The 70,409-nt window shown below is 46.4% G+C and overlaps 2 protein-coding genes across 5 annotated transcripts; one reads left to right on the top strand and one right to left on the bottom strand.

Annotated features, from left to right (window-relative positions):
• The first annotated feature begins 27,371 nt into the window (after nt 1–27,371).
• On the top strand, nt 27,372–44,113 carry LOC106562406 (proline-serine-threonine phosphatase-interacting protein 1). 4 transcript variants are annotated; one of them, XM_045689331.2, is made up of 15 exons: nt 27,386–27,791; nt 28,746–28,846; nt 29,005–29,079; nt 30,688–30,774; nt 33,197–33,231; nt 33,310–33,416; nt 33,524–33,586; nt 35,655–35,753; nt 38,063–38,108; nt 38,327–38,406; nt 40,061–40,159; nt 40,387–40,483; nt 40,714–40,810; nt 41,060–41,285; nt 42,342–44,113. In XM_045689331.2, the coding sequence occupies exons 1-15, from the start codon at nt 27,759–27,761 to the stop codon at nt 42,471–42,473; spliced, it is 1,377 nt and encodes a 458-aa protein (XP_045545287.2). In that variant the 5' UTR covers nt 27,386–27,758; the 3' UTR covers nt 42,474–44,113. The 4 variants fall into 4 exon arrangements, with proteins under 4 accessions (XP_045545288.1, XP_045545287.2, XP_045545289.1 ...); XM_045689332.2 differs by lacking the exon at nt 35,655–35,753 and having other exon boundaries at nt 27,372–27,791; XM_014127273.3 differs by lacking the exon at nt 30,688–30,774 and having other exon boundaries at nt 27,400–27,791.
• Nucleotides 44,114–44,183: 70 nt separating this feature from the next.
• On the bottom strand, nt 44,184–49,700 carry LOC106562466 (tetraspanin-3). Its single transcript, XM_014127363.3, has 7 exons — nt 49,460–49,700; nt 47,924–48,115; nt 47,737–47,811; nt 47,497–47,598; nt 47,213–47,365; nt 46,324–46,407; nt 44,184–45,319 (listed from the first exon to the last, which is right to left on the bottom strand). The coding sequence occupies exons 1-7, from the start codon at nt 49,520–49,522 to the stop codon at nt 45,227–45,229; spliced, it is 762 nt and encodes a 253-aa protein (XP_013982838.1). The 5' UTR covers nt 49,523–49,700; the 3' UTR covers nt 44,184–45,226.
• Nucleotides 49,701–70,409: the final 20,709 nt, after the last annotated feature.

The raw sequence follows: 70,409 nt of genomic DNA on the forward strand, positions 1-70,409 counted from the left end.
GGTCAGCTCTCTGTGTGGGCTGTGAGGTGTGCGACATGTTAGTGTTTCTGGTCAGCTCTCTGTGTGGGCTGTGAGGTGTGCAACATGTTAGTGTGTCTGGTCAGCTATCTGTGTGGGCTGGGAGGTGTGTGAGTTGTTAGTGTGTCTGGTCAGCTCTCTGTGTGGGCTGTGAGGTGTGTAACATGTTAGTGTGTCTGGTCAGCTCACTGTGTGGGCTGTGAGGTGTGTAACATGTTAGTGTGTCTGGTCAGCTCTCTGTGTGGGCTGTGAGGTGTGTAACATGTTAGTGTGTCTGGTCAGCTCTCTGTGTGGGCTGTGAGGTGTGTGACATGTTAGTGTGTCTGGTCAGCTCTCTGTGTGGGCTGTGAGGTGTGTAACATGTTAGTGTGTCTGGTCAGCTCTCTGTGTGGGCTGTGAGGTGTGCGACATGTTAGTGTTTCTGGTCAGCTCTCTGTGTGGGCTGTGAGGTGTGCAACATGTTAGTGTGTCTGGTCAGCTATCTGTGTGGGCTGTGAGGTGTGTGAGTTGTTAGTGTGTCTGGTCAGCTCTCTGTGTGGGCTGTGAGGTGTGTAACATGTTAGTGTGTCTGGTCAGCTCACTGTGTGGGCTGTGAGGTCTGTGACATGTTAGTGTGTCTGGTCAGCTCTCTGTGTGGGCTGTGAGGTGTGTAACATGTTAGTGTGTCTGGTCAGCTATCTGTGTGGGCTGTGAGGTGTGTAACATGTTAGTGTGTCTGGTCAGCTCACTGTGTGGGCTGTGAGGTCTGTGACATGTTAGTGTGTCTGGTCAGCTCTCTGTGTGGGCTGTGAGGTGTGTAACATGTTAGTGTGTCTGGTCAGCTCTCTGTGTGGGCTGTGAGGTGTGTAACATGTTAGTGTGTCTGGTCAGCTCACTGTGTGGGCTGTGAGGTGTGTAACATGTTAGTGTGTCTGGTCAGCTCTCTGTGTGGGCTGTGAGGTGTGTAACATGTTAGTGTGTCTGGTCAGCTCTCTGTGTGGGCTGTGAGGTGTGTGACATGTTAGTGTGTCTGGTCAGCTCTCTGTGTGGGCTGTGAGGTGTGTAACATGTTAGTGTGTCTGGTCAGCTCTCTGTGTGGGCTGTGAGGTGTGCGACATGTTAGTGTTTCTGGTCAGCTCTCTGTGTGGGCTGTGAGGTGTGCAACATGTTAGTGTGTCTGGTCAGCTATCTGTGTGGGCTGTGAGGTGTGTGAGTTGTTAGTGTGTCTGGTCAGCTCTCTGTGTGGGCTGTGAGGTGTGTAACATGTTAGTGTGTCTGGTCAGCTCACTGTGTGGGCTGTGAGGTCTGTGACATGTTAGTGTGTCTGGTCAGCTCTCTGTGTGGGCTGTGAGGTGTGTAACATGTTAGTGTGTCTGGTCAGCTATCTGTGTGGGCTGTGAAGTGTGCAACATGTTAGTGTGTCTGGTCAGCTCTCTGTGTGGGATGTGAGGTGTGTGACATGTTAGTGTGTCTGGTCAGCTCTCTGTGTGGGCTGTGAGGTGTGTAACATGTTAGTGTGTCTGGTCAGCTCTCTGTGTGGGCTGTGAGGTGTGTGACATGTTAGTGTGTCTGGTCAGCTCTCTGTGTGGGCTGTGAGGTGTGTAACATGTTAGTGTGTCTGGTCAGCTCTCTGTGTGGGCTGTGAGGTGTGTAACATGTTAGTGTGTCTGGTCAGCTCTCTGTATGGGCTGTGAGGTGTGTAACATCTTAGTGTGTCTGGTCAGCTCTCTGTGTGGGCTGTGAGCTGTGTGACATGTTAATGTGTCTGGTCAGCTCTCTGTGTGGGCTGTGAGGTGTGTAACATGTTAGTGTGTCTGGTCAGCTCTCTGTGTGGGCTGTGAGGTGTGTGACATGTTAGTGTTTCTGGTCAGCTCTCTGTGTGGGCTGTGAGGTGTGCAACATGTTAGTGTGTCTGGTCAGCTATCTGTGTGGGCTGTGAGGTGTGTGAGTTGTTAGTGTGTCTGGTCATCTCTCTGTGTGGGCTGTGAGGTGTGTAACATGTTAGTGTGTCTGGTCAGCTCACTGTGTGTGCTGTGAGGTGTGTGACATGTTAGTGTGTCTGGTCAGCTCTCTGTGTGGGCTGTGAGGTGTGTAACATGTTAGTGTGTCTGGTCAGCTCTCTGTGTGGGCTGTGAGGTGTGCGACATGTTAGTGTTTCTGGTCAGCTCTCTGTGTGGGCTGTGAGGTGTGCAACATGTTAGTGTGTCTGGTCAGCTATCTGTGTGGGCTGTGAGGTGTGTGAGTTGTTAGTGTGTCTGGTCAGCTCTCTGTGTGGGCTGTGAGGTGTGTAACATGTTAGTGTGTCTGGTCAGCTCACTGTGTGGGCTGTGAGGTCTGTGACATGTTAGTGTGTCTGGTCAGCTCTCTGTGTGGGCTGTGAGGTGTGTAACATGTTAGTGTGTCTGGTCAGCTATCTGTGTGGGCTGTGAAGTGTGCAACATGTTAGTGTGTCTGGTCAGCTCTCTGTGTGGGATGTGAGGTGTGTGACATGTTAGTGTGTCTGGTCAGCTCTCTGTGTGGGCTGTGAGGTGTGTAACATGTTAGTGTGTCTGGTCAGCTCTCTGTGTGGGCTGTGAGGTGTGTGAAATGTAATTGTGTCTGGTCAGCTCTCTGTGTGGGCTGTGAGGTGTGTAACATGTTAGTGTGTCTGGTCAGCTCTCTGTGTGGGCTGTGAGGTGTGTAACATGTTAGTGTGTCTGGTCAGCTCTCTGTATGGGCTGTGAGGTGTGTAACATCTTAGTGTGTCTGGTCAGCTCTCTGTGTGGGCTGTGAGCTGTGTGACATGTTAATGTGTCTGGTCAGCTCTCTGTGTGGGCTGTGAGGTGTGTAACATGTTAGTGTGTCTGGTCAGCTCTCTGTGTGGGCTGTGAGGTGTGTGACATGTTAGTGTTTCTGGTCAGCTCTCTGTGTGGGCTGTGAGGTGTGCAACATGTTAGTGTGTCTGGTCAGCTATCTGTGTGGGCTGTGAGGTGTGTGAGTTGTTAGTGTGTCTGGTCATCTCTCTGTGTGGGCTGTGAGGTGTGTAACATGTTAGTGTGTCTGGTCAGCTCACTGTGTGTGCTGTGAGGTGTGTGACATGTTAGTGTGTCTGGTCAGCTCTCTGTGTGGGCTGTGAGGTGTGTAACATGTTAGTGTGTCTGGTCAGCTCTCTGCGTGGGCTGTGAGGTGTGTGACATGTTAGTGTGTCTGGTCAGCTCTCTGTGTGGGCTGTGAGGTGTGTAACATGTTAGTGTGTCTGGTCAGCTCTCTGTGTGGGCTGTGGGGTGTGTGACATGTTAGTGTGTCTGGTCAGCTCTCTGTGTGGGCTGTGAGGTGTGTAACATGTTAGTGTGTCTGGTCAGCTCTCTGTGTGGGCTGTGAGGTGTGTAACATGTTAGTGTGTCTGGTTAGCTCTCTGTGTGGGCTGTGGGGTGTTTGACATGTTAGTGTGTCTGGTCAGCTCTCTGTGTGGGCTGTGAGGTGTGCGACATGTTAGTGTGTCTGGTCAGCTCTCTGTGTGGGCTGTGAGGTGTGCGACATGTCAGTGTGTCTGGTCAGCTCTCTGTGTGGGCTGTGAGGTGTGCGACATGTTAGTGTGTCTGGTCAGCTCTCTGTGTGGGCTGTGAGGTGTGTGACATGTTAGTGTGTCTGGTCAGCTCTCTGTGTGGGCTGTGAGGTGTGTAACATGTTAGTGTGTCTGGTCAGCTCTCTGTGTGGGCTGTGAGGTGTGCGACATGTTAGTGTTTCTGGTCAGCTCTCTGTGTGGGCTGTGAGGTGTGCAACATGTTAGTGTGTCTGGTCAGCTATCTGTGTGGGCTGGGAGGTGTGTGAGTTGTTAGTGTGTCTGGTCAGCTCTCTGTGTGGGCTGTGAGGTGTGTAACATGTTAGTGTGTCTGGTCAGCTCACTGTGTGGGCTGTGAGGTGTGTGACATGTTAGTGTGTCTGGTCAGCTCTCTGTGTGGGCTGTGAGGTGTGTAACATGTTAGTGTGTCTGGTCAGCTATCTGTGTGGGCTGTGAAGTGTGCAACATGTTAGTGTGTCTGGTCAGCTCTCTGTGTGGGCTGTGAGGTGTGTGACATGTTAGTGTGTCTGGTCAGCTCTCTGTGTGGGCTATGAGGTGTGTAACATGTTAGTGTGTCTGGTCAGCTCTCTGTGTGGGCTGTGAGGTGTGTAACATGTTAGTGTGTCTGGTCAGCTCTCTGTGTGGGCTGTGAGGTGTGTGACTTGTTAGTGTGTCTGGTCAGCTCTCTGTGTGGGCTGTGAGGTGTGTGACATGTTAGTGTGTCTGGTCAGCTCTCTGTGTGGGCTGTGAGGTGTGTGACATGTTAGTGTGTCTGGTCAGCTCTCTGTGTGGGCTGTGAGGTGTGTGACATGTTAGTGTGTCTGGTCAGCTCTCTGTGTGGGCTGTGAGGTGTGTAACATGTTAGTGTGTCTGGTCAGCTCTCTGTGTGGGCTGTGGGGTGTGTGACAAGTTAGTGTGTCTGGTCAGCTCTCTGTGTGGGCTGTGAGGTGTGTGACATGTTAGTGTGTCTGGTCAGCTCTCTGTATGGGCTGTGAGGTGTGTAACATCTTAGTGTGTCTGGTCAGCTCTCTGTGTGGGCTGTGAGCTGTGTGACATGTTAGTGTGTCTGGTCAGATCTCTGTGTGGGCTGTGGGGTGTGTGACATGTTAGTGTGTCTGGTCAGCTCTCTGTGTGGGCTGTGAGGTGTGTAACATGTTAGTGTGTCTGGTCAGCTCTCTGTGTGGGCTGTGGGGTGTGTGACATGTTAGTGTGTCTGGTCAGCTCTCTGTGTGAGGCTGTGAGGTGTGTAACATGTTAGTGTGTCTGGTCAGCTCTCTGTGTGGGCTGTGGGGTGTGTGACATGTTAGTGTGTCTGGTCAGCTCTCTGTGTGGGCTGTGAGGTGTGTAACATGTTAGTGTGTCTGGTCAGCTCTCTGTGTGGGCTGTGAGGTGTGTAACATGTTAGTGTGTCTGGTCAGCTCTCTGTGTGGGCTGTGAGGTGTGTAACATGTTAGTGTGTCTGGTCAGCTCTATGTGTGGGCTGTGAGGTGTGTAACATGTTATTGTGTCTGGTCTGCACTGTGTGTGGGCTGTGAGGTGTGTGACATGTTAGTGTGTCTGGTCAGCTCTCTGTGTGGGCTGTGAGGTGTGTGACATGTTAGTGTGTCTGGTCAGCTCTCTGTGTGGGCTGTGAGGTGTGTGACATGTTAGTGTGTCTGGTCAGCTCTCTGTGTGGGCTGTGAGGTGTGTGACATGTTAGTGTGTCTGGTCAGCTCTCTGTGTGGGCTGTGAGGTGTGTGACATGTTAGTGTGTCTGGTCAGCTCTCTGTGTGGGCTGTGAGGTGTGTAACATGTTAGTGTGTCTGGTCAGTCTCTGTGTGGGCTGTGAGGTGTGTGACATGTTAGTGTGTCTGGTCAGCTCTCTGTTATGGCTATGAGGTGTGTAACATGTTAGTGTGTCTGGTCAGCTCTCTGTGTGGGCTGTGAGGTGTGTAACATGTTAGTGTGTCTGGTCAGCTCTCTGTGTGGGCTGTGAGGTGTGTGACTTGTTAGTGTGTCTGGTCAGCTCTCTGTGTGGGCTGTGAGGTGTGTGACATGTTAGTGTGTCTGGTCAGCTCTCTGTGTGGGCTGTGAGGTGTGTGACATGTTAGTGTGTCTGGTCAGCTCTCTGTGTGGGCTGTGAGGTGTGTGACATGTTAGTGTGTCTGGTCAGCTCTCTGTGTGGGCTGTGAGCTGTGTGACATGTTAGTGTGTCTGGTCAGATCTCTGTGTGGGCTGTGGGGTGTGTGACATGTTAGTGTGTCTGGTCAGCTCTCTGTGTGGGCTGTGAGGTGTGTAACATGTTAGTGTGTCTGGTCAGCTCTCTGTGTGGGCTGTGGGGTGTGTGACATGTTAGTGTGTCTGGTCAGCTCTCTGTGTGAGGCTGTGAGGTGTGTAACATGTTAGTGTGTCTGGTCAGCTCTCTGTGTGGGCTGTGGGGTGTGTGACATGTTAGTGTGTCTGGTCAGCTCTCTGTGTGGGCTGTGAGGTGTGTAACATGTTAGTGTGTCTGGTCAGCTCTCTGTGTGGGCTGTGAGGTGTGTAACATGTTAGTGTGTCTGGTCAGCTCTCTGTGTGGGCTGTGAGGTGTGTAACATGTTAGTGTGTCTGGTCAGCTCTATGTGTGGGCTGTGAGGTGTGTAACATGTTATTGTGTCTGGTCTGCACTGTGTGTGGGCTGTGAGGTGTGTGACATGTTAGTGTGTCTGGTCAGCTCTCTGTGTGGGCTGTGAGGTGTGTGACATGTTAGTGTGTCTGGTCAGCTCTCTGTGTGGGCTGTGAGGTGTGTGACATGTTAGTGTGTCTGGTCAGCTCTCTGTGTGGGCTGTGAGGTGTGTGACATGTTAGTGTGTCTGGTCAGCTCTCTGTGTGGGCTGTGAGGTGTGTGACATGTTAGTGTGTCTGGTCAGCTCTCTGTGTGGGCTGTGAGGTGTGTAACATGTTAGTGTGTCTGGTCAGTCTCTGTGTGGGCTGTGAGGTGTGTGACATGTTAGTGTGTCTGGTCAGCTCTCTGTTATGGCTATGAGGTGTGTAACATGTTAGTGTGTCTGGTCAGCTCTCTGTGTGGGCTGTGAGGTGTGTAACATGTTAGTGTGTCTGGTCAGCTCTCTGTGTGGGCTGTGAGGTGTGTGACTTGTTAGTGTGTCTGGTCAGCTCTCTGTGTGGGCTGTGAGGTGTGTGACATGTTAGTGTGTCTGGTCAGCTCTCTGTGTGGGCTGTGAGGTGTGTGACATGTTAGTGTGTCTGGTCAGCTCTCTGTGTGGGCTGTGAGGTGTGTGACATGTTAGTGTGTCTGGTCAGCTCTCTGTGTGGGCTGTGAGCTGTGTGACATGTTAGTGTGTCTGGTCAGATCTCTGTGTGGGCTGTGGGGTGTGTGACATGTTAGTGTGTCTGGTCAGCTCTCTGTGTGGGCTGTGAGGTGTGTAACATGTTAGTGTGTCTGGTCAGCTCTCTGTGTGGGCTGTGGGGTGTTTGACATGTTAGTGTGTCTGGTCAGCTCTCTGTGTGGGCTGTGAGGTGTGCGACATGTTAGTGTGTCTGGTCAGCTCTCTGTGTGGGCTGTGAGGTGTGCGACATGTCAGTGTGTCTGGTCAGCTCTCTGTGTGGGCTGTGAGGTGTGCGACATGTTAGTGTGTCTGGTCAGCTCTCTGTGTGGGCTGTGAGGTGTGTAACATGTTAGTGTGTCTGGTCAGCTCTCTGTGTGGGCTGTGAGGTGTGTAACATGTTAGTGTGTCTGGTTAGCTCTCTGTGTGGGCTGTGGGGTGTTTGACATGTTAGTGTGTCTGGTCAGCTCTCTGTGTGGGCTGTGAGGTGTGCGACATGTTAGTGTGTCTGGTCAGCTCTCTGTGTGGGCTGTGAGGTGTGCGACATGTCAGTGTGTCTGGTCAGCTCTCTGTGTGGGCTGTGAGGTGTGCGACATGTTAGTGTGTCTGGTCAGCTCTCTGTGTGGGCTGTGAGGTGTGTGACATGTTAGTGTGTCTGGTCAGCTCTCTGTGTGGGCTGTGAGGTGTGTAACATGTTAGTGTGTCTGGTCAGCTCTCTGTGTGGGCTGTGAGGTGTGCGACATGTTAGTGTTTCTGGTCAGCTCTCTGTGTGGGCTGTGAGGTGTGCAACATGTTAGTGTGTCTGGTCAGCTATCTGTGTGGGCTGGGAGGTGTGTGAGTTGTTAGTGTGTCTGGTCAGCTCTCTGTGTGGGCTGTGAGGTGTGTAACATGTTAGTGTGTCTGGTCAGCTCACTGTGTGGGCTGTGAGGTGTGTGACATGTTAGTGTGTCTGGTCAGCTCTCTGTGTGGGCTGTGAGGTGTGTAACATGTTAGTGTGTCTGGTCAGCTATCTGTGTGGGCTGTGAAGTGTGCAACATGTTAGTGTGTCTGGTCAGCTCTCTGTGTGGGCTGTGAGGTGTGTGACATGTTAGTGTGTCTGGTCAGCTCTCTGTGTGGGCTATGAGGTGTGTAACATGTTAGTGTGTCTGGTCAGCTCTCTGTGTGGGCTGTGAGGTGTGTAACATGTTAGTGTGTCTGGTCAGCTCTCTGTGTGGGCTGTGAGGTGTGTGACTTGTTAGTGTGTCTGGTCAGCTCTCTGTGTGGGCTGTGAGGTGTGTGACATGTTAGTGTGTCTGGTCAGCTCTCTGTGTGGGCTGTGAGGTGTGTGACATGTTAGTGTGTCTGGTCAGCTCTCTGTGTGGGCTGTGAGGTGTGTGACATGTTAGTGTGTCTGGTCAGCTCTCTGTGTGGGCTGTGAGGTGTGTAACATGTTAGTGTGTCTGGTCAGCTCTCTGTGTGGGCTGTGGGGTGTGTGACAAGTTAGTGTGTCTGGTCAGCTCTCTGTGTGGGCTGTGAGGTGTGTGACATGTTAGTGTGTCTGGTCAGCTCTCTGTATGGGCTGTGAGGTGTGTAACATCTTAGTGTGTCTGGTCAGCTCTCTGTGTGGGCTGTGAGCTGTGTGACATGTTAGTGTGTCTGGTCAGATCTCTGTGTGGGCTGTGGGGTGTGTGACATGTTAGTGTGTCTGGTCAGCTCTCTGTGTGGGCTGTGAGGTGTGTAACATGTTAGTGTGTCTGGTCAGCTCTCTGTGTGGGCTGTGGGGTGTGTGACATGTTAGTGTGTCTGGTCAGCTCTCTGTGTGAGGCTGTGAGGTGTGTAACATGTTAGTGTGTCTGGTCAGCTCTCTGTGTGGGCTGTGGGGTGTGTGACATGTTAGTGTGTCTGGTCAGCTCTCTGTGTGGGCTGTGAGGTGTGTAACATGTTAGTGTGTCTGGTCAGCTCTCTGTGTGGGCTGTGAGGTGTGTAACATGTTAGTGTGTCTGGTCAGCTCTCTGTGTGGGCTGTGAGGTGTGTAACATGTTAGTGTGTCTGGTCAGCTCTATGTGTGGGCTGTGAGGTGTGTAACATGTTATTGTGTCTGGTCTGCACTGTGTGTGGGCTGTGAGGTGTGTGACATGTTAGTGTGTCTGGTCAGCTCTCTGTGTGGGCTGTGAGGTGTGTGACATGTTAGTGTGTCTGGTCAGCTCTCTGTGTGGGCTGTGAGGTGTGTGACATGTTAGTGTGTCTGGTCAGCTCTCTGTGTGGGCTGTGAGGTGTGTGACATGTTAGTGTGTCTGGTCAGCTCTCTGTGTGGGCTGTGAGGTGTGTGACATGTTAGTGTGTCTGGTCAGCTCTCTGTGTGGGCTGTGAGGTGTGTAACATGTTAGTGTGTCTGGTCAGTCTCTGTGTGGGCTGTGAGGTGTGTGACATGTTAGTGTGTCTGGTCAGCTCTCTGTTATGGGCTATGAGGTGTGTAACATGTTAGTGTGTCTGGTCAGCTCTCTGTGTGGGCTGTGAGGTGTGTAACATGTTAGTGTGTCTGGTCAGCTCTCTGTGTGGGCTGTGAGGTGTGTGACTTGTTAGTGTGTCTGGTCAGCTCTCTGTGTGGGCTGTGAGGTGTGTGACATGTTAGTGTGTCTGGTCAGCTCTCTGTGTGGGCTGTGAGGTGTGTGACATGTTAGTGTGTCTGGTCAGCTCTCTGTGTGGGCTGTGAGGTGTGTGACATGTTAGTGTGTCTGGTCAGCTCTCTGTGTGGGCTGTGAGCTGTGTGACATGTTAGTGTGTCTGGTCAGATCTCTGTGTGGGCTGTGGGGTGTGTGACATGTTAGTGTGTCTGGTCAGCTCTCTGTGTGGGCTGTGAGGTGTGTAACATGTTAGTGTGTCTGGTCAGCTCTCTGTGTGGGCTGTGGGGTGTGTGACATGTTAGTGTGTCTGGTCAGCTCTCTGTGTGAGGCTGTGAGGTGTGTAACATGTTAGTGTGTCTGGTCAGCTCTCTGTGTGGGCTGTGGGGTGTGTGACATGTTAGTGTGTCTGGTCAGCTCTCTGTGTGGGCTGTGAGGTGTGTAACATGTTAGTGTGTCTGGTCAGCTCTCTGTGTGGGCTGTGAGGTGTGTAACATGTTAGTGTGTCTGGTCAGCTCTCTGTGTGGGCTGTGAGGTGTGTAACATGTTAGTGTGTCTGGTCAGCTCTATGTGTGGGCTGTGAGGTGTGTAACATGTTATTGTGTCTGGTCTGCACTGTGTGTGGGCTGTGAGGTGTGTGACATGTTAGTGTGTCTGGTCAGCTCTCTGTGTGGGCTGTGAGGTGTGTGACATGTTAGTGTGTCTGGTCAGCTCTCTGTGTGGGCTGTGAGGTGTGTGACATGTTAGTGTGTCTGGTCAGCTCTCTGTGTGGGCTGTGAGGTGTGTGACATGTTAGTGTGTCTGGTCAGCTCTCTGTGTGGGCTGTGAGGTGTGTGACATGTTAGTGTGTCTGGTCAGCTCTCTGTGTGGGCTGTGAGGTGTGTAACATGTTAGTGTGTCTGGTCAGTCTCTGTGTGGGCTGTGAGGTGTGTGACATGTTAGTGTGTCTGGTCAGCTCTCTGTTATGGCTATGAGGTGTGTAACATGTTAGTGTGTCTGGTCAGCTCTCTGTGTGGGCTGTGAGGTGTGTAACATGTTAGTGTGTCTGGTCAGCTCTCTGTGTGGGCTGTGAGGTGTGTGACTTGTTAGTGTGTCTGGTCAGCTCTCTGTGTGGGCTGTGAGGTGTGTGACATGTTAGTGTGTCTGGTCAGCTCTCTGTGTGGGCTGTGAGGTGTGTGACATGTTAGTGTGTCTGGTCAGCTCTCTGTGTGGGCTGTGAGGTGTGTGACATGTTAGTGTGTCTGGTCAGCTCTCTGTGTGGGCTGTGAGCTGTGTGACATGTTAGTGTGTCTGGTCAGATCTCTGTGTGGGCTGTGGGGTGTGTGACATGTTAGTGTGTCTGGTCAGCTCTCTGTGTGGGCTGTGAGGTGTGTAACATGTTAGTGTGTCTGGTCAGCTCTCTGTGTGGGCTGTGGGGTGTTTGACATGTTAGTGTGTCTGGTCAGCTCTCTGTGTGGGCTGTGAGGTGTGCGACATGTTAGTGTGTCTGGTCAGCTCTCTGTGTGGGCTGTGAGGTGTGCGACATGTCAGTGTGTCTGGTCAGCTCTCTGTGTGGGCTGTGAGGTGTGCGACATGTTAGTGTGTCTGGTCAGCTCTCTGTGTGGGCTGTGAGGTGTGTGACATGTTAGTGTGTCTGGTCAGCTCTCTGTGTGGGCTGTGAGGTGTGTAACATGTTAGTGTGTCTGGTCAGCTCTCTGTGTGGGCTGTGAGGTGTGCGACATGTTAGTGTGTCTGGTCAGCTCTCTGTGTGGGCTGTGAGCTGTGTGACATGTTAGTGTGTCTGGTCAGATCTCTGTGTGGGCTGTGGGGTGTGTGACATGTTAGTGTGTCTGGTCAGCTCTCTGTGTGGGCTGTGAGGTGTGTAACATGTTAGTGTGTCTGGTCAGCTCTCTGTGTGGGCTGTGGGGTGTGTGACATGTTAGTGTGTCTGGTCAGCTCTCTGTGTGAGGCTGTGAGGTGTGTAACATGTTAGTGTGTCTGGTCAGCTCTCTGTGTGGGCTGTGGGGTGTGTGACATGTTACTGTGTCTGGTCAGCTCTCTGTGTGGGCTGTGAGGTGTGTAACATGTTAGTGTGTCTGGTCAGCTCTCTGTGTGGGCTGTGAGGTGTGTAACATGTTAGTGTGTCTGGTCAGCTCTCTGTGTGGGCTGTGAGGTGTGTAACATGTTAGTGTGTCTGGTCAGCTCTATGTGTGGGCTGTGAGGTGTGTAACATGTTATTGTGTCTGGTCTGCACTGTGTGTGGGCTGTGAGGTGTGTGACATGTTAGTGTGTCTGGTCAGCTCTCTGTGTGGGCTGTGAGGTGTGTGACATGTTAGTGTGTCTGGTCAGCTCTCTGTGTGGGCTGTGAGGTGTGTGACATGTTAGTGTGTCTGGTCAGCTCTCTGTGTGGGCTGTGAGGTGTGTGACATGTTAGTGTGTCTGGTCAGCTCTCTGTGTGGGCTGTGAGGTGTGTGACATGTTAGTGTGTCTGGTCAGCTCTCTGTGTGGGCTGTGAGGTGTGTAACATGTTAGTGTGTCTGGTCAGTCTCTGTGTGGGCTGTGAGGTGTGTGACATGTTAGTGTGTCTGGTCAGCTCTCTGTTATGGCTATGAGGTGTGTAACATGTTAGTGTGTCTGGTCAGCTCTCTGTGTGGGCTGTGAGGTGTGTAACATGTTAGTGTGTCTGGTCAGCTCTCTGTGTGGGCTGTGAGGTGTGTGACTTGTTAGTGTGTCTGGTCAGCTCTCTGTGTGGGCTGTGAGGTGTGTGACATGTTAGTGTGTCTGGTCAGCTCTCTGTGTGGGCTGTGAGGTGTGTGACATGTTAGTGTGTCTGGTCAGCTCTCTGTGTGGGCTGTGAGGTGTGTGACATGTTAGTGTGTCTGGTCAGCTCTCTGTGTGGGCTGTGAGCTGTGTGACATGTTAGTGTGTCTGGTCAGATCTCTGTGTGGGCTGTGGGGTGTGTGACATGTTAGTGTGTCTGGTCAGCTCTCTGTGTGGGCTGTGAGGTGTGTAACATGTTAGTGTGTCTGGTCAGCTCTCTGTGTGGGCTGTGAGGTGTGTAACATGTTAGTGTGTCTGGTCAGCTCTATGTGTGGGCTGTGAGGTGTGTAACATGTTATTGTGTCTGGTCAGCTCTGTGTGTGGGCTGTGAGGGGTGTGACATGTTAGTGTGTCTGGTCAGCTCTCTGTGTGGGCTGTGAGGTGTGTGACATGTTAGTGTGTCTGGTCAGCTCTCTGTGTGGGCTGTGAGGTGTGTGACATGTTAGTGTGTCTGGTCAGCTCTCTGTGTGGGCTGTGAGGTGTGTAACATGTTAGTTTGTCTGGTCAGCTCTCTGTGTGGGCTGTGAGGTGTGTAACATGTTAGTGTGTCTGGTCAGCTCTCTGTATGGGCTGTGAGGTGTGTAACATGTTAGTGTGTCTGGTCAGCTCTCGGTGTGGGCTGTGAGGTGTGTAACATGTTAGTGTGTCTGGTCAGCTCACTGTGTGGGCTGTGAGGTGTGTAACATGTTAGTGTGTCTGGTCAGCTCTCTGTGTGGGCTGTGAGGTGTGTAACATGTTAGTGAGTCTGGTGGTCAGCTCTCTGTGTGGGCTGTGAGGTGTGTGACATGTTAGTGTGTCTGGTCAGCTCTCTGTGTGGGCTGTGAGGTGTGTAACATGTTAGTGTGTTTGGTCAGCTCTCTGTGTGGGCTGTGAGGTGTGTGACATGTTAGTGTGTCTGGTCAGCTCTCTGTGAGGGCTGTGAGGTGTGTAACATGTTAGTGTGTCTGGTCAGCTCTCTGTGTGGGCTGTGAGGTGTGTAACATGTTAGTGTGTCTGGTCAGCTCTCTGTGTGGGCTGTGAGGTGTGTAACATGTTAGTGTGTCTGGTCAGCTCTCTGTGTGGGCTGTGAGGTGTGTAACATGTTAGTGTGTCTGGTCAGCTCTCTGTGTGGGCTGTGAGGTGTGTAACATGTTAGTGTGTCTGGTCAGCTCTGTGTGGGCTGTGATGTGTGTAACATGTTATTGTGTCTGGTCAGCTCTCTGTGTGGGCTGTGAGGTGTGTAACATGTTAGTGTGTCTGGTCAGCTCTCTGTGTGGGCTGTGAGGTGTGTCACATGGTAGTGTGTCTGGTCAGCTCTCTGTGTGGGCTGTGAGGTGTGTAACATGTTAGTGTGTCTGGTCAGCTCTATGTGTGGGCTGTGAGGTGTGTAACATGTTAGTGTGTCTGGTCAGCTCTGTGTGTGGGCTGTGAGGTGTGTGACATGTTAGTGTGTCTGGTCAGCTCTCTGTGTGGGCTGTGAGGTGTGTGATATGTTAGTGTGTCTGGTCAGCTCTCTGTGTGGGCTGTGAGGTGTGTAACATGTTAGTGTGTCTGGTCAGCTCTCTGTGTGGGCTGTGAGGTGTGTGACATGTTAGTGTGTCTGGTCAGCTCTCTGTGTGGGCTGTGAAGTGTGTGACATGTTAGTGTGTCTGGTCAGATCTCGGTGTGGGCTGTGAGGTGTGTGACATGTTAGTGTGTCTGGTCAGCTCTGTGTGTGGGCTGTGAGGTGTGTAACATGTTATTTTGTCTGGTCAGCTCTCTGTGTGGGCTGTGAGGTGTGTAACATGTTAGTGTGTCTGGTCAGCTCTCTGTATGGGCTGTGAGGTGTGTAACATGTTAGTGTGTCTGGTCAGCTCTCGGTGTGGGCTGTGAGGTATGTAACATGTTAGTGTGTCTGGTCAGCTCACTGTGTGGGCTGTGAGGTGTGTAACATGTTAGTGTGTCTGGTCAGCTCTCTGTGTGGGCTGTGAGGTGTGTAACATGTTAGTGTGTCTGGTGGTCAGCTCTCTGTGTGGGCTGTGAGGTGTGTGACATGTTAGTGTGTCTGGTCAGCTCTCTGTATGGGCTGTGAGGTGTGTAACATGTTAGTGTGTCTGGTCAGCTCTCTGTGTGGGCTGTGAGGTGTGTAACATGTTAGTGTGTTTGGTCAGCTCTCTGTGTGGGCTGTGAGGTGTGTGACATGTTAGTGTGTCTGGTCAGCTCTCTGTGAGGGCTGTGAGGTGTGTAACATGTTAGTGTGTCTGGTCAGCTCTCTGTGTGGGCTGTGAGGTGTGTAACATGTTAGTGTGTCTGGTCAGCTCTCTGTGTGGGCTGTGAGGTGTGTAACATGTTAGTGTGTCTGGTCAGCTAAGTGTGGGCTGTGAGGTGTGTAACATGTTAGTGTGTCTGGTCAGCTCTCTGTGTGGGCTGTGAGGTGTGTAACATGTTAGTGTGTCTGGTCAGCTCTGTGTGGGCTGTGAGGTGTGTAACATGTTAGTGTGTCTGGTCAGCTCTGTGTGTGGGCTGTGAGGTGTGTAACATGTTATTGTGTCTGGTCAGCTCTGTGTGTGGGCTGTGAGGTGTGTGACATGTTAGTGTGTCTGGTCAGCTCTCTGTGTGGGCTGTGAGGTGTGTGACATGTTAGTGTGTCTGGTCAGCTCTCTGTGTGGGCTGTGAGGTGTGTGACATGTTAGTGTGTCTGGTCAGCTCTCTGTGTGGGCTGTGAGGTGTGTGACATGTTAGTGTGTCTGGTCAGCTCTCTGTGTGGGCTGTGAAGTGTGTGACATGTTAGTGTGTCTGGTCAGCTCTCTGTGTGGGCTGTGAGGTGTGTCACATGGTAGTGTGTCTGGTCAGCTCTCTGTGTGGGCTGTGAGGTGTGTAACATGTTAGTGTGTCTGGTCAGCTCTATGTGTGGGCTGTGAGGTGTGTAACATGTTATTGTGTCTGGTCAGCTCTGTGTGTGGGCTGTGAGGTGTGTGACATGTTAGTGTGTCTGGTCAGCTCTCTGTGTGGGCTGTGAGGTGTGTGACATGTTAGTGTGTCCGGTCAGCTCTCTGTGTGGGCTGTGAGGTGTGTGACATGTTAGTGTGTCTGGTCAGCTCTCTGTGTGGGCTGTGTTGTGTGACATGTTAGTGTGTCTGGTCAGCTCTCTGTGTGGGCTGTGAAGTGTGTGACATGTTAGGGTGTCTGGTCAGATCTCGGTGTGGGCTGTGAGGTGTGTGACATGTTAGTGTGTCTGGTCAGCTCTGTGTGTGGGCTGTGAGGTGTGTAACATGTTATTATGTCTGGTCAGCTCTCTGTGTGGGCTGTGAGGTGTGTAACATGTTAGTGTGTCTGGTCAGCTCTCTGTATGGGCTGTGAGGTGTGTAACATGTTAGTGTGTCTGGTCAGCTCACTGTGTGGGCTGTGAGGTGTGTAACATGTTAGTGTGTCTGGTCAGCTCTCTGTGTGGGCTGTGAGGTGTGTAACATGTTAGTGTGTCTGGTGGTCAGCTCTCTGTGTGGGCTGTGAGGTGTGTGACATGTTAGTGTGTCTGGTGGTCAGCTCTCTGTGTGGGCTGTGAGGTGTGTGACATGTTAGTGTGTCTGGTCAGCTCTCTGTATGGGCTGTGAGGTGTGTAACATGTTAGTGTGTCTGGTCAGCTCTCTGTGTGGGCTGTGAGGTGTGTAACATGTTAGTGTGTCTGGTCAGCTCTCTGTGTGGGCTGTGAGGTGTGTAACATGTTAGTGTGTCTGGTCAGCTCTCGGTGTGGGCTGTGAGGTGTGTAACATGTTAGTGTGTCTGGTCAGCTCTCGGTGTGGGCTGTGAGGTGTGTAACATGTTAGTGTGTCTGGTCAGCTCACTGTGTGGGCTGTGAGGTGTGTAACATGTTAGTGTGTCTGGTCAGCTCTCTGTGTGGGCTGTGAGGTGTGTAACATGTTAGTGTGTCTGGTGGTCAGCTCTCTGTGTGGGCTGTGAGGTGTGTGACATGTTAGTGTGTCTGGTCAGCTCTCTGTATGGGCTGTGAGGTGTGTAACATGTTAGTGTGTCTGGTCAGCTCTCTGTGTGGGCTGTGAGGTGTGTAACATGTTAGTGTGTTTGGTCAGCTCTCTGTGTGGGCTGTGAGGTGTGTGACATGTTAGTGTGTCTGGTCAGCTCTCTGTGAGGGCTGTGAGGTGTGTAACATGTTAGTGTGTCTGGTCAGCTCTCTGTGTGGGCTGTGAGGTGTGTAACATGTTAGTGTGTCTGGTCAGCTCTCTGTGTGGGCTGTGAGGTGTGTAACATGTTAGTGTGTCTGGTCAGCTCTGTGTGGGCTGTGAGGTGTGTAACATGTTAGTGTGTCTGGTCAGCTCTCTGTGTGGGCTGTGAGGTGTGTAACATGTTAGTGTGTCTGGTCAGCTCTGTGTGGGCTGTGAGGTGTGTAACATGTTAGTGTGTCTGGTCAGCTCTCTGTGTGGGCTGTGAGGTGTGTAACATGTTAGTGTGTCTGGTCAGCTCTCTGTGTGGGCTGTGAGGTGTGTCACATGGTAGTGTGTCTGGTCAGCTCTCTGTGTGGGCTGTGAGGTGTGTAACATGTTAGTGTGTCTGGTCAGCTCTGTGTGTGGGCTGTGAGGTGTGTAACATGTTATTGTGTCTGGTCAGCTCTGTGTGTGGGCTGTGAGGTGTGTGACATGTTAGTGTGTCTGGACAGCTCTCTGTGTGGGCTGTGAGGTGTGTGACATGTTAGTGTGTCTGGTCAGCTCTCTGTGTGGGCTGTGAGGTGTGTGACATGTTAGTGTGTCTGGTCAGCTCTCTGTGTGGGCTGTGAGGTCTGTGACATGTTAGTGTGTCTGGTCAGCTCTCTGTGTGGGCTGTGAAGTGTGTGACATGTTAGTGTGTCTGGTCAGCTCTCTGTGTGGGCTGTGAGGTGTGTCACATGGTAGTGTGTCTGGTCAGCTCTCTGTGTGGGCTGTGAGGTGTGTAACATGTTAGTGTGTCTGGTCAGCTCTATGTGTGGGCTGTGAGGTGTGTAATATGTTATTGTGTCTGGTCAGCTCTGTGTGTGGGCTGTGAGGTGTGTGACATGTTAGTGTGTCTGGTCAGCTCTCTGTGTGGGCTGTGAGGTGTGTGACATGTTAGTGTGTCCGGTCAGCTCTCTGTGTGGGCTGTGAGGTGTGTGACATGTTAGTGTGTCTGGTCAGCTCTCTGTGTGGGCTGTGTTGTGTGTGACATGTTAGTGTGTCTGGTCAGCTCTCTGTGTGGGCTGTGAAGTGTGTGACATGTTAGGGTGTCTGGTCAGATCTCGGTGTGGGCTGTGAGGTGTGTGACATGTTAGTGTGTCTGGTCAGCTCTGTGTGTGGGCTGTGAGGTGTGTAACATGTTATTTTGTCTGGTCAGCTCTCTGTGTGGGCTGTGAGGTGTGTAACATGTTAGTGTGTCTGGTCAGCTCTCTGTATGGGCTGTGAGGTGTGTAACATGTTAGTGTGTCTGGTCAGCTCACTGTGTGGGCTGTGAGGTGTGTAACATGTTAGTGTGTCTGGTCAGCTCTCTGTGTGGGCTGTGAGGTGTGTAACATGTTAGTGTGTCTGGTCAGCTCTCTGTGTGGGCTGTGAGGTGTGTGACATGTTAGTGTGTCTGGTGGTCAGCTCTCTGTGTGGGCTGTGAGGTGTGTGACATGTTAGTGTGTCTGGTCAGCTCTCTGTATGGGCTGTGAGGTGTGTAACATGTTAGTGTGTCTGGTCAGCTCTCTGTGTGGGCTGTGAGGTGTGTAACATGTTAGTGTGTCTGGTCAGCTCTCTGTGTGGGCTGTGAGGTGTGTAACATGTTAGTGTGTCTGGTCAGCTCTCTGTATGGGCTGTGAGGTGTGTAACATGTTAGTGTGTCTGGTCAGCTCTCTGTGTGGGCTGTGAGGTGTGTAACATGTTAGTGTGTCTGGTCAGCTCTCTGTGTGGGCTGTGAGGTGTGTAACATGTTAGTGTGTCTGGTCAGCTCTGTGTGGGCTGTGAGGTGTGTAACATGTTAGTGTGTCTGGTCAGCTCTCTGTGTGGGCTGTGAGGTGTGTAACATGTTAGTGTGTCTGGTCAGCTCTCTGTGTGGGCTGTGAGGTGTGTAACATGTTAGTGTGTCTGGTCATCTCTCTGTGTGGGCTGTGAGGTGTGTAACATGTTAGTGTGTCTGGTCAGCTCTCTGTGTGGGCTGTGAGGTGTGTAACATGTTAGTGTGTCTGGTCAGCTCTATTTGTGGGCTGTGAGGTGTGTAACATGTTAATGTGTCTGGTCAGCTCTGTGTGGGCTGTGAGGTGTGTGACATTTTAGTGTGTCTGGTCAGCTCTCTGTGTGGGCTGTGAAGTGTGTGACATGTTAGTGTGTCAGGTCAGCTCTCTGTGTGGGCTGTGAGGTGTGTGACATGTTAGTGTGTCTGGTCAGCTCTCTGTGTGGGCTGTGAGGTGTGTGACATGGGAGTGTGTCTGGTCAGCTCTCTGTGTGGGCTGTGAGGTGTGTAACATGTTAGTGTGTCTGGTCAGCTCTCTGTGTGGGCTGTGAGGTGTGTGACATGTTAGTGTGTCTGGTCAGCTCTCTGTGTGGGCTGTGAGGTGTGTGACATGTTAGTGTGTCTGGTCAGCTCTCTGTGTGGGCTGTGTTGTGTGTGACATGTTAGTGTGTCTGGTCAGCTCTCTGTGTGGGCTGTGAAGTGTGTGACATGTTAGGGTGTCTGGTCAGATCTCGGTGTGGGCTGTGAGGTGTGTGACATGTTAGTGTGTCTGGTCAGCTCTGTGTGTGGGCTGTGAGGTGTGTAACATGTTATTTTGTCTGGTCAGCTCTCTGTGTGGGCTGTGAGGTGTGTAACATGTTAGTGTTTCTGGTCAGCTCTCTGTATGGGCTGTGAGGTGTGTAACATGTTAGTGTGTCTGGTCAGCTCTCTGTGTGGGCTGTGAGGTGTGTAACATGTTAGTGTGTCTGGTCAGCTCTCTGTGTGGGCTGTGAGGTGTGTAACATGTTAGTGTGTCTGGTGGTCAGCTCTCTGTGTGGGCTGTGAGGTGTGTGACATGTTAGTGTGTCTGGTGGTCAGCTCTCTGTGTGGGCTGTGAGGTGTGTGACATGTTAGTGTGTCTGGTCAGCTCTCTGTATGGGCTGTGAGGTGTGTAACATGTTAGTGTGTCTGGTCAGCTCTCTGTGTGGGCTGTGAGGTGTGTAACATGTTAGTGTGTCTGGTCAGCTCTCTGTGTGGGCTGTGAGGTGTGTAACATGTTAGTGTGTCTGGTCAGCTCTCTGTATGGGCTGTGAGGTGTGTAACATGTTAGTGTGTCTGGTCAGCTCTCTGTGTGGGCTGTGAGGTGTGTAACATGTTAGTGTGTCTGGTCAGCTCTCTGTGTGGGCTGTGAGGTGTGTAACATGTTAGTGTGTCTGGTCAGCTCTGTGTGGGCTGTGAGGTGTGTAACATGTTAGTGTGTCTGGTCAGCTCTCTGTGTGGGCTGTGAGGTGTGTAACATGTTAGTGTGTCTGGTCAGCTCTCTGTGGTGGCTGTGAGGTGTGTAACATGTTAGTGTGTCTGGTCATCTCTCTGTGTGGGCTGTGAGGTGTGTAACATGTTAGTGTGTCTGGTCAGCTCTCTGTATGGGCTGTGAGGTGTGTAACATGTTAGTGTGTCTGGTCAGCTCTCTGTGTGGGCTGTGAGGTGTGTAACATGTTAGTGTGTCTGGTCAGCTCTCTGTGTGGGCTGTGAGGTGTGTAACATGTTAGTGTGTCTGGTCAGCTCTGTGTGGGCTGTGAGGTGTGTAACATGTTAGTGTGTCTGGTCAGCTCTCTGTGTGGGCTGTGAGGTGTGTAACATGTTAGTGTGTCTGGTCAGCTCTCTGTGGTGGCTGTGAGGTGTGTAACATGTTAGTGTGTCTGGTCATCTCTCTGTGTGGGCTGTGAGGTGTGTAACATGTTAGTGTGTCTGGTCAGCTCTCTGTGTGGGCTGTGAGGTGTGTGACATGTTAGTGTGTCTGGTCAGCTCTCTGTGTGGGCTGTGAGGTGTGTGACATGTTAGTGTGTCTGGTCAGCTCTCTGTGTGGGCTGTGAGGTGTGTGACATGTTAGTGTGTCTGGTCAGCTCTCTGTGTGGGCTGTGAGGTGTGTGACATGTTAGTGTGTCTGGTCAGCTCTCTGTGTGGGCTGTGAGGTGTGTAACATGTTAGTGTGTCTGGTGAGCTCACTGTGTGGGCTGTGAGGTGTGTAACATGTTAGTGTGTCTGGTCAGCTCTCTGTGTGGGCTGTGAGGTGTGTAACATGTTAGTGTGTCTGGTCAGCTCTCTGTGTGGGCTGTGAGGTGTGTGACATGTTAGTGTGTCTGGTCAGCTCTCTGTGTGGGCTGTGAGGTGTGTAACATGTTAGTGTGTCTGGTCAGCTCTCTGTGTGGGCTGTGAGGTGTGTAACATGTTAGTGTGTCTGGTCAGCTCTCTGTGTGGGCTGTGAGGTGTGTAACATGTTAGTGTGTCTGGTCAGCTCTATGTGTGGGCTGTGAGGTGTGTAACATGTTAGTGTGTCTGGTCAGCTCTATGTGTGGGCTGTGAGGTGTGTAACAAGTTAGTGTGTCTGGTCAGCTCTGTGTGGGCTGTGAGGTGTGTGACATTTTAGTGTGTCTGGTCAGCTCTCTGTGTGGGCTGTGAAGTGTGTGACATGTTAGTGTGTCAGGTCAGCTCTCGGTGTGTGGGCTGTGAGGTGTGTGACATGTTAGTGTGTCTGGTCAGCTCTCTGTGTGGGCTGTGAGGTGTGTGACATGTTAGTGTGTCTGGTCAGCTCTCTGTGTGGGCTGTGAGGTGTGTGACATGTTAGTGTGTCTGGTCAGCTCTCTGTGTGGGCTGTGAGGTGTGTAACATGTTAGTGTGTCTGGTCAGCTCTCTGTGTGGGCTGTGAGGTGTGTAACATGTTAGTGTGTCTGGTCATCTCACTGTGTGGGCTGTGAGGTGTGTAACATGTTAGTGTGTCTGGTCAGCTCTCTGTTTGGGCTGTGAGGTGTGTAACATGTTAGTGTGTCTGGTCAGCTCACTGTGTGGGCTGTGAGGTGTGTAACATGTTAGTGTGTCTGGTCAGCTCTCTGTGTGGGCTGTGAGGTGTGTAACATGTTAGTGTGTCTGGTCAGCTCTCTGTGTGGGCTGTGAGGTGTGTAACATGTTAGTGTGTCTGGTCAGCTCTCTGTGTGGGCTGTGAGGTATGTGACATGTTAGTGTGTCTGGTCAGCTCTCTGTGTGGGCTGTGAGGTGTGTGACATGTTAGTGTGTCTGGTCAGCTCTCTGTGTGGGCTGTGAGGTGTGTAACATGTTAGTGTGTCTGGTCAGCTCTATGTGTGGGCTGTGAGGTGTGTAACATGTTAGTGTGTCTGGTCAGCTCTATGTGTGGGCTGTGAGGTGTGTAACAAGTTAGTGTGTCTGGTCAGCTCTGTGTGGGCTGTGAGGTGTGTGACATTTTAGTGTGTCTGGTCAGCTCTCTGTGTGGGCTGTGAAGTGTGTGACATGTTAGTGTGTCAGGTCAGCTCTCGGTGTGTGGGCTGTGAGGTGTGTGACATGTTAGTGTGTCTGGTCAGCTCTCTGTGTGGGCTGTGAGGTGTGTGACATGTTAGTGTGTCTGGTCAGCTCTCTGTGTGGGCTGTGAGGTGTGTGACATGTTAGTGTGTCTGGTCAGCTCTCTGTGTGGGCTGTGAGGTGTGTAACATGTTAGTGTGTCTGGTCAGCTCTCTGTGTGGGCTGTGAGGTGTGTAACATGTTAGTGTGTCTGGTCATCTCACTGTGTGGGCTGTGAGGTGTGTAACATGTTAGTGTGTCTGGTCAGCTCTCTGTTTGGGCTGTGAGGTGTGTAACATGTTAGTGTGTCTGGTCAGCTCACTGTGTGGGCTGTGAGGTGTGTAACATGTTAGTGTGTCTGGTCAGCTCTCTGTGTGGGCTGTGAGGTGTGTAACATGTTAGTGTGTCTGGTCAGCTCTCTGTGTGGGCTGTGAGGTGTGTAACATGTTAGTGTGTCTGGTCAGCTCTCTGTGTGGGCTGTGAGGTATGTGACATGTTAGTGTGTCTGGTCAGCTCTCTGTGTGGGCTGTGAGGTGTGTGACATGTTAGTGTGTCTGGTCAGCTCTCTGTGTGGGCTGTGAGGTGTGTAACATGTTAGTGTGTCTGGTCAGCTCTCTGTGTGGGCTATGAGGTGTGTAACATGTTAGTGTGTCTGGTCAGCTCTCTGTGTGTGCTGTGAGGTGTGTAACATGTTAGTGTGTCTGGTCAGCTCTCTGTGTGGGCTGTGAGGTGTGTAACATGTTAGTTTGTCTGGTCAGCTCTCTGTATGGGCTGTGAGGTGTGTAACATGTCAGTGTGTCTGGTCAGCTCTCTGTGTGGGCTGTGAGGTGTGTGACATGTTAGTGTGTCTGGTCAGCTCTCTGTGTGGGCTGTGAGGTGTGTAACATGTTAGTGTGTCTGGTCAGCTCTCTGTGTGGGCTGTGAGGTGTGTGACATGTTAGTGTGTCTGGTCAGCTCTCTGTGTGGGCTGTGAGGTGTGTGACATGTTAGTGTGTCTGGTCAGCTCTCTGTGTGGGCTGTGAGGTGTGTAACCAAGCAGAATCCCTGTCCTCTGTCAAATGGATGAACCCACTTAGCAAATTAGCAGCCTTGCCCCTATCTCTCCGGACACGCCCCCCCCCCCCCCCCCCACACACACACACACACACACACACACACACACACACACACACACACACACACACACACACACACACACACACACACACACACACACACACACAGCGGCCGGGATGGCAAAAGGCCAGGCCTTAAGAGCCTCACCAGGAGGGATAGAAACATGAAGAGGCCTAAGCGGAGGGGGAGGAGAAGAAAGAAAGTGGGATGTGTAGGAGGGCAAGGCAGTATGGGGAGCCCTGGGTGCAGATGTAGAGGACAGGGGTCCCCATGGAGGAACCAGCCGTGGGGCAAATTAGACCAACGCCAGCATCCAGTCGGTCAGTGGGACCCAGGCAGGGGGCAGGTTCTGCCCCTGGCATGCACCCTCTCATTGGGGACACCTAGCAGCCTGCTACACCCCCTCTGGTTCTTCTGAACATCTATTTGTCCCCTTTCAGGAGAACTCAACTATTCTTTATAGGACCAGACCACAGGACGTTGAAAAACACAACTAAAGGATCCAAAATGTTGTAGCCATGGTTTACCAGACTGTGACATCAGGGCTGATCAAATATTTAACAGAAAATCCACATCAACATACAACTGTGTGTGTGTGTGTGTGTGTGTGTGTGTGTGTGTGTGTGTGTGTGTGTGTGTGTGTGTGTGTGTGTGTGTGTGTGTGTGTGTGTGTGTGGTGTGTGTGTGTGAGAAAGAGAGAGCTTCCTCGGCCCTGCTGCCCAGACCCCAGTAGCCATAGGGAACACAGCAGGGAGTAATGGACGAGGAGGATCAGATTGATTAAGCCCCTCCATCTTAGGAGTGATACGGCTGATTAACCTGCTAATAAATGTTTCATTTGAAGCCAGATTTAGATCAAATGTGAGAAAGCCAAAGGCCTTCAGCTCGCTTTGTTCATTGGCTTCAATGTCTTGGGTCCTGGGTTATAATCAGCGTCCAAAGTGCACTACTTTTGACCAGAGTGCACTACCTTTGACCAGAGCCCAGGGCCTTGGTTAAAAGTAGTGCACTATGTAGGGAATAGGGTGCCATTTGGGACGGTCCCCAGCTGTTGGTTTTATGAACTGTATTATTATGACAGCGGATCATCTCACTAACAAGTACAGGCCCCTGCACTGCTGCCTACACATCATTATCCATCCATCTGTCAGGATACTAACAGGTTTTCACTAACGTGACCAATCAATGCTCACTTCACTGCATTCCTATTCAGCAGAGTCGGAGAAGGGGATACACAGCTCACACACGCACACACGCACGCACGCGCGCGCACGCGCGCACGCACGCACGCACGCACGCACGCACGCCCCCACACACACACACACACACACACACACACACACACACACACACACACACACACACACACACACACACACACACACACACACACACAATGCAGACATGAACCCAGGGCATCGGAAGGGGAGGTAGAGATAAAGGGCTGGTGCCAATAGTCGATTGGGGATTACAGAGGATGGAGAGATGGAGGGAAGGAGGGATGAAGGGATGGAAAATGTGTGAAAGCAGTGAAGTCACTCACACTACCCCAGAGGCACAGAGCCTCATACACGCAAGCAAGCACTCAGGCAGGCAAACACTCTCAGGTCAAGTCATAGGAATATATGCATGTCCAGTTGCACAGCACACACACCTACATACTGTATACCAATACACACATACTGAATGGACATAACAATATGGACCTGGAAATGAAAATAGTGGAAAATAACTTCACAAGTTGAAACGGGTGAAAACACCATACAGTCATTGGGAAAAACTCTATGGCAGTGGGGACAATGGTCTGCGGTGAATGATCTGCCTCCCTGTGTAACCCTATCTGAGGAGGCTGAGGAGGGGGAATACACCAGTGGTTGGTTAATGGGAAGGTCATTCCCCCAGGTAGGAGGTTAGTCCTGGCCCTGACACGGCTCGTTTGTCACAGTTCAATAACTGCCACTCCGGGGAGCCCCTGTTTGGAGGGTGTGTGTGTCTGTGGACCCATTGGCCTGGGTAGGACATGACTACACAGCTGATTTCTAGTGCTGCCTGACCCTCCATTAGAGCCCTCACACGGGGTCCAACACGCAGACAGACCTGCTCACACGGACCCTTGGCTGCAGGAATCAGTAGCCATAGCTAATAGGCTGGATAAATGTCAATTCCCCTATTCATCCAGACTGGAAGGATTAAAAACTTTTGAGGATGATGTACACTGTTAGAAAAGAAAGCGTTCCAAAAGGGTCCTTCGGCTGTCCCCATCGGAGAACCCTTTTTGGTTCCAGGTAGAACCCTTTTGGGTACCATGTAGAACCATCTGTAGAAAGGGTTCTACCTGCAACCAAAAAAGGGTCCTTCAAAGGGTTCTCCTATGGCAGGGGTGGGCAAACTTTTTGGCTCGAGGGCCACATCGGGATATTGAAATTCAACGGAGGGCCGCAGTTTATTGGGGGACCAATTGTTTGTTAAAATCAATTTGCTGGGGCCGCCCGAGTGGTGCAGCAGTCTAAGGCACTGCATCGCTGTGCTTGAGGCGTCACTACAGACCCAGGTTCAATCCCAGGTTGTGTCACAGCTGGCAGTGACTGGGAGACCCATGAGGCGGCGCACAATTGGCCCAGCATCGTCCTGGTTAGGAGAGGGTTTGGCAGGCCGAGATGTCCCATCGCACACTAGCGACTCCTGTGGCGGGCCAGGCGCACGTACGCTGACACGGTCGCCAGGTGTACGATGTTTCTTCTGACACATTGGTGCGGCTGGCTTCTGGGTTAAGCAAGCAGTGTGGCTTGGTTGGGGTCGTGTTTCAGAGGACACACGGCTCTCGACCTTCGCCCCTCCCGAGTCCGTACAGGAGCTGCAGCGATGGGACAAGACAGTAACTACCAACTGGATACCATGAAATTGGGGAGAATTTTTTTTTACAAAAAAAATATACATCTTTTTTGTTGTAAATGTCACGCGGGCCGGATTGAAGAGCCCATCGGGCCAGAGACATCCCACAGGCCATACTTTGCCTCCCGTTGTCCTATGGGGACAGACGAAGAACCCTTTAAGGTTCTAGATAGCACCTTTTTTTCTTAGAGTGTAGAGAAGGGGCAAAGCTCCATCACTAAAACCCTTGGGATTATTTAGGGTCCGGTGGCATTATTGGTAATAAATGAGTTGATGACAAACAATACAGAGGAGTTGAAAATGTTAACTTGCAAGCCCAGTACATCAGGCCTATCGTTTTGTCAGACAGAGTGCTATAATTCTAGTGCTGAACTGTCTGTATTGATTGTAATGCCCTCTGTAACCTGTCTCTGGGTAGATAATAGTAACTAGGTGATTCCCCTGCTAAGAGAGAGAGAGAACCTTCGGATTTTCACACATCTTATTGATCAGGAGGACAGTGAGAGACTAAGACACCACACAGCCATCCTTTCTCACTCTGAAAATCAATAGGCTTTCATGTGTTTGTTCACCCATGTGTTACCATGTGCTCAGTCACACATGCCCAGGGCACAATTTCGACATAAAACTGAGATTTAGGTTTTGGGTCGATTTTCGGTCTAGTGGGATTTGGTGGACCTATACAGTATTTTATTGTGGGTTAATGCTTAGTGCCACGAGGAGAGCAGAAAAGGTCTGTGTCTCCCTCTTGTGGTTAAACTGTGAAACATACATTTATTGTAGCCCTAATCTGAATAAAGTATGTTTATTTGCACTCCCTTTGAAATTAGAAAAACAATACTCCATATTCCAGTGTATAAATGCAACAAAAAACAGTTATGGGGACCAGTACCTTAATGTGATACTTAGGCCTATACCTATGGGCAAGTGGCGGCACTGAGAACAGTGCCAAAGAAAAATGTACCAAACGTACACATGCCTTACTATGTCCAGTCCATGGGATGTCCATTCTGAAGGATGACGCTGTCATCTTGTCATAGGTACGAGCGTAGGCTAAGCCTATTTAGCAAGTTGTTGAAAAAAATACACATCAGAGGACCAGAAAATAAATATCGACGCTGTCAATTATTGGATCGAACCTCGACATCATTCTGCCTCTTGGTTTACTTCCCGTCCCGTTGATGGCATTTTACCTGCATGGTCTTTTTCAAGAACTTTAATATTTAGCCACAACACGTAGGCCTGATGTTTAACGTTGTGCTGCTACGTTGTTTCAACTTTCAAGGGGATGGTGTATCTATCTCCCTGAGTAAACCACTAGAGGGCGGTATTTGTTAGCTGTTAAAGTTCAGTTAGTTGTATGATGTTCACAGGTGGATAGGATGGCTTTTACAAGCAGCGGTTAATTGGAAAGCACGTACTGTAGGCATGTCAAACATATTATTAAACATAAATAAAAAACTATATTTATACAGATATTATTTATAATACATTTTAATGTATTTTGTGTACCTATATTTAACTAGGCAAGTCATTTAATTTAGAACAAATTATTATTTACAATGACGGTCTACCCCGGCCAAACCCGGACGACGCTGTGCCAATTGTGCGCCGTCCTTTGGAAATCCGATCACGGCCAGATGTGATACACCCTGGATATAATCAAATCAATGGTTATTCTTCATGGACAAGGGCACAATCTGTGGCCAATATAGTCTGTGAATCCGTTTTAGGTCTGAAATTCTATATGATATATTATTCAAATAATAATCAAAACTGTAGTTATCTACATATCTTAGCAAGAGGCTGTGTCTGTGGATCGTGACATCACAGGGTACTTCTTCCTCATTCAAGCCCAATTCAAAGTTCAACAGTGATATTGCAGTTATAACAGCTGAGGCATTCTGGAGTTGTCCTTCATATATATATATATATATACTACTTTTTTTATCTCAATAAGGAATCTGTTAAACTTAAGTGGTTTATGTTTTTTTGTAAAAGTTGATAAAGAGGATATTAACATTGAACTTTGAGGAAGTACATATATAACACAGAATGACTCCCTTGCTGTTTAAAGATGCCTTTTGGGTAAGTTCACTCAGTCTGCTACCATTGTCTCTTGATGTCCTGCGTTGGTGTGTGTAACTAGATATAACTAGATCGTCTACTGATAACTCATTTAAAATCTCTCTATCCAGAAATATTTGTATTTTGTTCATTCTCAACCATTTACAGACTTGAAAGTGTAGTGAGCCTTTTAAAGCAAACAGTATTAGGTTTCTAAAATATGACTAAAATTGTCTGACAGAATATGATGTCCACAGTAATAACATGCCAATGAAATTTGGGACTGAACTGAGTGCTGTGGGAAAGCTGGAATGGTCTGGGTTCAACTCTTACTGCTAACCCCTTAGATATGTACTGTAGGATATGCACTGTGTTTTCACCACAATTTCCACATTTTAATCTGTTATATTCTGTTTAACTTGTGAGGTATCATAGTATTTTTCCACAGGTGTTCCCTGAGGCGTTGGTTGCTATGGCTCCCTTCCTGCTCACGGTGGTTACGAATTTAGCCCTCTCATTGTCCAGATAGATTTGCATCCAAGGCAACAGTTGATAATCTACCTGTCATCTTCAGACATGAAAGAGAACATATTAAATGGGTTTCTATTATGCTGTCTGCAACTAAAAGTTGTTCAAAGTGAATATTCTACGGTCCTCTGGACAGTCCTCTGACTATATTGTCTGTTGTTTGTAAGTACTATAACAAGTTATGACGCAAGGCACATTTCAGTGAAAACGTAATATTAATCTTAAATGCTTTGTGAATTTCACCAGGTTCAAATACCATGTTGTAAAGACACTCGACCCCATTCTATGGGAACCAATCCCTAAACAAGTTCCAACTTCTGTGGAATCTAACTGTTTAGTATGTGCCACTAAATACAGAGAAAAACCACTGGGCAGTTTGAGTCAAACGTTTATGTTGTAACTATTGTGCAACTATGGATTACAACACATCTCTTTCTCTCTCTGTAGGGAGTTGATTTCACTAATCATCTGGGCTATGAGGTTCTGATTCAGAGACTATGTGATGGCAGGCGGATGTGCAAAGATGTGGAGGAACTGCTGAAGATGAGGTAGGGTTTCTCTGACGTCATTAAAACTTCATACAAAATGCACGCAGGGATGGTCAGCAGTGATTGCACACTGAATCGGAATGTTCATACAACTCAAAGATTGGTCTACACTCTACAAAACACAGCACTTTTAAGTCTGCCTGTTTGTCTGTCTACAGGGCCATGGCAGAAGAGAGGTATGGGAAGGATCTGGTGACAATAGCACATAAAGCTGGGGGGCAGACAGAGATCAGGTAAATGGCTGGTTACGTACATATATAGAGATGATATGTTTGGACAATTTCCATAATACCTACTATGCATAAGTTAGCCAAAATGCTGTCACAACAGATACAAATAACATGGGGGGGGGGAGACGTTGGCCAAAATCAAATGTAATGTTCTTTTTTTTCTTTAAATAATTTGCCATAACCTGGCGTGGCGCGCCTGCTACTTGCTTATATGCCACAACCACTTCACAGGCAATATAATAGGTAGTCAATAGAATAATATAGTGGTATTGTTAGAACATAATAATGATAGAGTCAGGGTTCAGTAGTGGCACACAATGCCATTAAGTCACACATACTAGCCCTCATGGAATCATTGCCACCAGAGAGAGAGAGAAAATGTGTGTGTGCATCCTCCATCCAGTTTCCTGTTCGCACAGTTAATCTTTGCACCATTGCTAATTAGCCAGTCATGTGACATGGTAAAGTTGGATGCAGAGAAGAGACCAGACGAGGAATCAGTGGTTAAGGATAAACATATTAATTACTGAGGATCACATTCACTTGAAACAACAAACACTAAGTCTCGAAAACTCACCCAGGAAACAAACGCACACAGTAAACAATTCAAGCTTCTGCAAAGGACAACAGAAAACACACCTCTTAACAGGGAAATCATTATCGCCTTGGGTCAGGTTCTCGTGTCTGGGCTTGTCGGGACCGTGGTCTCAATACTCCATATCACAGGGGTCCACAATGCGGGAGCTGGGGATGATGGGCTCAGAGTCCCTCTCCTCATTAGAGGTATCGTGTTGGCGGGACAAGGCACCTGCTTTCTGATTCTTGGATCCTGGGCGATAGGCTAGTGTGAAATCGAACCTGTTATAAAACAGAGCCCACCTAGCCTGGCGAGCGTTCAACCTCTTGGCTTCTTGAATGGAGACCAAGTTCCTATGGTCCATCCAGATCACGAAAGGATGAGGTGCCCTCTCCAACCAGTGTCTCCACCCCTCAAGGGCCAAATTAACTGCCAAGAGCTCACAGTTGCCTACATCGTAGTTGCGTTCCGCTGGCGAGAACCACTTGGAGAGAAAGGCGCATGGGTGCAGTTTATTGTCCTCCTCGGTCTGCTGTGAAAGGACCACCTCTGCTCCGGTGCCCGAGGTGTCCACCTCTACCACAAAGGGCCGAGTAATATCAGGATGAATGAGGATGGGTCCAGAGGTGAAACATCCCTTGAGCTCTATGAATGCCCTGTCAACCTCGGGAGTCTAGAAAAAACGGGTCTGGGACTTTTTTTAAAAAATGTAAAAAATAATGTAACCGTTATTTAACTAGGCAAGTCAGTTAAGAACAAATTCTTATTTACAATGACAGTCTACCCCGGCCAAACCCGGACGACGCTGGGCAAATTGACATGCGGGTTAGGACCGTGAGAGGCGCTGCCACTGCACCAAAGTTGCGTATAAAACGGCTGTAAAAATTGTTTAACCCGAGGAACCGCTGGACCTGCTTGAGTGAGGTGGGACGGGGCCAGTCGGGGTCCATTTGGATGCCTGCGGTTGAGATAATGTGACCCAGGAAGGAAACTTGGGATGCGTGGAACTCACACTTCTCTTTCTTGACATATAGTTGGCTCTGCAGGAGGCATCTCAGGACTTGGCGGACGTGCAGTATGTGTTCTGGAAGGGTTTTGGAGAAGATCAGGATGTCGTTGAGGTAAACAAAGAGAAACCGATTCAACATATCCCTAAGAGTGTCATTGATCAATGCTTGAAAGACTGCCGGTGAGTTCGATAATCCGAAGGGGATGATTAAATACTCATGGTGTCCACTAGGGGTGTTAAAGGCAGTTTCTACTCATCTCCCTGATTCTCACCAGATTTTAAGCTTTGCAGAAGTCCAGTTTGGTGAAGAATTGGGCCAACTCCAAGACGGCGGACATCAGGGGTAGGGGGTAATGATTCTTGATCGTAATCGAGTTCAGCCCTCTGTAATCGATGCAAGGACGCAGGCCTCCATCCTTCTTACCCATGAAGAAGCCGCACTAGCTAGGGATGTAGAGGGGCTAATGAAACCTGCCTCCAGCGACTCCCGGATGTAATTGTCCATGACTGCTGCTTCAGGGGTTGAGAGATAGTACAGATGGCCCTGGGTAGGTGTGGAGGCGGGTAGGAGTTCTATGGCACAGTCGTATGAATGATGTGGAAGAAGGGTGGCGGCTTGCCTCTTACTGCAGGCCCCCGGGAGGTCGAAGTATTCAGGAGGGAGAGCGGAGAAGTCTTGGACTTCAATGGATGCAGGAGGACATGGCGAGGCTCTTGGTGGGGGTCTTAGACATTTAGTCTGGCAGTCCTTACCCCAGTCTAGTAGGTGTCCCGTGGACCAGGAGAGTAGTGGGTTATGTAGTGCTAGCCAGGGGTACCCTAGGATAAGGGGGTTCTCGGGAGCAGTGATCAAAAGAAAACTAAGAGTCTGAGTGTTTCACCCCAGCCTGCAGTAGAATGGGCTTGGTCTGATATTCCACCTGACCGGAGCAAATGGGCCACCCATCGCGGGCTTGAATCTGCAGAGGGATGGCACACTTCCCGCAGGTGATTGGTAATTATCTGGTGAAGTCCTGATCAATAAAATGATCTGTGGCCCCGGAGTCCATGAAGGCTTGAATCTGGTGCTGACGGTTGTCCCAATGGAGGGTTGCGAGTAGTGACAGACAGTGACTGAGAGGTAGCTGCACAGCTCGTCAGGGTCTCCCCTTGTCCTGGCAAGCCCTGGCGTTTGCCGTCAGCTCTGGACATGTAGCACGGAGATGGCCGAGACCGCCGCAGTAGAGGCAGCAGCCGTCGCGAATGCGCCTGTCACGCACTTGTGGACTTAGCCGTGTGGGTCCCAGCTGCATGGGCTCCTCAATTCTGGGTTCGGGGGGCTTAAGGTGCTCAGGAAACCGAGATACTGGGGTGGAGTCAAAAAGGCGCTGTCTCACGCATTCGAGGCGGTTGTCGATCCTGATTGGCAGCGTTATCAGGGACTCAAGGTCCTCTCCCAGTTCCCAAGAGGCCAGTTCATCCTTGGAGTTAGACAAACCCTGGTGGAAAGCAGTTTCCAGGACCTCCGTATTCCACCCACTCTCGGAGGCAAGGTTGGCGAAGTCAGCAACTGGTCTGGCCCCTTGGCAGATGTTGAACAGTCGGCTGGCCGCTTCGCTTCCGCCGACTGGGTGGTCGAAGACTTGTAACTCAGCAATGAAGGCTAATATGGAGCTGCAGGATGGTGGTTGCTGTTCCCACACTGCCATTGTCCACGGCAGGGCCTTGCCCGAGAGTAGAGAGATGATGTAGGCGATCATGGCCGATCGGTGTGGAACGAGGAGGACTGTAGCTCGAACACCAGAGAACACTGAATGAGGAAGCAACACCTTGCATCTTCCCAGGTGGCCGTCATACCGCTTGGGGGCTGGGATATTGGATTCCTGGTGCAGGTTCCCTGGAGGAACTACGGCGACATCTGTAGCACTGGGCGATGAGACTTGGACATTGGCCCCTCTTGGGTTGAGGTTGGACTGTGGTTGGAGGGAGTTGGTAAGTGCCCGGAGGGTCTCTGATATTTGGGAGAGTTGTTCTTGCTGCCGCCGCAGCAGTGCTCCTTGGTGGGTTACAACATTCTTGATCTGAGTGATCTCTGCTGGGTCCATGTTTGGTGCAGAAGCTTGCTGTGACGTGGTAAGGTTGGACCCAGGTGCAGAGGAGACCAGACGAGGAATCGTGGTTAAGGATAAACATACTTTACTGAGAAACGGTAGCCGCAGGATCACAGTACACATGAAAAAACAACAAACACTAAGTCTCAAACGCTCACTCAGGAAATGACCGCACACGGTAAACAATTCAAGCTTCTGCAAATGACAACAGAAAACACACCTCTTTTAACAGGGAAATCATAATGAATAAATTGGACACACCAGAGTGTCATTAATGTCCCTAGGACGGTCTCTGCTGCCCTCTGGTGACAGGTGGAACCATGACAAGTCATTGATATCTAGAATGCAGGGATTTGGCAATCTGTTTATGCATACTGTGTTTAACTAGTATTTAGTATGTTGCACTACCTGTTATTGATAAATGCATCATTCCTATTTTTTCAGCACTCTGAAAGCCTCCTTTGATCAACTTAAAACACGTAAGTTTATCCTGTCTACTGCATCTCTCACAACAAAGCCCAATGACAGTTTACTAAAATAACTGTTTCCTTTGACAGAAATTGAAAACATCGGGAATCTGCATATCCAGCTATCCGGAATGTTACGGGAAGAGATCAAGAAGATGGAAATATTCAGAGAGCGGCAGAAAGAACAGAGGAAAAAGGTTTGAAATGTGTTATTGAGTGCTTATTTCATTTTGAAAATACATTTTGAAAACCTGTATTTATGAGGTGCCAATAAATTTCAACCATGTTGTTTGTCCTCGTTCAGTTTGAGGGGATTATGGAGAAAGTTCAGAAGATGAAGGTGTCCTTATACAAGAAGACCATGGAGGTAGGCATACTATTTACTCAGGGAATTACATACTTACTTAGTAAGTCAGCTTAAGTACAGAGGTACATACACAGAGGGTAATAGAAAAAAAGGTATCTAGAATTTAAGGGTGCTTCAGATGTCCCCATAGGAGACAGGTGGCAGGTAGTCTAGCATTTAAGAGCATTGGGCCAGTAACTGAAAGGTCAGTGGTTTGAATCTCAGAGCAGACTAGGTGAAAAATCTGCCTACGTGCCCTTGAGCAAAGCACTTAACCATAATTGCTCCTGTAAGTCACTGAATAAGAGCGTCTGCTAAATGACTTAAATGTAAAATGAGAATCCTTTAAAGAACCCTATTGGTTCCTGGTAGAACCCTTTTGGTTTCCATGTAGAACCTTTTTCACAGAGTGTTCTACATTGAACCCAAAAGGATTCCACCTGAAAACCAAAAGGGTTCTAGCTGGAACCAAAAAGGGTTCTCCTACGGAGACAGTCAAAGAAACCTTTTGGAACCCGTTCTTCTAAGAGTGCAGTGTAAGAGTTCATACCCAGAAAAGAGGAAGGTTGTCATTACACCCAGTAGACCTAGCTACCTCTCAGAGATGGGTGAGCTACCCAAGAGAGAACATACATCACAGTGCAATTCTGCAAGAGGAAGAGGGTAGGAAACAAAGTATAGACACACACACCCACAAACCAACCACAGACTTTGGCCCTATTATAGTGGGGAACTGGTAGGCCTTGAAAATGAACATTTTGGTCTGCATCAATACAGATCTCACCTCTCATAGTCCCATGATATATGCTCAATTATAAAGTTCGTTTTTGCGGTCTAATTACGTTGGTAACAAGTTAAAATACTAATAAGGCACCTCGGGGGTTTGTGGTATATGGTCAATATATCACAGTTAAGGGGCTGTATTCCAGGCACTCCTCGTTGCGTAGAGGGGAAGAACAGTCCTTAGCTGTGGTATATTGTCCACATATCACATCTCCTCGGGCCTTATTGCTCAAATATTCATAAACTTGGGCCTATTTCCGTGAGTATCATTACAGTATCATACTTACACCCTGTATAACACCCTGTATACAGTGCCTTCGGAAAGTATTCAGACCCCTTGACTTCTAAAATTGATTAAATTGTTTTCTTTCCCTCATCAATCTACACACAATACCCCATAAAGACAAAGAAAAAAAAGGTTTTTACACATTTTTGAAAATGTATTAAAAATAAAAAACTGAAATATTACATTCACATAAGTATTTAGACCCATTACTCAGTACTTTGTTGAAGAACCTTTGGCAGCGATTACAGCCTTGAGTATTCTTGGTATGACGCTTTTGCTCTGACATGCATTGTCAACTGTAGGACCTTATTTGACAGGTGTGTGCCTTTACAACTCATATCTAATCAATTGAATTTACTACAGGTGGACTCCAATCAAGTTGTAGAAACATCTCAAGGATGATCAGTGGAAACAGGATGCACCTGTGCTCAATTTCGAGTTTCATAGCAAAGCGTCTGAATACTGTTTTTTATTTTAATACATTTGCAAAGACATTCTACAAACATGTTTTCACTTTGTAATTATGGGGTATTGTGTGTAGATTGCTGAGGATTAAATGTTTTATTTAATACATTTTAGAATAAGGATGTAACGCAAGAAAATGTTGAAAAAGTCAAGGGGTCTGAATACTTTCCGAAGGCACTGTATAACCCTATTCTCTATGCGAGCATTTACATACCGAATAGATTAGCTACATCGTTAGGCTACTCTGTGGTGAGACAAGTGATAAGAGCCAATGGCAGAGTGACATAAATGGAGCTAAAGTGGTGAAGACTGATTATCCTGTACAAGAAACAACCAATCTGAAGCCAGAAATACATATTGACCTAAATGTTTGCTTAAACTGCTAAGTGAGGACTGCACCATTCACCATTTTGACATTGCATACAGTTGCATACAGTTTTACAGAGATCCAACATTGCTACAGGTTTTATTGATTGTTACATAAAACATGACACCATAGACCACTGTGGCTGCTTCAATGATGATTCCCTGAATGTCTCTTCTGTCCATCTCCAGTCTAAGAAGTCCTATGAGCAGAAATGTAAAGAAGCAGACGAGGCAGAGCAGCTTGCTGACAGGAGCACCCCAGCCACAACACCAAAACAGTCTGAGAAGGTAACACCACCTCCCCAAACTCTGGAACTATACAAACACACAGCCCCCAAACAGTCTGAGAAAGTATTGTAATCCCCCATACCTGGAATTACACACACACAGCCACAACACCAAACCAGTCTGAGAAGGTAACACCACTGCCAACCCTGCAATTATACACATGTAATACACCTAGTTATTCAGTGCATTCAGAAAGTATTCAGACCCCTTCACTTTTTCCACATTTAGTTACGTTACAGCCTTATTACTAAAATTGATTAAATTATATTTTTTACTCATCAGTCTCTACACAATACCCCATAATGATAAAGCGAAAACAGGTTTTCATAAAATGTTTGCAAATGTATTAAAAATAAAAATAGAAATACCTTATTTACATAAGTATTCAGACCCTTTGCTATGAGACTCGAAATTGAGCTCAAGTGCATCATGTTTCCATTGATCATCCTTGAGATGTTTCTACAACTAGATTGGAGTCCACCTGTGGTAAATTCAATTGATTGATTGGACATGATTTGGAAAGGCACACACCTGTCTATATAAGGTCCCACAGTTGACAGTGTATGTCAGAGCAAAAACCAAGTCATGAGGTCGAAGGAATTTTCCGTAGAGCTCTGAGACAGGATTGTGTCGAGGCACAGATCTGGGGAAGGGTACAAAAACATTTCTGCAGCATTGACGGTCCCCAAGAACACAGTGGCCTCCATCATTCTTAAATGGAAGAAGTTTAGAACCACCAAGACTCTTCCAAGAGCTGGCCGCCCAGCCAAACTGAGTAATCGAAGGAGAAAGGCCTTGGTCAGGGAGGTGACCAAGAACCCGATGGTCACGCTGACAGAGCTCCAGAGTTCCTCTGTGGAGATGGGAGAACCTTCCAGAAGGACAACCAGCTCTGTAGCACTCCACCAAGCAGGCCTTTATGGTAGAGTGGCCAGACGGAAGCCACTCCTCAGTAAAAGGCACATGACAGCCCACTTGGAGTTTGGCAAAAGCCACCTAAAGGACTCTCAGACCATGAGAAACAAGATTAAACAAGATTCTCAAACCAAGATTGAACTCTTTGGCCTGAATGCCAAGCGTCACATCTGGAGGAATCCTGGCACCATCCCTACAATGAAGCAAGGTGGTGGCAGCATCATGCTGTGGGGATGTTTTTCAGCGGCAGGGACTGGGAGAAGAGTCAGGATCGAGGGAGAGATGAACGGAGCAAAGTACAGAGAGATACTTGATGATAACCTGCTCCAGAGTGCTCAGGACCTCAGACTGGGGCAAAGGTTCACCTTCCAACAGGACAACCCTAAGCCCACAGCCAAGATAATGCAGGAGTGGCGTCGGGACAAGTCTCTGAATGTCCTTAAGTGGCCCAGCCAGAGCCCGGACTTGAACCCAATCGAACATCTCTGGAGAGACCTGAAAATAGCTGTACAGCGACGCTCCCCATCCAACCTGACAGAGCTTGAGAGGATATGCAGAGAAGAATGGGAGAAACTCCCCAAATACAGGTGTGCCAAGCTTGTAGCATTATACCAAAGAAGACTCGGAGTCTGTGATCAGTACCAAAGGTGCTGCAACAAAGTCCTGAGTAAAGGGTCTGAATAGTAATGTAAATGTAATATTTCAATTTTTCTTTTTTTTATAAATTTGCAAAAAAGTGTAAAAACCTGTTTTGCTTTATCATTATGGGGTATTGTGTGTAGATTTATGACACAAAAAAAACGATTTAATACTTTTTAGAATAAGGCAAAATGTGGAAAAGTCTGAATACTCTCCGAATGCACTGTAGATATTGTTGTGCTACTGCAACTCAATTTCTCAGTATCAGAGAAGGCTATGAAACAGTTCCCTTTGTTACTGTTTTCCAACTACAAGTAAATCAGTGCTTTGGTGGAGGAAAACGCAAATACCCACTTTTTTTCTTTTGCCCAACAGTTCATCCACCTTTTGCAGAAAAATGCATTGAAAGAATAGGAAGTGTTACTTTTTTCACCACGGCCAGCGATCAGAGTTTATGTTTTTGTAAACTAGACTGGTTCTGTGAGTCTATGAGTTGGTTATAATGCAAGGCATTTGCAAATGAATGTCCAATGAAATGATGGCAATTCCTGGATTTGAGTTATCTATTTATTAGAAATGTTTGTTCTGTGTGCGTTCTGAAAATGGAGGTCTGTAGAGGAACAGAGAGTCAGGAGAGTAAAGAGAACACATCCTGATATTTTCTTCTAAAGGAGAACTGTCTCTTTTATTTTTTTGTTTAGCAGTCACGTTTTGATTAAGAGCATGACCAGTTCCTCTACTGCTGTCTTTCTCAGGTACAACACAAGGCCAAGCAATGCAGACAAGCCGTCACTGAAGCAGGTCTAAATCATACCATACAATATACTGTGCTTTTCTTTGTTGGTGATCATATCAATGGATGAATGAATCAATGAATCTAAATCCATTACGAATGTATTATCATTGATCTGATTATTTAAAAAACATTTATTTATTTTTGTAATCCAAGTAAAGAAGACTGCTTAGGATGCAATAAATGTAAAGTATTCCCTAACCTCTATTGTGCTCCACCTGTACAGAGAAACAATACATGTTGAACGTAGAGCAGCTGGAGAGAGTTCGTCAGGACTGGGAGGGAACACACAAGAGCACATGTGAGGTTAGAGCTCTCTCTGTTACACAGCAACAACTTTTCACATTGCACCCACCCACAACTGTTACTAGCCCAACTACGACATCACACCATAGCACACCACGCCCCCTTCCGCAGTATGTCTGAGTAGGCCTATATCTCTCAGTATAACACCCTCCCTGTGGCTTATGTACATACATCCAGAATAGACTACACTGTTAGAACAAAAAGGTGCTATCTAGAACCTAAAAGTGTTCTTCGGCTTTCCCAATAGGAGAACCCTTTGAAGATGCCTTCTTGGTTCCAGGTAGAACCCTTTTGGGTTCCATGTAGAACCCTTTACACACAGTTCTACATGGAACCAAAAAAGGTTATTCTATGAGGTCAGCCGAAGAACCCTTTTTTCGAAGAGTGTAGGTCAGAGTATGTCATTCACAATCAAGCATGGTGCCTCTCAAAGCCAATATTGAATGTTACCGATTGAGCAGGTAAGCCTGATGAATCAGCTATTACAGTAGCTTGTAAAGCTATTTAGAGCCTGGTTACGCTTGGTTAGCCTCCTTAATGTATGCAGAGCCTGGTTAAGCCTGGTTAGCCTCCTTAATGTATGCAGAGCCTGGTTACGCCTGGTTAGCCTCCTTAATGTATGCAGAGCCTGGTTACGCCTGGTTAGCCTCAATGTATGCAGAGCCTAGTTACGCCTGGTTAGCCTCCTTAATGTATGCAGAGCCTGGTTACGCCTGGTTAGCCTCCTTAATGTATGCAGAGCCTGGTTACGCCTGGTTAGCCTCCTTAATGTATGCAGTCGCTTTTGAGCCAGATTTTATACTTAACAAAAATATAAACGCAACATGCAACAATTTCATTTATTTTACAGAGTTACAGTTCATATTAGGAAATCAGTTAATTTAAATAAATTCATTAGGCACTAATCTATGGATTTCACATGACTGTGAATACAGATGCATATCTGTTGGTCACAGATATCAGATATAAAAATGGGCCTCAGGATCTCGTCACAGTATTTTTGTGCATTCAAATTGCAATTGCATTCGTTGTCTGTAGCTTATGCCTGCCCATACCGTAACCCCACCTCCACCATGAGGCACTCGGTTCACAACATTGACATCAGCAAACCGCTCGCCCTCATGAAAGCATACACGTTGTCTGCGGTTGTGAGGCCGGTTGGGCGTACTGCCTAGTTCTCTAAAAAGACGTTGGAGGTGGCTTATGATACATAAATTAACATTCACTTTTCTGGTATCAGTTCTGGTGGACATTCCTGCAGTCAGCATGCCAATTGCACGCTCCATCAAAACTAGTGACATCTGTCGCATTGTGTTGTGTGACAAAACTACACGTTTTAGAGTGGCCTTTTATTGTCCCCAGCACAAGGTGCACCTGTGTAATGATCATGCTGTTTAATCAGCTTCTTGATATACCACACCTGTCAGGTAGATGGATTATCTTGGCAAAGGAGAAATGCTCACTAACAGGGATGTTAACAAATTTGTGCTCAAAATTTGAGAGAAATATGTTTTTTTGTGTGTATGGAACATTTTTGGGACCTCATGAAACATGGGACCAACACTTTACGTTACATTTATATTTTTGTTCAGTGTGTATATATAGGGATAGATGATTAAGGGTTTGTACTGTATGTGTGTCTCTGTTGTTCCAGGTGTTTCAGCAGCAGGAGGTGGACCGCATCACTATCCTGAGGTGTGCCCTCTGGGACCACTGTAATCACTTCTCTATGCAATGTGTCAAAGACGACGAGGTGAGCTCAACAATGACCACACTTCAGACAATAAGCAAATGGATTATGTATGGGTCCATGAACTACTGTCTACATTAAACTCTATTAGTACCAGTACTACACTGCCTAACATGCAATGTATCTGGTGATCAACCGAAATGGATCCTATTTGTCAACCCAGAATAATTTTAAATCAATGAAGCCTCTTTGAAGACTGAGCATGAATATGAGAAATGTTTTTTTTACAGTTTTACGAGGAGGTGAGGAATATTCTGGAGACGTGTGACATCACAGCAGATAACAACTGTTTCATAGAGATGAAGACAACAGGTTCAAGTCCACCAGGTAAGAGATCACTGAATACAGGAACAGAGCGTGAAGGGCCAGGGTTGCTGTCAACATTGTCACCAATGGCAAACACTTCTTAGAGTAATTGTAATGGGTTTGTACTGTGTGTCTCTGCTTTTCAAGTGTAACAGTTCCTCTGAATAACATTTGCCATTTGAAATATTATACGCAATACAGCTCTATTGGCTATGCTTAATTTCTGTGGACTTCCATCCTCTTCTCTCTAGACCCCTTTGTGTTTGAGAACTACTATGGGAGGGAGCCATCGCCAACGGGCGACAACAACGTCAGCGCTCGCTTCGGAGGGGGAGGGGTCAGGAAAAGGTCAGTTAGCAGAACCTGGGACTCGTAGGGGCAGTTTCCTGAAGACAATTGAGAAGTAGGATAAATTGTGTCCAGGAAGCCACCCCATAGTGTTTCTGTGAAACAAGCTCTAACACTTTGTAACACTGGAATAACAGTTGAATGCATAGGAATTCTAATATGGACATTGTATCACTACATTATCATAGCGATACGTCATCAACACATTCATATATATTTGAGAATGTGACATGAAAAATATTTGTGCAGGTTCTCCAATCTTCTGCCACGAAACTCTGGTTCAAAGATGAGTATCAGTGAGGGTTCAACTTCCGAGCCAGCGGCGCCACCTGTTGGTCAAACAGTGCCTGAGAGTTCAGATGGAGTGTATGCATCCATACCTGGCTTCCAGTCTGCAGCTGCAGCGGCGCTGCCTGCAGTGACAACCGATGAGGATGATGATACCTTCATGGTGTTCTATGACTACTCTGCACAGGTGAAACCTGCACACAGTTACAGGTGTCAAGTTACAGGTGAAACCTGCACACAGTTACAGGTGTCAAGTTACAGGTGAAACCTGCACACACAGTTACAGGTGTCAAGTTACAGGTGAAACCTGCACACACAGTTACAGGTGTCATGTTACAGGTGAAACCTGCACACAGTTACAGGTGTCAAGTTACAGGTGAAACCTGCACACACAGTTACAGGTGTCAAGTTACAGGTGAAACCTGCACACAGTTACAGGTGTCAAGTTACAGGTGAAACCTGCACACACAGTTACAGGTGTCAAGTTACAGGTGAAACCTGCACACAGTTACAGGTGTCAAGTTACAGGTGAAACCTGCACACACAGTTACAGGTGTCAAGTTACAGGTGAAACCTGCATACACGGATACAGGTGTCATGTTACAGGTGAAACCTGCATACACGGTTACATGTGTCATGTTACAGGTGAACCTGCACACACGGTTACAGGTGTCATGTTACAGGTGAAACCTGCATACACGGATACAGGTGTCAAGTTACAGGTGAAACCTGCATACACGGATACAGGTGTCAAGTTACAGGTGAAACCTGCATACACAGTTACAGGTGTCAAGTTACAGGTGAAACCTGCATACACGGTTACATGTGTCAAGTTACAGGTGAAACCTGCACACACAGTACAGGTGTCAAGTTACAGGTGAAACCTGCACACACAGTACAGGTGTCAAGTTACAGGTGAAACCTGCATACACGGATACAGGTGTCATGTTACAGGTGAAACCTGCATACACGGATACAGGTGTCAAGTTACAGGTGAAACCTGCATACACGGATACAGGTGAAACCTGCATACACGGTTACATGTGTCAAGTTACAGACGTCATTACAAAACTCTGTGATGCGTCTGACATGAAATATAACTAGTTGAGATATTGATGGATCATGTTTACATAAACTTTTCCACTGATCTGTATTATACTGTATGTATGTACTGTATATGAGCCATACAGTAATTCAAAGCCTCATACTTCTACTACTAACAATATGTTCCCTGTGCTCCCAGGACCCAGAGGAGCTGTCAGTGTCTAAAGGGGATGTGGTGTTGGTGATAGAACAGAGTGAAGACGGCTGGTGGACAGTGGAGAGAAACGGACAGGTTGGGCTGGTACCTGGCTCTTACCTGGCCAAAGTCTAGACATAGTCACACACACATTCATGCATGGACATACACACACGCACCCGCACACACTCATGCACACAGGTACACGGATTCACACACACATACTCATGCACAATCACCCATACATAGTGTAGTTTTCAAAACTTTACTATGCAGACCCCCTTTCTGCTTCTTACTCAGATGTTCTGATCCTTCGTTCAAGACTTCAGAGTAATAGATTCTCCAGCAGTAGAGATGACTCACTGAATTGACTTGGAACATGAGTCATGACTGTGTGTTCCCCATTAACTATTAGGCTATGCTGCACCAGAGATTGTCAGTCTTTTCCCCAACAGGCATACTACATACATACAGTGCTGTGAAAAAGTATTCGCCCCGTTTCAAATTTTCTCTACTTTTGCACATTTTTTATACTGAATTTTATCACACCTTCAACCAAATATTAGATAAAGGGAACCTGAGTGAACAAATAACACAACAATTGTATACTTATTTCATTAACAAAGTTATGCAACACCCAATGCCCCTGTGTGAAAAAGTAATTGCCCCCTTACACTCAATAATTGGTTGTGCCACATTTAGCTGCAATGACTCCAACCAAAAGCTTCCTGTAGTTGTTGATCAGTCTCACGTCGCTGTGGAGGAATTTTGTCCCACTCTTCCATGCAGAACTGCTTTAACTCAGAGACGTGTGGGTTTTCAAGCATGAACTTCTCGTTTCAAGACCTGCCACAACATCTCAATTGGGATTAGGTCTGGACTTTGACTAGGCCATTCCAAAACACATTTGTTGCTTTTTAGCCCTTTTCATGTAGACTTGATTGTGTGTTTTGGATTATTGTCTTGCTGCATAACCCAGATGCAGCTCAGACGGATGGCCTGACATTCTCCTGTAGAATTCTCTGATATAGACCAGAATTCATGGTTCCTTCTATTAAGGCAAGTCGTCCAGGTCCTGAGGCAGCAAAGCATCCCCAAACCATCACACTACCACCATACTTGACCGTGGGTATAAGGTTCTTACTGTAGAATGCAGTGTTTGGATTTCGCTAGACATAATGGAACCCATGTCATCCAAAAAGTTATACTTTTGACTCATCTGTCCATAGAATTCAAGAGTCTTGATGATCATGCATGTGCTTTCTTGCAAACTTGAATCAACTTTTTGAATGATAAGGATCCCATTTTTGGGGTTTTGGATTGCCCTTTTCAAAGTCCAGACCTAATCCCAATTTTGATGTTGGGGCAGGACTTGAAACAAGCAGTTCATGCTTGAAAACCCACAAATGTCACTCAGTTAAAGCAGTACTGCATGCAAGAGTGGGCCAACATTCCTCCACAGCGATGTCAGACTGAACAACTACAGGAAGCATTTGGTTGCAGTCATTGCAGCTACAAATGGCACAAACCGTTATTGAGCATTGGGGGGGCAATTACTTTTTCACAGCACTGTAGGAAATCTCAGATACCATACAGAAAACTAGTCAAACTTTAAACTGTATCAACTGTAAATATGTGTGAGGATAAAATAACTGCCATGGTCTACACCAACCTGAGAAGTGATCTACAAGAGAAAGTAGAAGTGTATCTGAATCAAGACTAACAGCTGTACTGTATTTGATGTGATATTTGATTCATAAAATATGTAATGTTTACTTTGAAGTTTCCTTAGTTTGGATACATTGAAAAGGGGTGCTTCAGTTCATCAGTGAACAATAAAACATGTTTTAGTTTAGATTTAGGAGGTTTATTTCAATCAAAGTTCCTTTTTCTCCCCAATCTATTTACAAGATTTTGTTTCACATTATTTTCAGCAATGCTACAAGTCTAAATATCAACTTCCGTTTGAAAAATAATACACAATGCCATAAAAATACAAAACAAAAGTGACTCCCTCTCAGTCCCAGCCCCAATTCTTTGGTGGTTTACATCAAATTCCCAGGCAGGGTTGAATCTCAACTGTATTCCTCATGTCCTCCCTCCTCAATGCACAGATCTGAGGTTCCTCCACTTGGATCTTCTCCTCCAGTGCATTTGAAAAAGGAGGCAAGGAGAGAGGACAAGGGAATCAAGAAAATTCTATTGAGATTCACCCCTTCCCTTTCATACGTGGTATTAGAATGTGTGTGTCGGAAAACACCTACATATGTACCAACTTGTAACACAAAGCTCTATCTACACATGAGTCTTAGGTAACACTGGTAAAGTACCTCTACACTACCTATGAATGGAGACTGGAGATGGGTTGACTGACTCACAATTTAGTGGTAAACTACAGGGTCCCTCATAGATAAAGGTACTTATTCACATGATTAAATATTCCTTAAATACCTCCAGAGCTCTAGTCATAGTGCAAACTGACACATGAGAAAGGAGTACATTCCACATATTGCGCTGAACAGTAGTTCTCTTCTATAAAGAGCCCCTAATCATCCCTTGTGCCCCAAAAGGAAAAGAAAATAGGCAAGGCTGTATTTCTTGAGCAAAAGAAAAACAATATCAATTCACCATTTAACAACTTTGGCCTTTGGTGTTCCATAGTGTTTAAAAAAACCATTTAAAATAAAAAGTTACAAAGCATGTTAAATAAATTATTATTTTCACAGTCTCCCCCCCCCCATCACCAGTGTATACCCAATAGTTATCCTGTGCAAGGTGTGCTTGAGCTTACTACTGCTGAAAACTACAAATTGTGGACATGTCAGGTGAGGCTTCCTTTCTTTATTCTTCTTGGTGGAGCCCTTGGTGCGGCGGGGCCCATGTCCTCCTCATGCGTAGGTTGCTCCGGTGACCAGTAGATCATAGGCCAGGTCGTGCCCCCTCCTGCACAGCACCACACAGGCACACAGCATCCCCAGCATCTACAGGCAGATGGAGGAGTACAACAGTATGCATAGTTAGCATTATCATCATCATCATCGCTGCACCCAGAATAAAATTTCACGTGCACTGGCCAGCTACTCAGTCTTGTTGTGAAAGACTAGAATTAGAATCCTGCTCCTAGAGCGACAGTAGTGAGGGTTTCTGTCCCAGCCTTGTGCCATGCCATCACACGAGATTCGATTAATTGAAGAGAACTTGGTGTGTGAAGTGAAGTCCTTCAAATGAAGGAGAACCAGAAGATTCCTACCTACAAAAAAACAAACAACAAACACAGGTCGAGGCACTCTAGTCTTTATTAACCGGGTACATTGAGCATTAACACCTGCACAATGTGACACATGCCTTCATCAGGGCTGGTTTTTAAATGCTCTTTATGCCTGGAGAATAAAGGCGCTATATTAAAACCCACTAGAGTGCTTCAACCTTGAGTTTTCTACCACTTTCCACCTTTTTGGTGGATATGTTTCTTCCTGATCTCCCCATCCCAGAGACAACCGTGGCTGTTTGGGATACCTGCAGCATTCTACATTGTTATGACTCATGAGACTGCATTTCAACATCCGTTTCATAATCACATGCATCCAGTGACTCCACAAATAGAGCAAGTTATCCTCATAAGGAGAAGGGAAGTGACTGGTCAGCAGAACCCATGTTGTGATGTCCCTGTAAGGTAGTGTTGAAACATTGAAAAAGCGATTTGACACAATCAGGTCAGCTTCTCAGCAGCAGCTCGAGGCCTACTAGACTAGAGACTCCCACTGCAGGAGGACATTACTGCAGCTCTAGTTAACATGCACCTGGTACACCTGGTTCAGATGTTATTACAGAAGGACTCAAATATCAGCCTAGGAACAATGGGTTAACTGCCTTGTTCAGGGGCAGAACAGATTTTTACCTTGTCAGCTCGGGGATTCAATCCTGCAACCTTTCGGTTACAAGTCCAACGCTCTAACCACTAGGCTACCTGCCTATATTTGTTTACCTGTATTGCAGCGAAGGTCAGAGCAGCCCAAATGACATACATCATGATTTCTTTCAGCTTTTTCACAACAAGAGCTTCACAGCCCTAAAGGAAAAAATACAAATATTATATGTCAGTATTTTCTTTAGGAAAGAAATGTGCCGGTCGAATGTCCAACCAAATCAAATATATTCCCATTTGAATGCCGTCATGTGTTGGGTAATGGTTTTCTAGGAGTGCCCACTGACAATTCATTGACACCACATGCAAGTGACTACAATAAATATGCAAGGAGAAATGAGGGCCTACAAAGTAAATATTGGCTCCTTGCACAATATCCTGTTACAGTGTTAATTTAAAAATTAATTCTGTGCCTCCATCCTTGGTACAGTAGCTAGTTAGCTAACTAGCCAACTTGATTTGCACGGTATCCAGCAATTTAAGCTACTTGACTAGGCATTAGATTAGAAGGAAGATGAGGGAAGCAAAATGACTTCATCTAAATATTCCTCCTTGGTGGACTTTTCAGACTGACTGGCGCGGGAAACCTTGTGGGCCGGTACCAGTTGATACAATGTTGTAAGTTCTCTAGTGAGAGCGCAATCTCAAGACAGACAGGCATAGTAGAGAGATGATGCGATTGAAAGACAACCTGAACAAATCACCATGCATAGCCAATGGGATTTGTAATAAATGCCATTTAGCTGATACTTTTATCCAAAGTGACTTACAGTCATGCGTGCATACATTTTACGTTGGTGTGGTCCTGGGATTCAAACCCACTACACTGGCGTTACAAGCGCCATGCTCTACCAACTGAGCTACAAAGGTCCATTTATAGACAATATTTATTTTCATTGGGCTATTTACCGGCTAAAGGAAACGCTTGGGTGTGCGTGTTCTCTCTTACCTCTGGGTAGAGGTCACCAGGCCGGCTCATGGTTCCAGTACAGTTGCTGATGTTGGGTTTACAGCAGCTGACTGGAACACTGTTGTTTCTGGACTCCTTGAACCAGCGAGTATTCTTCCAGTCAGAGTAGTTGTGAATGCCACAGCAGTGAAGCTATGATGGGGGAAAGGGTGGGAGAGAGACGGGGAGAGAGAGTGAGACTGCTGTAGGCACCTGCAAACTCACCTATAGTCATCTTTTAAAAAACATGTCAGGAGAAATAAATCCAGATGCATTGTTCTCACCTGTCTCTGCACATAGTCGATGGCACGGCTGGGGGCGTCTGTGTTGGTGCCATTGTATTCATCATACACCTTCTGAATGGAGTGGTTCACCTGATCTTCCACCTGAGTACAAGCAACAACATCAATTTCATCTGTGCAAGAATTGTAACATTCATATTAAATTCTAACAAAGTGCATTCCCATTCACCCTTTTCTATTGTTATTGTGTGATAAGACACTAGACAGTAGGCCAATACTAACCCTAGCTCTGTAGATATAGCCAATAACAACCACAACAACTTCTGTGACAAACACCAGCAGGAGAATGACAGCAAACTGCAGAGCAAAGAGAAGAGATATGATCAATTCAATATCTAGTCCAAAGATAAATTACTTTTACTTGCATTATACAAATGAAATTTGTATCCATGTGCTTTTCAATACTTACCGCTGTTAGTCCGCAGGAGCTTTCCCGTATTGTGGCACAGCATCCAATCAGCCCAATGATAAACAGCAGAGTCCCGACTGCTATTATAATGGAGGCTGGGATCAAGGTGTACACATCCTCAAAGAAGTGGTCATAGTCATCATATGTGATGAACACATAGGCTCCAATGTAACACAGAATTCCAGCTGCAGCCTAGAGAGGGGGCAGTGAGAGGGAGACAGAGCAAGAGAAAGAGTGTGGGTCAGGCATGTAACATCCAAAGTTTTTTTGCTTATCAGAAAGAAAACCCAATATTGTGTGCAGACTGAGACATAGCTTTATGTGTGTTTGTTAAACAATGTTGGTATGTGGTCACTGGCTAGCTGCTGGTGTGTAGCAAGGGTATCCTCAGTTTCACTTTAAAAACAAGTGTGACTAAAGTTATTTTGGAGTGAGTTAAGTAATTAAATTTTTTAAATTTCATTAATATGACCCATGTATTTGCAATGAGACGTAATATGTTATTATTAAAAAAAAAAAAAAATACTTGAAATCTGTCCCTAAATGCAATATATTCTTACTTGAAACAAATATATCTACAATTAGTCAATATTTAAAAAATATATATGTATTCTTACAACAATTGTAACCCCTGACATTCTATTTTATTTGAGGTACTTTAACTTTTAAAACGGTTTTCACTGGCAATTCATAGATAGGGATTTTTATTTCTTGTTTTTGTTTATTATTTTACTGTAATTCTATTTTATGTTTCGTCAGAGAAAAATACACGTGTAGTGATGTCCTATGTTTTTTTTCTATTATATTGCAATTGGAAATTTGGTTTAAAAAAAATACAAAAAATAAAAAGGAATCCTCAGTCATGTAAAGCTAAGCTACATTTACATTTTTTACATTTACGTAATTTAGCAGACGCTCTTATCCAGAGCGACTTACAAATTGGTGCATTCACCTTATGATATCCAGTGAAACCACCACTTTACAATAGTACAGCTCTATCTTTTTTTTTGGGGGGGGGGGGGGGGGTTAGAAGGATTACTATATCCAATGTAACACAGCTAAGTGAACATTGCAGCACACTGTATTACCAAGCACTATCAGATTTGTCTGGCTGCTACCCAGACTCCTTGCTCGGCCCAAACTCGTTAAGTAAACAGACGTTTTTTTCCTCACGTTAACTAGCATGTGGCAACAGCAGCCATTTACGGAAAGTGTCTTATATACACACAGGAATGCTGTCCTACCCACCAACGGGTCGGATCTGCCGGCTACCTGTCCTTGTTCTACCCGTGCTTGCAATAACAGCAAAGCAAACATTTCAGAAATAATGTATATTTTAATAAACAAACTAGACAAGATGGTTGGAAAGCTCCACATATTCATTTTGTAGAAAATTAACGTGAGCTAGCTAATGTTAGGAGACGGCTCCCTTTGCTGCAGTTAACGTTAGCAATTTCTGTTGCGTACTGTAATTAATCCCAACCTTGACTACCTAGCGTCAAATACATGTTTTGAAACAAGTTCGTGATATCTTACCCAGAATATTAGATTCAGAAACACCAGGACGGTCTTTGATGAAGTAATCCCACACTGGCCCATGGTTGCGCTGGAATCCAAATAAATTACTGTAATTTCGGATGGATCATGGATGTTGTTATGATAGTAAAATGGCTGCCCTGTCCGTTCTTATTATACCTCAGTGCAGTGGTAGGTTCTGCCCCACTGCCTTCTTCTTCTACAAAATCGCCAAAACAGCGGATATGTCACGTGTGCAAATGAGATCATCAAAACAACCCGACCGTAAACTTCTTCTTCTGTGGGGTTTATCGGAGGATGGCATCCACTGTTATGGGTCATTACTGCCACCTACTGTACTGAAGTGTGAGCTAGAGGGAGAGGAATCCTACCTAAAACCTACCTGCCAGCCCTGTTTCTCTTATAAAAAATATAAACAATTAGACTGTATCTAATGTAAAAAATGGTGCTGACAGAGAGGGCTGCCTCGCTTCTAGTCTTTAGGAAATGTTGCCGTATTTAGTTTTTTTAGTGTATTATTTCTTACATTGTTAGCTCAGAAAATCTTAAGTGTTATTACACACAGCCGGGAAGAACTTTAAGATATCAGAGCGGCATCAACTTACCAGCACTACGACCAGGAATACAACTTTTCCGAAGCGGATCCTTTGTCCGAACTACCCAGGGAATTTGAGCTGATTCCAGAGGCTGACCCAAAACAACGCCGCCAGAGAAGAGGTAGACGGAGCGATCTTCTGGTCAGTCTTCGGAGGCGCGCACACCACCCACCGCTTCCAAGTATATTACTCGCTAATGTCTAGTCTCTAGATAACAAGGTAGATTAAATTAGGGCAAGGGTTGCTTTCCAGAGAGACATCAGGGATTGTAACATACTCTGTTTCACAGAAACATGGCTATCTTGGGATATGCTGTAGGAGTCGATTATGCCACCTGGATTCTTTGTACGTCGCGCCGACGGGAATAAACATCTCTCCGGGAAGAAGAAGGAGTGTGTTTCATGATTAACGACTCATGGTGTAATTGTAACAACATACAGGAATTCAAGTCCTTTTGTTCACCTGACCTAGAATTCCTCATAATCAAATGCCGACTGTATTATCTCCCAAGAGAATTCTCCTCGGTTATTGTCACAGCCGTGTATATCTCCCCTCAAGCCGATATCACGACGGCCCTCAAGGAACTTCACTGGACTTTATGAAAACTGGAAACCATATATCCTGAGGCTGCATTTATTGTAGCTGGGGATTTTAACAAAGCAAATTTGAGAACAAGGCTACCTAAATTCTATCAGCATATTGACTGTAGTACTCGCGCTGGCAAAACTCTGGATCACTGCTACTCTAACTTCCGCAATGTATACAAGGCCCTCCCCCACCCTCCTTTTGGCAAATCTGACCACGACTCCATTTTGCTGCTCTCTTTCCCTTCCTTTAGGCAAAAACTCGAACAGGATTCACCTGTGTTAAGAACTATTCAACGCTGGTCTGACCAATCGAAATCCACGCTTCAAGATTGTTTTGATCATGCGGACTGGGACATGTTCCGGGTGGCCTCAGAGAATAATATCAACGTATACTCTGATTCGGTGAGTGAGTTTATAAGGAAGTGTATAGGAGATGTTGTACCCACTGTGACTATTAAAACCTACCCTAACCAGAAACCGTGGATAGATGGCAGAATTTGCGCAAAACTGAAAGCACAAACCACCGCATTTAACCATGACTGGGATTATAGCCGAAAACAAACAGTGTAGTTATTTCCTCCACAAGGTAATCAAACAAGCAAAATGTCATTTTAAAGCCAAAGTGGAGTCGCAATTCAACGGCTCAGACACGAAACGTATGTGGCAGGGTCTACAGACAATTGCGGACTACAAAAAGAAAACCAGCCACGTCACGGACACCGACGTCTTGCTTCCAGACAAACTATACACCTTCTTTGCCCGCTTTGAGGATAATACAGTGCCACTGACGCGGCCCGCTACCAAGGACTGTGGGCTCTGCTTCTCCGTGGCAAATGAGTAAGACATTTCAACGTGTTAACCCTCGCAAGGATGCCGGCACAGACGGCATGACTAGCCGCGTCCTCAGAGCATGCGCAGACCAGCTGGCTGGTGTGTTTACGGACATATTCAATCACTCCCTATCCCAGTCTGCTGTCCCCACATGCTTCCATCTGCTGCCACCATTGTTCCTGTTCCCAAGAAAGCTAAGGTAACTGAGCTAAATGACTACCACCCCGTAGCACTCACTTCCGTCATCATGAAGTGCTTTGAGAGACTAGTCAAGGACCATATCACCTCCACCCTACCTGACACCCTAGACCCACTCCAATTTGCTTACCACCCCAATAGATCCACAGACGACGCAATCGCAATCACACTGCACACTGCCCTAACCCATCTGGACAAGAGGAATACCTATGTAAGAAAGCTGTTCATTGACTACAGCTCAGCATTCAACACCATAGTACCCTCCAAGCTCATCATTAAGCTAGAGGGTCTCAACCCCGCCCTGTGCAATTGGGTCCTGGACTTCCTGACGGGCCTCCCCCAGGTGGTGAAGGTAGGAAACAACATCTTCACTTCGCTGATCCTCAACACTGAGGCCCCACAAGGGTGCGTGCTCAGCCCCCTCCTGTACTCCCTGTTCACTCATGACTGCGTTGCCATGCACGCCTCCAACTCAATCATCAAGTTTGCAGACGACACAACAGTACTAGGCTTGATTACCAACAACGACGAGACAGCTAACAGGGAGGAGGTTAGCACACTCGGAGTGTGGTGTTAGCAAAACAACCTCTCACTCAACGTCAACAAAACAAAGGAGATTATTGTGGACTTCAGGAAACAGCAGAGGGAGCACCCCCCCTATCCACATCAACAGGGCAGCAGTGGAGAAGGTTGAAAGTTTTAAGTTCCTTGGCGTACACATCACGGACAAACTGAAGTGGTACACCCACTCAGACAGTGTGGTGAAGAAGGCGCAAAAGCGCGGTGAATCACTGTCAAGGTGAATCAGACTTGTGATACAGTGAATTATAAGTGAAATAATCTGTAAACAATTGTTGGAAAAATGACTTGTGTCATGCACAAAGTAGATGTCCTAACCGACTTGCCAAACCTATAGTTTGTTAACAAGAAATTTGTGGAGTGGTTGAAAAACAAGTTTTAATGACTCCAACCTAAGTGTATGTAAACTTCCGACTTCAACTTTATTTATTCTTATTCCATCCCTTTACTTAGATTTGTGTGCATTCGGTAGTTGTTGTAGAATTGTTAGATTACTTGTTAGATATTTCTGCACTGTCGGAACTAGAAGCACAAGCATTTCGCAACACTCAGAATAACATCTGCTAACCATGTGTATGTGACCAGTAACATTTGATTTGGTTTGATGATGTTCTACTTAGTATGCTCATTAAACTCAATTCCTGTATCCCCTTCTCCCTCATACTGGATCTCAGTCTCTCTTCCCTTTCATACTGCTCACACTATATCAGCACATGCACCACTGTCTGTTTCCTGGCAAAAATCACACCTTCCTGTTGGATGCTGTCTTATGCAATCAGCTGTGTCCATCTTGAAGCTGGTGGGGACAGTAGACTGGGATAAAGGAGAGATTGAATGTATCCGTAAACACTCCAGCCAGCTGGTCTACTCATGCTCTGAGTGCACGGCTAGGGATGCCGTCTGGGCCGGCAGCCTTGCAAGGGTTAACACGCTTAAACGTTTTACTCACGTCGGCCACGGAGAACAAGAGCCCACAGTCCTTGGGAGCGGGCCGCGTCGTTGGCACTGTGTTATCCTCAAAGCAGGCAAAGAAGGTGATTAGCTTGTCTGGGAGCAAGACGTCGGTGTGGCTGGTTTTCCTTTTATAATCCGTGATTGTCTGTAGACCATGCCACATACGTCTCGTGTCTGAGACGTTGAATTGCGACTCCACTTTGTCTCTGTACTGGCAATTTGCCTATTTGATTGCCTTACGGAGAGAATAACTACCCACCACCCAAAACTCATGTTCCCAGCATGCCTGTAGCACCCCTTTCGCAGGATGAGACACCCCATGTGTCACGTCCTGACCAGTAAAGGGGTTATTTGTTATTGTAGTTTGGTCAGGACGTGGCAGGGGGTGTTTGTTTAGAGTGTTTCGGGGTTTGTTGGGCTATGTTCTTATGTAAGAGGGGGGTTTGTTTTATGTGTTTCGGGGTTTGTGGTTAATGTTCTATGTTAGTATATTTCTATTTTCATTCTAGTCTTTCTATTTCTATGTTTAGTTAATGGGGTTGACCTTCAATTGGAAGCAGCTGCTCCTCGTTGCTTCTAATTAAAGGTCCTATTTAAGAGGGGTGTTTTTCTGTGGGTAGTTGTTCCTTGTATAGCTATATGCCTTACAGGACTGTTTATCCTCGTTATTTTTGTATACGTGTGTTTTGTTTTTCCTTCTTTCTGCCGAATAAAAGAAGATGAGTATACACATTCCCACTGCATTTTGGTCAAATCCTTACAACGCCCGTGACAGAACTACCCACCACCAAAGGACCAAGCAGCGGGGTAAGGAGCACGATGAAGAAGGATGGACATGGGCGGACATGAGGATGAGCATATCCAGAGCTATGGAGGAGTGAAGGGAGCCTGAGAGGCAGCCCCCCCAAAAAATGTTGGGGGGCACATGGGTAGTTTGGCTAGGCCAGGGTTGAGCTCTAAGCCAACTCCCCGTGCTTACTGGAGGTAGCGTGGTACTGGTCAGGCCCCGTGCTATTGGGTGATGCCCACGGCGTCGAGGCCGAGCATCCACAGGCCGGTGTGCTCGGTGCCAGCGTTGCGCATTTGCCGGGGGGAAGCGGGCACCCAGCCAGTACGGGTGGTGCCAGCCCTGCGCTCGAGACCGCCAGTGCGCCTCCACGGCCCAGTGTATCCTGTTCCCGCTCCCCGCACTACCCCTGAGGTGCGTGTCTCCAGTCTGGCGCCTCCAAAGCCAGCACCACTTACCAGGCCTCCAGTGCGTCAGCCCAGTCTAGTACGTCCTGTTCCCGCTCCTCGCACTAGCCTTGGGGTGCATGTCTCCAGTCTGATACCTCCACTACCAGCCCCAGGCCTCCAGTGCGTCAGCCCAGTCCAGCTCGTCCTGCTCCTGCTCCTCGCACTAGCCCTGTGGTGCGTGTCTCTAGTCTGGCACTTCCTAAGCCAGCCCCACGCATCAGGCCTTCAGCGCGCAGTCCCCGTCCAGAGTGTCCGGTGACAGTGCCTCGTCCAGAGTGTCCGGTGACAGTGCCTCGTCCAGAGTGTCCGGCGACAGTGCCTCGTCCAGAGTGTCCGGCGACAGTGCCTCGTCCAGAGTGTCCGGCGACAGTGCCTCGTCCAGAGTGTCCGGCGACAGTGCCTCGTCCAGAGTGTCCGGCGACAGTGCCTCGTCCAGAGTGTCCGGCGACAGTGCCTCGTCCAGAGTGTCCGGCGACAGTGCCTCGTCCAGAGTGTCCGGCGACAGTGCCTCGTCCAGAGTGTCCGGCGACAGTGCCTCGTCCAGAGTGTCCGGCGACAGTGCCTCGTCCAGAGTGTCCGGCGACAGTGCCTCGTCCAGAGTGTCCGGCGACAGTGCCTCGTCCAGAGCTTCTGGCGACAGTGCCCCGTTGAGAGACGGCCCACAGTCCGGAAACCGGAGCTCCCAGAGTCGCCCTCCAGTCCGGAGCTCCCAGAGTCGCACCCTCCAGTCCGGAGCTCCCAGAGTCGCCCTCCAGTCCGGAGCTCCCAGAGTCGCCCTCCAGTCCGGAGCTCCCAGAGTCGCCCTCCAGTCCGGAGCTCCCAGAGTCGCCCTCCAGTCCGGAGCTCCCAGAGTCGCCCTCCAGTCCGAGGTCTCCAGCGACGCCCTCCAGCCCGAGGTCTCCAGCGACGCGCATCAGCCCGAGGTCTCCAGCGACGCGCATCAGCCCGAGGTCTCCAGCGACGCGCATCAGCCCGAGGTCTCCAGCGACGCGCATCAGCCCGAGGTCTCCAGCGACGCGCATCAGCCCGAGGTCTTCAGCGATGCGCCATAGCCCAGAGACTTCAGGAGGGGTAAAATGTTATAAGTATTAAGCGGGGGTGGACAGGTTAGGTTGGGGAGTAAGGCCGGAGCCTGAGCCACCTCCGTAGGAGGAGGTTGGGGGGGGGGGGGGGTGTAGCACAAGAACCGTCGGTGACGGTGGCCACCCTCCTTTCCCTCCCTTTTGTTTGGGATTTTTTTGTTTTGGGGTTTATTTTTGTGTTTTTTTTGTTTGTTTGAGGTGCATCCAGGGTCTGCACCTTTTGGGGGGCGGGGGGGGGGGGGGGGGGTACTGTCACGTCCTGACCAGTAAAGGGGTTATTTGTTATTGTAGTTTGGTCAGGACGTGGCAGGGGGTGTTTGTTTAGTGTTTCGGGGTTTGTTGGGCTTTGTTCTTATGTAAGAGGGGGGTTTGTTTTATGATTTTCGGGGTTTGTGGTTAATGTTCTATGTTAGTATATTTCTATGTTCGTTCTAGTCTTTCTATTTCTATGTTTAGTTAATGGAGTTGACCTTCAATTGGAAGCAGCTGCTCCTCGTTGCTTCTAATTGAAGGTCCTATTTAAGAGGGGTGTTTTTCTGTGGGATTTTGTGGGTAGTTGTTCCTTGTATAGCTATATGCCTTACAGGACTGTTTATCCTCGTTATTTTTGTATACGTGTGTTTTGTTTTGTTTTTCCTTCTTTCTGCCGAATAAAAGAAGATGAGTATACACATTCCCGCTGCATTTTGGTCAAATCCTTACGACGCCCGTGACACCATGTCCCTGTAGGTTGAGCTAATCGTTAATTGCCAGCTGCTGTGTCCTAATCTACAATGACACTGGGGATGTCCAAAACGCCCCATTACATATTCTAAGTCCTAGTGCCTGTATGACATATTTTCAGTGAGGTCCGGGCTGCTGAACCATACGCTCAAAGTCTATTACAGATGGAATCAATGCAACATACATGGTCCTCAGTGAGGAATACACAGCCCCCCATTCCATCCCTGTCAGACAGTGCATCGCATTTAGTACCTTCTTACACTTTCCCATCACTCTCTCAATGTGTTCTGCCCAGGTCAGTCTGGTGTCAAAGTACACCCCAAGGAACCTGAAGACCCCCACACTCTCCAGTTCTCTCCCGTACAACCTCAGGCGTACCTCATCTCCCACTTTCCTCCTGGTAAAGAACATTGTCTGAGTTTGTTCTACAGAGAACCTGAATCCCCACATTAATGCCCACCGCTCTACCTCATCTATTTCTTCCTGTACTTTCCTGACTATGTATGTTACATATCTTCCCCTCTTCCATAAGGCCCCATCAACTGCAAATAAAGACCGCCCAATATCCAGCAGTACCTGCAGACAGTAAACTATTGGATACTGTAACATTATGAATTCATACAATGTATAACTTGTTTTGTTAAAATAGATTACAGATTAGTTTCAAATAACTCCAACATGCCTAGTAGCTTTTAATGATAAAAAATATATCAATCAAACACAAAATATGAGACACACATACACACACTGTACATAGTACACACATACAAGGCCTATACTAATAACTACCATAAATGAGGGTTTAAAAACTGATAAAACTGATAGGCAGTGAGTAAGCAGTAAAAGATTAGAAAAACTCAGACAGGAAAATTATCATTCATACCAGAAGGTGGCAATATACCCCCTCAGTTGTTAGCTTTGACTTGCATCAATTTCTGTACAATATGAGACAAAATATTGATGCGCACACACACACACAAAACTCCTGTGAGAGGATTGTGTGTTTCTCAAAGCACGCAGATCCCAATGTGTTCCCAATGTCTTTCTCAGATCCACTGGGGTTTATGTGTTGATTATATTCAAACGGTTAAACCCACATACCGGTATGGTCTCGTGAGTTTGCATTATAAAACTGATGAATTACCTCTACCTGACAGCCAACATCAGGGGTTTGAAATTAGACAGAATGAATACCTTAGGGTCTACATTATCTCTGAGGTTGTGGGCTATAGCCCTTGCCTAAAGCCTTTCCTTTATTGAGCTATTAACTGCCACCTAGATCCATCTATCAGTCTGCCATAGGTATTGTAACGACCCTGGGTTTATAAGCGCGGAAATCGACTCTGCCGCTTGATTACACTTTTGCGGCACAGTCGATAGCGCGCTGGACTACGGGCTAGAAGGTTGAGGGTTCGAGGCCTACTCCCTGCCTGTTTCATTATAGTATTATAAACTGGGAGCCTAATGCATTTTTGCATCATGATAACAAGTCTCTATGGCTAACTCTCACCAAGAGTTTCATTTGTATTCACAGCAAATATATTTTTTGGATCCGTTTAGTGCGGGAAACTGTTAGTATTTCATTCAAATTGTCCAGGCATATGCTATAATCTTTGTTTTACAAACATACATTTGAACCAGGAACAATTGTTGTTATATTGGAATCAGTCTACTCATCATACTGATGTCACAAACAGAGCGTAATGATTCATTCTCTCTCACCATCAGCATTGCAATGGCTTGACCTGTTCCTTCAGTATAATTTTATTGTGGGGGTAATTTAAACCATTCAGAAGAGGGTTAACACACACACACTAACACGCTTAGGTTGTTTGTGGTGCTGGGAGTTACTGCCCCAAAATACATTTAAACCACTTCATATCTCGCTGTAAATTTCGAAAAACAAAAAATCTGCCAACCCAACGTTGCAAAATGATGATTTCCTCAAAACAACTCCAAAAGCAAATGAAATTGGCTTCATACAGGATATCTTTGAGTCATCTATATGAATGTGATATCTGTGTCACTATCAAGTGATATAATGACATAGTTTACTTTCTTAATAAAGAAGCTGTCCACCCAATCAACATTAGTGCGTTCATGAGAGCAAATGACTGCTTCCTCGGCTGTCTGTCTGCCTGTTGCCCTCCTCATCATTAACCTGGTTAATATCCTATCAGCCTCCAGCTAGACATGTCAGCAGATGTGTATGTGACTGTCAGAGGAGACAGATCACTGTGTATCTTCTACCACGTAAGGAAGGCAAAACTGGGATTTGTGTATTGGAGTGAGTGGGAAGCAAGTAAAGGCCATTGAGATGATAAATTAAATCTCTCTTCTCCAAGGAGAGAAGGAGCATATGTCAGTGGAGATCTAGTGTTGGGGGCCGGCGGGCTGGACTAGCACGTCATATTCTAACTGGGGATGCCGCCTACTACTTACTCAATGACCAACACTCTAAACATTACAGTCATGCCCTTCTTAGGGCTCAGACACACCAATAGCGTTTACTGGCCGAGAGTACTTAACACCTCGGAACGTAATTTGCGAACGTAGTGCGCACCTATTTTACCTGTGGAACCGCTTGAAAAATGTCGGCAGTCAGACGTCTGCAGTGGGTGGTCAAAACACAACGCGCGGGACGATCGGCAGACAAACCCTAGATCCACATTCGGTGCGATGTGTGCAAGGCTGCGAGCTATTAGTCACGGAAAAACAATTACATTTCAATTCAATCAACTGTTCATTACGAAATACAATTAAGACTATGGTATGATGTGCTACACTGTAGCCTATACATGGGTGGGTGTTACCTCATCTGACCATTCAAACTGTTGATTGTTTGTTTATTTATTTATTTACTGTATCTACAAATTACATCATGATGACCCTTTGAGATTTAGCATATCATTCTGAAGAGACAGCCTAATTAAATGTAAAACCATTTCCCCAGAGGTGTCATGCATGTACATAGGCTAGTTGAGGGGCCACTGATTATAGCCAAATTCAATATTGCCATTTTAGTCATTTAGCAGACGCTCTTATCCAGAGCGACTTACAGTAGTGAATGCATACATTTCATGCATCTTTTTTTTGTACTGGCCCCCCTTGGGAATCGAAACCACAACCGTGGCGTTGCACACACCATGCTCTACCAAGTGAGCTACAGGGAAGACCTAATATCACTGAATGAATTCTTTTGAGGAGAATGTATTCCTCCTACTCCATACCGAAGGTGTATCTGGGAGCTATGCAAGGCTAGTAATAATAATGATAATAACACTATGCAACACATGTTACCATGGTAATGGTAATATTAATGTGTAACCTACATGTATAAAATATATTATGTATACTTGTGTGTCATATATTTAAGCAATAAGGCCTGAGGAGGTGTGGTATATGGCCAATATACTATGGCTAAGGGTTGTTCTTATGCAGGTCACAACAAGGAGTGCCTGGATACAGCCCTTAGCCGTGGTATATTGGCCACACCACAAACCCTGAGGTGCCTTATTACTATTATAAACTGGTTACCAAAGTAATTATAGCAGTAAAAATAAATGTTTTGTCATACCCGTGGTATAGAGTATATGGTCTTATATACCACAGGTGTCAGCCAATCAGCATTTAGGGCTCAAACCACCCAGTTTATAAACAGTAATTACAACTGGGAAACTTCAATCAGAAAACATTTGAAGAGGAACAATCATAAATCAACCACATGAGACAACAATGTGAGAAGAGGTGTTAGTGTATTAGAACTACACAGCTGAAAGTAATCAGTAATTGTGTTCTCTTCATGCTGTGTGAAGAGAACACAAGGACAATACTTAATAACCTTCATTAAAAAACTTCCTAATCTAATCAATCATCTAACCTCTATTATACAGAGACCTCTGACTGGATTGTAGGAGTGCTTTTCAGACATTGGGTGCTGAGGATATGGCATTTATTTGTGACATAGGAGGTCACCTAACATAATGATTTAAAAAATGTTCAAACATCAGACAGTACAGACCAGGGTAGGGGTCCATTCCATTTCAATTCCAGTCAATTCAGGAAATACGCTGAAATTCCCATTTAAATGCTTTCAATTAGAAAATATGGAATTGGAATTTGGTTTACTTTCGGAATTGACTGGAATGTAAATGGGATTGACCCCAACCCTGGTACAGAGCAGTGGAGAGATAACTGACGAATACAGAGGCAAAACAATAGAACATCAGACATCAGACATGAGGGAGGAGTCAGACAGGTGAGGACACAAAGACATCAGAGAGAACGCCATTGGGTTATTTAAAAGGAATCCTAAACAGGTGAGTTCTCAGGTGTGTTTTTGAGCGTGAACAGAATGTTTGAAGTGGGTCTGAACTGAAGTGGCAGATGTGTGGTGGGAGTGAGCAGACCCTGGGTGCAGACCTTACTGAATAATCAAGCACCCAGTGTGAGATGGGGAAATGTGGCTATTGGCTACCATTTGTTCCTAACATCTATATGTATTAGCTGTTGTGTGCGGTAAATGTCCATAAAACTACTTAAACCCCACACTGTCAGTTTACAGGAACCTGGATAGAGCCCGCACTTGTCACAAACCGGCTCTGAGTCCGTAACAGAAAGGGAGACAATGTGGAGATAGGGAATAGAAAACATATTTATTAACTGAAGTAACGTAAATACAATTAACAATGGTGTGTGTAGTCAGTAATCAGTAGTGTAAGTGAGTGGTTCCGTGCATAAATGTGATAATGAGGGGTGTTGAAAGGTGCCAAAGCAAGCAAACAAACAAAACGGCCACAACCAAAATCTAACAGTGTGTCTGTATGGAGAGAGTCTCCTCAATGAATGGGGAAGAGGTGTATTTATCCCGGGACACACCCGGGCCCAGGTGTGTCCCATGCTGCTGACGACCCTCCCAGCTCCGCCCGCCGACATCCTAATAAGGAAAACAAGAGCAAAGAGAAAGAATACGGCAGACAGAGTGGGAGGGTCATCACACAGTGTTCTGCCATGGCCAGTGAAGAGCCCGGATCTCAATCCCATTGAGCACATCTGGGACCTGTTGGATCGGAGGGTGAGGGCTAGGGCCATTCTCCCCAGAAATGTCCGGGAACTTGCAGGTGCCTTGGTGGAAGAGTGGGGTAACACCTCACAGCAAGAACTGGCAAATCTGGTGCAGTCCATGTGGAGGAGATGCACTGCAGTACTTAATGCAGCTGGTGGCCACACCAGATACTGACTGTTGCTTTTGATTTTGACCCCCCCCCCCCCCCCCCCCCCCCCTTCAAATGCCCTGTTTGTTTGTGAATGATGTATGTGTTACCAAAGTTGAATGTATTACACGTCAACGGGCCACACTTTAGTAAATGTTTCATTATAGACCTAAAGAGTTTCAGTCAAGTAAGCTACACAGAACAAATAACAGTTTAGAAAAATGTGATACCCTGCCTACAGGAACTATCATGACTGGCAGAACATATTGGTAAATGTCATTGAAATACAGTTGGCCAATGTTATTGGTTCAGTTTATAATACAATGGATTGTCTCAGGGCAATAAAGGTGAAATACATGACATTGTCATTATTGATTGAGAAGGCCAGAGATCATCCCTTCATGCAAAAAAAAGCCAGATAATAAAAAATGAGTTGGATAATAAGAGATTGAATACTGAGAGACTGGACGATACTGAGAGAAAGGGTGAATGTGAGTACCATATTGATTTTTTTTCTCAGTTTGAAGACAAGATTTAAACATTAAATCATGAATATACATTATTTATGTAAGGCGCCCACATGTAGTGTTTATGTAAGTAAGTGTTGCTTCAACTTGATTTTTAGTACACACTTGTTATATTTGCTCACATAAAAAGCAAGTTATTTTCTCTCACTCACGCTGTGAGTACAATCTGTTGATTTCTCAGTCCTGCTATAGCCTGAGGAAGAGTGAAGCTTCTCTTCCCTGGATGACTAAAGTAATCTGGTTTAGGCCCCTATGGAATATCAGTCAATATCAGTGTTAAAGGGGGCAGAAACTGACAGAATTAATATCTATCCACTTGTACTGTTTTGTGCATTTTTAATAAGCCCTGTTTCCACAACATAATGGGATTTCAATTCTCAAGGACAGAATCAAAACGTTTATTTATTAGTCAGAGCATTATGGTGATAATGTGATTTAATCTATTCTCAAGTACAGAATCTTTGTATTAAAAAATAAAAATGTGTTTATCAGTCAGATCAATTTGGAGTTTTCTCTCTGTTTCTTCAATTAAAGCTTCAGGAGACAAACACATGAGAATGTAGTCAATTAGTAGACTAGTCTTCCAGTCAACAAGTAGTAATGAGACGATTTTAAGTGAAGAATGGGTCTTGTTCATATCTCTCTGTGTTATTAAATAACTTTATTGGTCTTCTGAAGTGCCTGTTGATATCATGCCTTGAATTTCACATTGTGGAATGATTATTACGATGGTATGCTGCGTTCCCCTTAGACCAAAAACTATGTGTGTAGGCTATGAGGGGACGAGGCATTATTTTTGTCAGTAAAACTAAAGGATTCCGTTCTTACAATTCCCTAGAGTATTTTTTATATATTTTTTATTTTACCTTTATTTAACCAGGTATGCTAGTTGAGAACAAGTTCTCATTTGCAACTGCGACCTGGCCAAGATAAAACAAAGCAGTTCGACACATACAACAAAATAGAGTTATGGAATAAACAAACATGGAATAAACAAACATACAGTCAATAAAACAGTAGAAAAAGTCTATATACAGTATGTGCAAATGAGGTAGGATAAGGGAGGTAAGGCAATAGATAGGCTATGGTGACGAAGTAATTACAATATAGCAATTCAAAACTGGAATGGTAGATGTGCAGAAGATGAATGTGCAAGTAGGGATACTGGGGTGCAAAGGAGCAAGATAAATAAATACAGTATGGGGATGAGGTAGTTGGTTGGGCTATTTACAGATGGGCTATGTACAGGTGCAGTGATCTGTGAACTGCTCTGACAGCTAGTGCTTAAAGCTAGTGAGGGAGATATGAGTCTCCAGCTTCAGTGATTTCTGCAGTTCGTTCCAGTCATTGTCAGCAGAGAACTGGAAGGAAAAGCGGCCAAAGGAAGAATTGGCTTTGGGGGTGACCAGTGAGATATACCTGCTGGAGCGCGTGCTACGGGTGGGTGCTGCTATGGTGACCAGTGAGCTGAGATAAGGCGGGGCTTCACTTAGCAGAAACTTGTAGATGGCCTGGAGCCAGTGGGTTTGGCGACGAGTATGAAGCGAGTGCCAGCCAACGAGAGCGTACAGGTCGCAGTGGTGGGTAGTATATGGGGATTTGGTGACAAAACGGATGGCACTGTGATAGACTGCATCCAATTTGTTGAGTAGAGTGTTGGAGGCTATTTTATAGATGACATCACCGAAGTCGAGGATCGGTAGGATGGTCAGTTTTACGCGGGTATGTTTGGCAGCATGAGTGAAGGTAGATTTAATATTGGATTGGAGATGCTTAATGTGAGTCTGGAAGGAGAGTTTACAGTCTAACCAGACACCTAGGTATTTGTAGTTGTCCACATATTCTAAGTCAGAACTGTCCAGTATACAGGACATACACTCTTCAACCCTGATAAATTGTTCATACCTCAAGTATGAAAACCTTAACTTTTCCTTTTTGGAACCTTTTAATAATTGAATGTACGGTAAATGTCAAATAATTTGAAAATAATTGGTTTTATTGAATATAAATAATTTAATATCAACAATACAATGCAGCACATCCTCAAAAACGATAAATACACATGTACATTTGATTCACCCTTCATTTCAGATCCAGTGACATTGCAAATAGCATTTTGGTCAACTGTAAACTGAACAGACATGTTACAATCATGTTAAAGCATATGAGATTTGATTCCATATTGACCAAAACCTTTATAGACATAGACTGGATGACTTCTGCTTGGTTATAAGGAACATTATGATAGACTTCTGCATCACTTTCTGTTGTTTTGAATGTAGCTCTCTAATATCTTCATCAACAATCCAGTCTCCTATGGGATATTAAGAGAATGCCATTAAATAATGCAGTAGACATATATTTTCTACTGCACAGTTAAATCTCTTGTCAGACCGGTTGAGGCTCGCCTGGTTAAGATAATGCCATTAAACAATGCAATTTTGACACAAGATAGTCTCATTATAAATTGTACAGATAAATCTATGGTCATATACAGGTTGGTGTTGTTGATAGCTCACCTGGTTTTTAGAGCGGTTCTCTGTGTCATCTCTGAGTTGGGCTTGCAACGCGACCCTCAGCACATCTTGGAAGAGATTTCCCATTCCGTTCTGCTCCGGACTCAAGGCGACCTCGAACGCATCCACAGACTGCCCATCGGGAGACTGGAGCAGAGGGCTATCCATGACACTCTTCTTGCCCATAAAATGACCTTGGAGGTAAGAGAAAGTTATATTTTGGTCATTTGATTCTCAAGTTAAATGAAATATTTCCTAACATGTTAAGTCTATATTTTGAAAGAGTAAATATAGCTTTCTTGATAAGAGCTAGACTTAATCCATTGTTGTAATTAGGAATAAAAAATATATAATTGCCAGATTTTACTTTCACAATTGTATGCTGTGTTGTAGATGAAATTGAGAATAGCCTTCGCATGCCTTACCTGTCGCCCAAAGATTCCCTCTTTGATTAACTTTAATTTTCGCAACTTTATTTCCAAGTTCGGTTAAATCAAAACTTACTGAAGTGGTTACAGAAATGTAAGAAAAAAGCACAAGGTAGGTAAAAAAACCAAGTTGGCAAACGTTCAAAAAAAATCCGGACATCTCTACGGAAAAAATAGGCTATAGAACTGTCCTCCTGGACACAAAATTTCAAAATGGCAATAGAAGCGCAGTTATTCGTGACAGACTTTCAACCCCATCCGATGCTGCATTTATACCATGCTGATCTGGGTGGGCTCTCTTGCGTGACACCGACACGAAGTCAGGGGAATTTTATGCAGAGCAATTCACAAGCATGGTTGTTGACCAAACTCAAGCTGTCAGTCATTCTCACAGTTTAAATCGGTCACAAGGTAATGATTCGTGCGTAATCTTTAAATCTATAAATGATATTTGCTGCGTAAATTACGGGCGATTAGCTCGAACAATAGGTGGTTTAAACATAGCCTATCAGTGTCAACAGCTATGTGGAAACATGTCGATGTCAACATGTCAATGATTTCATAATGAATTAGTCCATAGTAAACTCAATTAAGAGCACTGCAGAGGGAATATTCCAATATTCTTAGTTTAGAAGACTAATCTATAGATGAATAGGCCTATTTTGGAGAACTCTGCAATGCAACTATTGAAGTCGTTGATCATATTACAGACGGCCTTATCAGTCCGCTAATACAGGACTACTTCTTTTGAGAATTTTTCTTCTTCTTAAAAAACAAAATTTTATTCAAATTTTTTAAAGTATTCATATTTTTCTGGGGGTGCTGCAGCAGCTCTACTAATATATATGTATTATCAACAGAGAATCAGTATTAGCCCCTTAAGATAAATGTATATTTTAGGAGAAATGATTGGAGGTGTAAATTAGGTCCATTATCAGCTCTGCCCACAACAGATCCCTTCAGCTTTCCTTACACCATGGCAGGAAATTCAGGCCAACACATTGGGTGCATCACAAATGGAACCCTATACATCGTGCACTACTTTTGACCAGAGCACTATGGGCTATGTAGGGAATAGGGTGCCATTTGGGATGCAAACATTGTTTCCTGCCAAGACACCCCCAAGGCCTTAGTTCCACATGAGTAGCCTGACATTTGGCTGTCAGTTGTGGCACACAGGCAGTCGTGGGACCTCAGCCTCCGGTCTTAGGACAGGAGGGCTTGGACCCCAAATGGCACCCTATTCCCTATGTAGTGCACTACTTTTGACCAGGGCCTGTAGTGCTCTGATCAAAAGTAGTGCACTATGGAATCGGGTGCCCTTTGAGATGCAGAAGAGGACTTGCTGATTCTCACCCTATAACTAAAGCTGTTGAGACAGTGTCCTTTTTGACACTTCAGGGTGCTAACTGGGAAGTTAAGTAAGAGAACTAGGCCTACTACTTGGTTTTGTCCCCTGTATAACCTGTGACATCCAAGACTCCAGTCACACTGTTCCTTCATTTAGCCTAGGTGCCGTGGGTTTGTGTGACAGAAATGAGGATATTATGAATGGACTATCAAGACAACCAAGTGCATTGATGAAGGAGTTTGATGCAAGAGAGGCAAAGTACGTTCAGACATTTGGGGCGGTTTCTCAGGGCACAGATTAAAACCTCTCTGGGCTAGGTGGGATGTTTGCGTCCCACCCTAGTCAACAGCCAGTGGAATCGCGTGGCGCGTAATACAAATACCTCAAAAATGCTATAACTTCAATTTCTCAAACATATGACTATTTTACACCATTTTAAAGACAAGACTCTTGTTAATCTAACCACATTGTCCGATTTCAAAAAGGCTTTACAGCGAAAGCAAAACATTAGATTATGTCAGGAGAGTACCCTGCCAAAAATAATCAAAATGCCATTTTCAAAGCAAGCATATGTCACAAAAACCAAAACCACAGCTAAATGCAGCACTAACCTTTGATGATCATCAGATGACACTCCTAGGACATTATGTTATACAATACATGCATGTTTTGTTCAATCAAGTTCATATTTATATCAAAAACCAGCTTTTTACATTAGCATGTGATGTTCAGAACTAGCATACCCACCGAAAACTTCCGGTGAATTTACTAAATTACTCATGATAAACGTTGACAAAATACATAACAATTATTTTAAGAATTATAGATACAGAACTCCTTTATGCAAACGCTATGTCAGATTTTAAAATAGCTTTTCGGCGAAAGCACATTTTGCAATATTCTGAGTACATAGCATCGGCCATCACAGGCTAGCTAATTTGACACCCACCAAGTTTGGGGCTCACCAAACTCAGAATTACTATTAGAAAAATTGGATTACCTTTGCTGTTCTTCATCAGAATGCACTCCCGGGACTTCTACTTCAACAACAAATGTTGTTTTGGTTCCAAATAATCCATAGTTATATCCAAATACCTCCGTTTTGTTCGTGCATTCAGGTCACTATCCGAAGGGTAACGCGCGAGCGCATTTCGTGACAATTCTTTTTTAAATATTCCATTACCGTACTTAGAAGCATGTCAAACGCTGTTTAAAATCAATTTTGATGCTATTTTGCTAGTAAAATAGCGATAATATTACAACCGGGCAACGTTGTATTCATTCAAAGACTGAAAGAAAAAAATTGAGAAGTCTCGTGAACACGCATCTCAGTCTCACTGTCCCCAGGCTGACCACTTACAAACTCTGCTGCTGTACTTTGCCCAGAGACAGCAGACACCCCATTCCACTTTCTGGCGGCTTTAGAGAGCCAATGGAAGCCTTAGAAAGTGTCACGTTACAGCACAGATGCTGTATTTTCGATAGAGATGCAACAGAAGGACAACAAATTGTCAGACAGGGCACTTCCTGTATGGAATCTTCTCAGGTTTTGGCCTGCCATATGGGTTCTGTTATACTCACAGACACCATTCAAACAGTTTTAGAAACTTTAGAGTGTTTTCTATCCAAATCTACTAATTATATGCATATTCTCGTTTCTGGGCAAGAGTAGTAACCAGTTTAAATCGGGGACGTTTTTTATCCGGCCGTGAAAATACTGCCCCCTAGCCCCAACAGGTTTTAAGATTGTCTGAATGTGAAGTAAAACAAATTGCGGTAACTGCTGTGCTTTAAAATCCCAGTCTACCACCATCAGACCTTCTATGACTCTACAATAGCAACATCCTCCAGAAATGCAAGATGATTTTAAGACTGTGACCACCCACGGTTAATTCGAATTTTAACTCATACCACCAGGGAAACTGTAAAGGGTCCATCAAATGAAGACTGTGAGCAAAATCTGCCTTAAAATCTGTTAATAAATAATGTATAAAATATGGTTGTATTTATTGTGTAACAATTTTAACGGTGTGGGAGGAATACTGTTTGGCCGCGTCTCAAGAATATTTGGATGCTGTACAGTGTTTATTGAATAAGGCCCTTTGTCAGGTTGCGTCCCAAAGCTTTAAAACGCTTGATTTGAAGAGGCAAATATTTATCCTTCATAACATCTTCATAGTAACTTTGTTTATTCTTAGTTCTTCCTCCTCACCATGAGAGCATATACAGTGCCTTCAGAAAGTATTCACACCCTTTGACCATACTTTGTTGTGTTACAGCCTGAATTTAAAATTGATAAAATTGAGATTTTGCGTCACTGGCCTACACACAATACCCCATAATGTCAAAGTGGAATTATGTTTTTAGACATTCTTACAAATTCATTAAATGTTTTATTCTGAAATGTCTTGAGTCAATAATAATTAAATCCTTTTGTTATGTATGGCAAGCCTAAATAAATTCAGGAGTAAAACTTTGCTTAACAAGTCACATAATTGTCACGTCCTGACCAGTATAAGGGTTATTTGTTATTGTAGTTTGGTCAGGACGTGGCAGAGGGTATTTTGTTTATGTGGTTCGGGGTGGTGATTTATATAGTAGGGTGTTTGATTTATTATTTCCGGGTTTTGGTCTATGTTCTATGTTTTGTATTTCTATGTTCTTTCTGGTTTGTGTTCGTGCGTTCTTCGTTTTGTTGTTCGTGCGTTCTTCGTTTTGTTGTTCGTGCGTTCTTCGTTTTGTTGTTTTGGTGTTCTCTTTATTTAAAAATAAATAACAAGATGACCATCCACATTCCTGCTGCATTTTGGTCCTCTATTCCCGATGACAACCGTTACAGAATCTCCCACCACAAAAGGACCAAGCAGCGGAGAAGGGAGCGATGGAAATATGATATGGACTGTCGGGAAAAGGAGACATGGGCAGAGTTGAGGAGAGGCATTTCCAGGGCTGTGGAGGATTTAAGGGAAGCCGAGAGGCAGCCCCAAGATTTTTTTTGGGGGGGGCACACGGGTAGTTTGGCTGGGCGAGGAGTGAGCCCCAGGCCAAATCCCCGTACCTTTTTTGGGCAACCAGTGACTGGACAAGTCCCGTACTTCGGGGTAATGGGTACTGTGGCGAGGCCAAGTATTTTTAGGCCAGTACGCGCAGTACCAGCGCCCTGCATTTGCCAGGGGGAAGTGGGCATCCAGCCAGTAAGAGCGATGCCAGTTCTGCGCTCGAGACCGCCAGTACGCCTCTATGGTCCAGTGCGTCAGCCCAGTCCGACTCGTCCTGTTCCCGCTCCCCGCACTAGCCCTGAGGTGCGTGTTCCCAGGCTGATACCTCCAGTACCAGCACCATGCATCAGGCTTCCAGTGCGTCAACCCAGTCCGACTCGGCCTGTTCCCGCTCCCTGCACTAGCCCTGAGGTGCGTGTCCCCAGACTGGCACATCCAGTACCAGTACCACGCATCAGGCTTCCAGTGCGTCAGCCCAGCCTCGAGAGTTCGCATAGTGTGCAGTCCAGAGTATCCGGCAACAGTGTGCAGTCCAGAGTATCCGGCAACAGTGTGCAGTCCAGAACCGAGGGAGTCTGCCTGCGACCCGGAACCGAGGGAGTCTGCCTGCGACCCGGAACCGAGGGAGTCTGCCTGCGACCCGGAACCGAGGGAGTCTGCCTGCGACCCGGAACCGAAGGGGTCTGCCTATGACCCGGAACCAAGGGAGTCGATCAGCAATCCGGAGCTAAAGATGATTAACTGTGTATCGAATGAGTCTGCCTACAGTGTGGAACAGAAGAGGTCTGCCTACGATCCGGAACGATGGGAGTGTGCCTACGGCCCGAAACTGAGCAAGTCTGTCTGCATTCTGGAGGACAGTAGGCCGGAGCCAGAACCACCTCCTGTATAGGTGGGTTGGGGAGGGGGGGGTGTAGCACAGCCACCCTCTCATCCCTCCCTTTAGTTTAGGGGGATTTGTTTGTTGTTTTTCTTTAAAAAAAAAATTATGAGATGCATCCGGGGTCTGCACCTTTGGGGGGGGGGGTACTGTCACGTCCTGACCAGTATAAGGGTTATTTGTTATTGTAGTTTTGTCAGGACGTGGCAGAGGGTATTTTGTTTGTGGTTCGGGGTGGTGATTTATATAG

The sequence above is a fragment of the Salmo salar genome, chromosome 11 (genome assembly GCF_965601325.2).
Source record: "Salmo salar chromosome 11, fSalSal1, whole genome shotgun sequence".
Classification (NCBI taxonomy): domain Eukaryota; kingdom Metazoa; phylum Chordata; class Actinopteri; order Salmoniformes; family Salmonidae; genus Salmo; species Salmo salar.

Bases quoted from the DNA above. Each gene is read 5' to 3' on its own strand.
- LOC106562406 (XM_045689331.2), top strand. From the start codon at position 27,759: ATGACTCCCTTGCTGTTTAAAGATGCCTTTTGG. The intron at 28,847-29,004 runs GTAGGGTTTCTC...GTCTGTCTACAG, and splicing joins GAGGAACTGCTGAAGATGAG to GGCCATGGCAGAAGAGAGGT. The intron at 40,484-40,713 runs GTAAGAGATCAC...TCTTCTCTCTAG, and splicing joins AACAGGTTCAAGTCCACCAG to ACCCCTTTGTGTTTGAGAAC.
- LOC106562466 (XM_014127363.3), bottom strand. From the start codon at position 49,522: ATGGGCCAGTGTGGGATTACTTCATCAAAGACCGTCCTGGTGTTTCTG. The intron at 48,116-49,459 runs GTAAGATATCAC...CCCCCTCTCTAG, and splicing joins TTCTGAATCTAATATTCTGG to GCTGCAGCTGGAATTCTGTG. The intron at 47,366-47,496 runs GTGAGAACAATG...CCCCCATCATAG, and splicing joins TCGACTATGTGCAGAGACAG to CTTCACTGCTGTGGCATTCA.